Source organism: Numenius arquata, chromosome 10 (genome assembly GCF_964106895.1).
Source record: "Numenius arquata chromosome 10, bNumArq3.hap1.1, whole genome shotgun sequence".
Classification (NCBI taxonomy): domain Eukaryota; kingdom Metazoa; phylum Chordata; class Aves; order Charadriiformes; family Scolopacidae; genus Numenius; species Numenius arquata.
In genome coordinates this window covers 53472087-53544175 of record NC_133585.1, presented here as the reverse complement: position 1 = coordinate 53544175, position 72089 = coordinate 53472087, and positions in this window count along the sequence as shown.

Here is a 72089-nt window from a genome sequence, read left to right as displayed (position 1 = left end):
AAGTTTTTAAAAATTGAGCTTCGACTTCCCCATAAATCCCAGGGGTACTTACAATTAAATTAGGCTTTGTCATCTGAAATAAGAGAATGAGATACATAATACGCCACACACTCTCTGGTACAGGAACCCAGCTAATCAGGAGGGTGACCCAGCATATTGCTGCTTTGAAAATACAGCAGCGCTACAGCACGGCTCATATATCTGGAAGCACCTCCCTACAGAGAACGTAGAGAGGTATAAAAGTTATTTCATGTTCCTTCCGCCTGACATCAGCACTGGGCTAGAGCAGAATGAACAATGTATGACAAATAAGTTATAGATTGGATTTTGCCTCTTGTCCCCTTCCAGTTGTGACATGTCCACGAAATGGCCAAGTTCCTTCCACAGGTATTAGGTGCTAAATAGAATGCGAATAATTTCTCTGGTTTTCTATTCTGAACTCATTGTCAAAAGCCTGTATTGTATTTTTAGTTGACAGCTCTTCTCTTTGTGAACACAACTGTTAGAATATCCCTGTATTTCACAGACAATATCCAAATTAATAACTTGTTCGCAGAATTATTTAGAAACTTGGTAAGTGATTTGGCTCGGCTATTTTTCTGAGAGAGTCTTTTGGTTAAGTGGTGTGTCTTGACCAGGCCAGATGTAACAATTCTGTTTCCTCACCTCTGTTTTATACTTAATGGGCTATAACCTCTCTGGAATAAATTCATAATGATTCTGGAGTATATCCTGGCCTCGACATCAGAAAATTAGTTACAGGAAAGGATCAAGCCAAAACAATGAGCCCAAGGCAGCCAACAGGAAGCACTCACAATTCATATAAAATCCTACTCCCCTCTGGGAATTCGGTGACTTCACCCACCGGTAGAAATCTTTGTGTTTTCTTTCATAAAAAAAAAAAAAAAAAAAAAAACAACAAACATCAGATATTTCTTTCAAAATAGGACCAGAAAAAAGATTGTGGGTCTAGTGCAGCCCCAAACAGCATTTATCATTTCCAAAGGTGAAAGCTAGAGCTTCTGCTTTGTCTGATGAGATATTTCACACCTCACGGGAGAGTAATCTACCTTTCAGGCTAAATTATTCAGAAGTAGAGAGGTTTGAGATGAATACTCTCCTGTTATTCAATTAATTTTCTATTGATTAAGCTATTCAGTTAATATTAACTTAGGCACAGAAAGATGTGAATGAGAGTCAGGCATGATACACCTGTGCTGACCTGCTCAACACAAGCAAGTCTGAGGTACATCTCAGTATGCCCAGAAATAAAAATTTAAGCTTCTGGACAAATGTACAGACACAGTGACTATGGCAGTGAATTCTACAAACCAGAAACAAAGCAGCAATTCTGGGTTTGAATAAAGTAAAGAGGACTTAGGAGAGATAATGTGCGCCTTGAACAATCTCCAAGAAAAGAGTCAGGTATTTTTGGTGTGATTTAGGTAGTATTTATATATTTACATTCTCATCTGGTTGAGGGGTGGGGATTTTTTGGGGGGTGGAAGTATTGTTTGTTTGTTGTTTTTTTCTAAATCACTAACATATATTCTTGAGACATTAGTCATGGAATGTTTCTTGCAAATCCCTTCCAAACTTCAGCACTATGTAGTTGTATATGTCCAGCGCTGATGTCCACAACCCCTGTCCAGCTGCCTTTCTAGGCACTTTTCTTTCTTCTCTGGGGTTATCAGAAAATAAGCACTCAAATCCTGCATTCCTTGGACATCAGTTTGCTCTGTGTGCTTCAGAAACAATGATTTCTTGAAGGTGCTTTTGCTGCTAATGCAAAATAAATAATACCAGAGCACAGCAAAGGTAAGCTAGTTGCCTAAGAGCAACGTTAATACAAATTTCCCAGAAAGTCCTTAGGAAAGAACATTTGCTTGCAATTTGGGTGCTATATATTTTAAAGACAGACTCTTGCAAAATAAGTTTTCCAGAGCTCACAGTGGATGAGTGAAACAACAGCAGAGATTCAGTGTGTTTGGTTTCTCACAAGGACATTATAGTCCAGAAAGATGCAGGTACCTGATTGTTGTATCTGGAAAATTAGAGAGAGTTTTACTGCTGTGTTACATTTTTGTCCACTTCTATAATTTTGAGCACAAACAGCTTGATCTAAGCAACTCTCATTCTAACAAAACATCAGGAGAAAGCACTGCTAATTGGTATTGAAATTTAAAGAAAACACGTATTGTAATTCCTGCTTTGACAAGAAAAATATAGAATATGTGTGTCTTTGTTTTCATTATTTTTAGTATGAATACTTGACACTTCATAGATTATGGACTTTTTTAAACAACTATTATCTGTCACCCCTGAAATTATATTTATCTTCTGGCATCTCACACATCTCTCATGCTTTGCAGTAGCTGTTTTCATTTCTGTAGTCTCTACGATGGATGGCAATATATGATCACCGATACAGCACCTTCAAAAGAACCATAAACAAGCACTTAGGAATTCAATGAAAGATTATAGCATTTTCTAGTGGACAGAGTGCTTAACTCCACTAGTGTTAGAGGTTGATTAAATCATCCTCCATCACATTTCAAATGCGCTGCAACCAATTAAGTCAGCCCCTGGTACCTCAATACATCTTTACATTTCTAAGGTCATAAAGATGTTGGGAAAAATTTTCTGTGATAGCCTGTAAGTGAAATGACTTATTGTGCTATAGTTATGCCTAACACAGTTTTGTGGAAATAAAAGTGATTAAAATACCTTCAATCAGGTGGGTTTTGTACAGAAAATAACAAATAAGTCTTGTACATTTCAGAGGGTTTTTCTGAACTGCAGCAGGAAAGTGAAGGACTGTGTGAACCAACCAACTGGAACAGAGAAAGAAATAAGCTACATTCATTTTCAGTCAGGTCCCTATTGTGGCAACATCTCCTTGTAACTTTAATATTTCACCCAAATGATAATATCACCGAGAAGACACTGAAAAGGATGAATTTGATCCCCAGTGTAACATCCATCTAGATCCATCTAGCCAGCACATTTCAAAAGCATTTCTGATTATTCGGTTGCTCGGTTTATTTCCACATTTCTAACACCGCGCAGATGTTGGTGCGCTGTTATTGTACTAGTATTGGAGAAATTACTGACTGCTTCCAGCAGTATCTCCAGGATTCATCACATGCTCACACTGAATGTTATTTATCTCAGGTTCCCGACTGAAATAAAAAAGCAGGTCACAACTGTACACAGCGGCCAGCAAAGATAGGAAGTTCAGCACTAAGAAATGTGACGGTTTCTGACAAAAAACCAATTCTTACATTAAATAGTTGAATTTTTATATGGGCTAGAAATTCTTAGTCTCTTAGTCTCTCTGCTGTCTCTCATCTCTTGCCACTTTGCAAGTATCAGTGAAGGACCAGCTTCTAAGATATATCAGGACACCGCACCTATCCTGCTCAAAACAGAAGGAGAGTAAATCCTCTCTCATTCCAGGAAGACTTGCATTTTATCATCAGGCTTCCACCATTATTTCACTAGTTTTTGAGATCTTCCCAGTAAGATCACTGGAATATACTGTGTGCAGGCTTTTCATTCACGAAGTTCTTTCATCTTATTTTGATGGAAACTGGATGTCGTGTTGGTTAAAATGCCATTGCTTGGCTCATATAAATTTATTTGTTCAAGTTTTGATTTTTATAATTAGAAGTTTGTTACATGCCAAGTGTACTGGTCTGGCTGGGATGGAGTTCATTTGCTTCATAGGTCGGTCTCTTCTCCCAAGTCACAGTCAATAGGACAAGAGGAAATGGCCTCAAATTGTGCCAGGGGAGGTTTAGATTGGATATTAGGAAAAATTTTTACACGGAAAGGGTTATTAAGCCTTGGAATGGGCTGTCCAGGGAAACGGTTGAGGGACCATCCCTGGAGGTATTTAAAAGAGGGGTTGACATAGTGCTTAGTGACATGGTTTAGTGATGTTTTTTGGTTTTTTTGTTATCAGTTAGGTTGATGGTTGGACTAGATGATCCTAAAGGACCCTTCCAACCTAGACAATTCTATGATTCTATGATATTGTGCTTTTTATTTTAAATTTTTTAATATAACAGCATTGATAACACATCGATGTCTTAGCTATAGCTGAGCAGTGCTCACACAACATCTAGGCCTTCTCTCTCCCCATAACGAGGAGGCTGGTGGTGGGGAAGAGGTTGGGTGGGGACACAGCTGGGAGAGCTGAGCTGAGCTGAACTGACCAAAAAGATCATAGAATCATCATAGAATGGTTTGGGTTGGAAGGGACCTTAAGGATCACCTATTTCCAACCGTCTGCCATGAGCAGGGGTGCCTCCCACTAGACCAGGTTGCTCAAAGCCCCATCCAGCCTGGCCTTGAACCCCTCCAGCGAAGACTATATGAGGTCTCACCCAGCAATAAAATGCAAAACCACCGCAAAAGGCCTTAATCTTTGAACCAGAGCAGAGACTTCGGCAGAGATACAGAAATACCCAATACAGTCAAAGTGAAATCCTACCGTCCTTAAACTTAATGGCCACATTCAAACGGAGATGAATGAAGCCAGGATTTCAGCTATGAAATTTCCCACCATTCTTATAATTCTATTCAAATATTATTAGAAGCAGACAACTAGGGAGGAAACATCACATGTACTGACACTAATCCCTGTGTCCTGGAAGAGCGAGGACAAGCAATTGTCTCAGTTTCCAAGATGCGCAGTAGCCTTGGCAGTGTCGGGAGTTAATAATACGATATTGCCTGGTGGATGAGAGGACACAGAGAAGTATCTGATCAAAATATCAGTAGTCAAAGCAGAACTAGCAGCAAAAAAGAGCATTTTCATGTTGTATTTAGATAGTATTGTGTAAATAGTGCATAAGGAGGTCTTGATGGAAGCTGAGAATGCTGGAAACTGTTTTCTTTAGTTTTGGAGGTAGGGCTTCATTCAGCCTGCCCATTTTCTCTGTAATTTTTCTGGTTTTCCAACTGGAGGTGCACAAATTAATGTGCTGCAAAGGTAGTGATGGTTTCAGGGCAAGACTTCTTTAGTTTATTATTTATAGTTTTGCACTGTGGGCCAGGAGAGAGAAGGAAAGAGAGAACTTGCATACCAAAATCAATACAAATAATAATAGCCTCTTACAAGAGAAGCCTCAGGGGCTGAATATCTCTGGGTTCCTTTTTTTTACATAAATGATCTCGGTGGATTATTGTTTCAATGTTTTGTGCTGTCAGTCACAGTCAGCTACCAGCTCTCTTTTTGTCCCGTGGAAATCTTCTCACTTCTCTGTGCCAAAATAAAACAAAATTACCGAGCAGGAGGTAGCCCATGATGGCTCTCCTGCATGTTTTCAGCAGAACAGTATTACAAGAGAAGCAGAAATCTGTGCTCTTCACAGGCTGTTTCTCACCACACTTCCTATCAGTCAATGCTGAAGTGGCCAAATGGGTCCCTACGTTATATCTGAACTTTCTCATTCCAGAGCAACTTGGGGCTGGGGCTCAATTATTTGTCTTGTTTCATTTTCACTTATTTTTAGCAAGTAAAACACACTGAAAAGCAAAAAAAAAAAAATATTCATTTGGGCCACAAGAACATTCATATTTGATAAAGTTCCTGTCAGTTTAGCAGGAATGTGCACTAGGATTCTGCAGGGTTCTGAATACCTTGATATTAGGTAAACCAAAGACATTCAGATATCTCTATATTTTTAATGTCTGCATATAATAACAATACTTAGTGCCTCTATTTTTTCACAGACTTTTTTTTTCTTTTGCCTGACCAACCCACTTACTTCTGTTACTCTACTTCCTATTGTGCTATGTACAGGAGGAGAAATGTCAATTTTTCATAATTCTTTTGGCATCATCATAATAGAGGTTTTTTTCCTATTAGTCATCTTTATTTCTCTACATAAATATTCAGTGAAAATACATTCAAATTATTTCTAAACCTTTATAATTTTTATAATTGTATAATTATATTCAGAGGGTACAAAAACTTGCATGAAATAAATGATATCTCTTTTTAAAACATAGATTACCATAATCCTGTTTACTGAATTATTCAGTGCTTATAGAGAACATATTACAGTCTCTGCATTTTTGCATTTTTATATTACTGTTTTACTAAAACAATAACACTGTTTTGCAACCACAGGCATATTTTCATTAAATACCTCTTGATTTTTTTGGTTCTCTTTCGTACTCAGATAATTGAGGAACACAGGAGGGAAATTAATTAAGATGTCTGCATTTTCTGGATCTTAGAAAAAAGTTGAGCAGTTGACGTTTTGACTCATTTTTGACAAGTAAAAAGTTGTTTTCTCTCCAGGGATCTTTTCACGGTAACTATTCATCTTATTGCAGAAGTTGTGGGTCATCTGCAACAGTGGCAGTTTTTCAAACCTACCTCAAAAGAAAATGGACAGAAAAGTAGAGGTGTTACCCAAAACCAGAAACTTAGTTGAAAGACAATGGAAAAAAACAGTCCTACTGTATCATCCACCTGTGCGTACTCATGCAATGTTATTGCGTTAACCACATCAGCTGGAGAAATGGAGGAGTTCTCTGCCAGAATCTACACAGCAAAACTAAAAAGCAGGGAATAGGCCAGAATATCAAAGATATTTTGGTACTTTTGTCTAGATCCTCAAGGCTATATTAATGCCTAACTTCCCTCACAAGCAGTACCTTAAAAACTAAACCAAAAGTCTTAAAGCTGCAGAGGTCCTGAATGTGTTTCAAGCACAAAGGGGAGGAAAACAAGAGTTCTAGTCCTTAATGTTGCAGTGTTTGAAGATCAGGATTTTCCTTTCTTCCTTAAAAGGGTCCTCACTTAGTTCTAGGAAAAGGGAAAAAAAAAAAAAAAGAACCTCCTCATCACTGTTTTGTGACAAACTTTGAGCTGGTTGATGTTTACATTCAGTGTCTACTTCGGCAAAAGTGCACGTGACTATTGAAACACATGATGCTTATTCTGTCCACATTATTAGCGTATGCAAACGCAAAATCTAATTATGGAAAATCTATTTTTCCTTTTTATTTAATGCCTTTTCCATTTACTGAAATCTTTATCTCGTGCAGCCTATTCCATGCTACATTTAGGAGTCACGTCAGACTTTCTATATCCTTTATACTAATCAAAATTACTCATGTTGTCATAAATTCTGCAGCACACTTTGTACTTTATGCTTATACTCTATGTCAAATTATTGATATTTATGCATTTCTTTGCATTTAAGAGAAATCCAATTTGTCATGCTCTGTACAGTATTATGGAAGTTGTATGTATAAGTCAGTAAAAGGCAAATGCTCTTTCTCTCTCTCTTAATGGTGATGTTAAAAGCAGGAAAAATAGAACTAATTCTCACAGAGATGTTTTCAGCCCAGCTAAAACTAATGATGGTTACCGTAACTTAATTGAAGTACGAGCTAATTGCCTTTCTTTTCACTTAAAGCCCCTGGTTACATCTTTACCACAATAAATACAGAATTTTCTCCAACGCTTTTTATTAATGTTAAAACAAAACTCATAGTAATTTACTTTATTCCAAGAGCAGAATACAGAATGCCAAAGCTTTTTTGTATTATAGTAATATTGCTATTAAAATTTTTGTACTCCTACTGGTAAGTTGGAATAACTATGATGTCTTCTCATATTGTCATCTCATCTTCTAACTCCATAACACTTTGGGCTTCTCAGATAGGAACTTAGGGGCGAGATAGCCACGAGAACAGAACCACACCACTCATGGAGAAGCCCTTTCTAAGCAGGATGGTATAGCTGAAGGGTGGTTTCTAATTAATCACGTGCACACACGTGTGATTTGTACAGAAACACACTCGCACCAGTCAAGACTTCCTACATCCAACACCATGGACTTGAGGGACCTCTACAGATGCATCTTGGCCCACCCAGAGCTGTTCTCATTACTTATTGTTTCTAACTTAGACAATTGACAGGAGATTCCAATGGCCTGTTGGTCATATCACCCCAGGACAGTCCCTTTGATGTGTCCCGTGTTTAAAGCAGATTACCTGTTGTTGCTTAGTGTAATGTCACCTTCTGGCCTCCTGTCTCTAGTCACTATAGGCATGTAGTTGTCAAAAGTTAATCTGTCCTACTTTGGTTTTCCCCTGTGTATAACCAAGGCAATAGAAATGAGCATAAAGGGGCTGACCTGCTGGAAGGCAGCTCTGTGGAGAGACACCTGGGAATCCTGGTGGACAAGAAGTTGCCCATGCGCCAGCAATGTGCCCTTGTGGCCAAGAAGGCCAATGGTCTCCTGGGGGCCATTAAAAAGAGCGTTACCAGCAGGTTGAGGGCAGTCATCCTCCCCCTCTGCTCTGCTCTGGTGAGGCCACACCTGGAGTACTGAGTCCAGTTGTGGGCTCTCCAGTTCAAGAAGAACAGGGAACTACTAGAGAGGGTACAGCAAAGGGCTACAAAGATGATCAAGGAGATGGAGCATCTCTCTGCTGAGGAAAGGCTGAGAGACCTTTCAGCCTGGAGAAGAGAAGACTGAGAGGGGATCTCTTCAATGCTTATAAATATCTGAAGGGTGGTAGTTAAGAGGATGGGGCCAGGCTCTTCTCAGTGGTGCCTGGTGACAGGACAAGGGACAACGGGCACAAAGCACAAACTCGAACACAGGAAACTCCATCAGCCTGCACACACCCCACTGTGGGCAGCTGGGGGTTCTGGGCCTGAGGTCCACGGAGGCAACACACAGAGTCAGGGCTGCTGCCTAACACTTGATGATGAAGTATGTGCACACCAATATTGGTGGGGGGAACAGACGGGAACTCTATAATTGAAATGTAATATATTTTCTGCATCAACAACCTTTACTTTTCCATTTACAGCACTCAAAAAACGTAAAATACTTGTTGCTTAGGACCTTTCATACTCTCTTGGTGACAACACAAAAGATAATTGTGTGCCAATTTATATACTACCAGAAGAAAGAGGGGCAAATTTGCTCCCATAACTTCAGAGAGAGTGTATTTTAATGCAAAGTAGGGTGAAAACAATTTTTCTGTCTTTTGAAGGCCTTGAAATTTATGTGTTTCCATTTTTGGCAGAGGCAGATAAACAGAACGACTGGAACACTTTAAATGAGGCCACTTAGTAACCTCATGCAGCTACTTCTCTCCTAAAGGTTTTAACTTTTATGGGGTTTTGTGCAGTTTACACATGCATGGATCTGAAGATGGTAGCTGTCTCCTCATCCCCTACTCTTTCCTGATGTCTAAGAGACACTGAGCTCCTTACCACTAATGAAGCGAGCAACATTCTTAGTTAGTCCATACTGTCTATTTAGAAAAGTAAACAAATATTAGACAAACCACCCCCAATAAATTGTGCCTCTTAATGAGACTGTCTGCACATTTTCCTCTTGCCTCACTATTTCTGTCCTATTTGAATCATAGAATGGTTAGAGTTGGAAGCGACCTTAAAGATCATGAAGTTCCAACCCCCCTGCCATGGGCAGGGACACCTCCACTAGAGCAGGTTGCTCAAAGCCCCATCCAGCCTGGCCTTAAACACTTCCAGGGATGGGGCATCCACAATTTCCCTGGGCAACCTGTTCCAGTGCTTCACTACCCTCACAGTAAAGAATTTCCTCCTAATATTTAATCTAAATCTCCCCTCTTCCAATTTAAAACCATTACCCCTTGTCCTGTCACTACATCTCCTGACAAAGAGTCCCTCTCTGGCTCTCCTGTAGGCTCCCTTCAGATATTGGAAGGCTGCTATGAGGTCTCCCCGGAGCCTTCTCTTCTCCAGGCTGAACAACCCCAACTCTCTCAGCCTGTCTTCACAGGGGAGGTGCTCCATCCCTCTGATCATCTTTGTGGCCCTCCGCTGGACCCGTTCCAACAGGTCCATGTCCTTCCTATTTCTACTCAGTGGGTTATTTCAGATAAGATTATAAACTCTTAGAGAAAATATCTTTATTTCCAAAAAATACCTAATACAATGAATTTCTAATCCTAACTACTGTGGTTTATTATTGTTTATAAATAACACAATAGTTTTAAGCTGATACATTCAGATCAACCGAGGACAGCTTAGCGCTCTATCTGTATACAGTATCTCTTTATTTTCACTCATTCTTCTTAATCCTTAAATCAGGCCTTATAGCATGTGGGAGCAGAGGCGAATGAGGAGAAAGAGTGAGTAAGAAGCCTCACCTGAGCTATCCTAAGTTGACACTTATTATGATCATTACCTGTGATTACAGACAGCTGTCCCTTCCAGTTCTATAATTTCTGTTGTGGATGTAAAATTCTAACCTATTAGTATTTGGATCCTGTGCGCTGGAGGAAATACTCTGTACCTCAGAGGTGACGGTGTCTGGCCCTAAATATGGGTCAGATTCACACTTCCATGTTGTGGCATACAAGAATTTTGTACCTGTCACCTTTTTTTTCCCCTTTAAAAAAGTAAAACAAAGCACCAGCACCATTCCCCCAGACATTTATTCTTCAAGACTTCACATAAATTCTCTGTTCTCATAATTTTCACTTTCATATTAAAATTTTCTCTCCTAACTTTATAAATGCTACTTCAAAAGTGCATAAACAACGAAAACATTTGTCTAATCATCATCTGATATGAATGATTTAATATAAAAACGGGTGAGAAATAGAAAACAAATATTTAAATTGAAAGTAAGTAAGTAATATGATATTCTCTTCTGAGCAGAGTAAAAAGAAAACAGAATCCTTAGAAATATGGCTGTAAGGTGGAATGATTGGATGTTTCTCCATAAGAACATTCCAATAAACTTGCCATTTTTTGAGTTGCAGACAATTAACATAATATAAAAACCTTAGTTTTCTTGCTGCACCACCTTATGTCCCAGCGTCAATAGTATCCATATCTAATTTGAGCCAGTCTGTAAAGTTACACACATTGAATTCTTTCTAAATTGTAAAATCTCACTTATCATGACATTGGGAGGCTGCTGACAAAGAAACTGTGTAACGGTTCTTCTGCAGCTCTTGGCCTTTGTGAGCTGCTGAATTCGGAGGGAGATGAATTCTAGAGTCAGACACTGGAATTTGCAGCTCTTGAAAAAAGTCCCCGAATCAGCCGTTCAGACAGCTGTTTAGATTTCTATGCAGTCTGTTTGCTCAGCCTCGCACGGTGTGAAGTGCACCCATGCTCCTGCAGATATTCTATTGGCAATTCCTTTTTTTAAACCCCTACCAAGACTTCAGCAACACACTTTTATGATATCCCATGTAAAATGTTGAACTTAGAGAAGTTAAATGACAATAATGAATTACTTTATTTCCTGAATGCTTTTTTTCCCTTCTTTAGCACAGTGTACTTGGTATAAGAAGTGCTACTCTCATTAGAGCATCATCTAAGTCACATAAAGCATACTCTTTTTTTTCAGCATAAAAATTCAAACTCAGCCATTTGTTGAAAAAATCTTTTAATTTATTAGTTATTATCTCATTGTGATCATTTCTGAAAAATTGTGATCTATTTATTTCCTTTTTAATTCAGAATATAATACTAAGCTTGCAAACCATTCTAATACATCACATTTAGCACAATCTTTACAGTTTATTAAGCCCCAGTCTTTAAAGTAACAATCTTTTTTTGGCTAACTATCATTTGTGAGTGCTGTTTTTGTGCTCCCTGGACCTTTTGCCACTCAAGTTACAGAGGCAATACTTAGGTGTTCTTTTCTTGAGAATTAAAGTATTATGAAGTTCTAAAAAAAATCCTCAAGCATAATTAGCAGAGCTACATTTACCCATAATAAAGAAAAATTTAATTAAAAGGAAAACAGCACATTTGAAAAAAGAATAAATCATTAGAATGCAGTGGATGTCAGACCTGAAAAGGCAAAACAATGATTCAGCGGAATTAATTTTCACTATTTGTAACCATTTACCTTGAAGATGGGATGCCTGTGTTTCAAATGAAGCTGCAATGTTATACACAACCATCTTTTCAGTTCTTTGTTGTGTCTCCTCAAGCTCTATCATCATAAAGTCTTCTGGGCCTCATTCAAAACTACCGGTGCTAATGAAGTAAGGCTCAGGCAGCAGAGAGCTGGGCTAATGAACCCATACACAGGCTTGTGGCCACAAGTCCTCTATGAGATCTGAAGCAGTAGCTCTGCTGCTAAAACATCTAACCTATTCTCAGATAAAATCCCCATTTTCCTCAAGCCCATCTGCTTTCCCATCACCATCAACATTTTCTCACTAAAACTTCAATTATATCACCAGTGATTACAAAACTACTTTCCTTTAAGAAGGAACTTTATAAACAATATAAACCAGTATAAACAATTATAAAAAAAGAAAAGTGGTTTTAAACGGGGACATTAGAATAAACATTGGATGAGTATTCAGCATGAATACTGAATATTCAAATGACAAAAATCTATTGACAAGACAATAGTGCTAAAAACATATTTTTTTAATCCATTGTTTTCAAAAAATTTCTTTCCTGATGAAATGAGAAAAGAGAACAACAAAAAAGCAAAAAAAATCCTAGCTGTAAATACTCTGCCTAGTTATCTGTGTGGAGTAGATCTGCTAAATCTTCATCATGTCCATGTACAGTATCTGAAATAATTATAAAGGTAACTCATTTCTGTATCACTTTATTGCAATGACAAGAGTCCAAAATGCAGCTGATATAACTATGATTTGTCAGATCTGCTTTCAAATGAGCATAGCCACTACATGCTAACTATAAATTCAGCAAATCTATGTCCAAATTAAGTGAAAACAAAACATGCAATAAGTTACATTCAGTGCTAGCGAGATTGCAATCATGAAACTAGGAGATTTTGAGCATCACTGCAGACAAAACTAGACAACTAAGGAAAAAAGAGGGTGATTGATCTATACCTGAATTTGAACCTTCTGTAATGCATACAGAAGCAAATCCAACATGTAAAAGTTCCTCCCCCCAAAAAAAAATAAATTGTGGGGTAAAGCTTGTATGTATTTCCCATTATCAGTTTCTAGAACAAAAGCCATTGCTGATACTAGACTTTTCTATCCATAGTGCCATTTCTGCCTATTACTTAGATAAGCAAAATGAAGATGAACTGTTCTCAGCTCAGGATGGCTTGAGATATAAGAAATTAGCTTTTTATTTAGAACTCAGCTTCTGATCATTTATTATTGGCTCTCTACAACTACATGAAAGGAGGGTATAGAGAGGCAGGAGTCGGTCTCTTCTTCCAAGACACAGGCAATAGGACAAGACGAAACGGCCTCAAGTTCTGCCAGGGGAGGTTTAGATTGGATATTAGGAAGAATTTTTACACTGAAAGGGTTATTAAGCATTGGAATGGGCTGCCCGGGGAAGTGGTTGAGTCACCATCCCTTAAGGTATTTAAAAGATGGGTAGATGTGTTGCTGAGGGACATGGTTTAGTGAAGTTTTTTGTCACTGTTGGGTTGATGGTTGGACTTAATGATCTGAATGGTCCCTTCCAACTTAGGCAATTCTATGAATCTGTGATTCTATGATTATTAATAGAATCTGTAAACATTCTAGAAATTATCCTTGTTCTATAAACCTTTACAGGTATTTTAGGAGATGAGGTGAACTTTCCTTTATGAGTGTAAAACTTTAGAAGATTCCTTGTAGCCTATATTGGCAAAGGCAGTGTAGGAGCCAGGGAGGACAAAGTGGTCTGGCTTGGAGCACTGATAAAGGGTGGTTTTCAACAGTATTTTTACTAAAAAGTAAGTGCATTAGAAGCTTATGGCAAGCAAGATTGCTAAGCGTATCGGGATACTCTATATCCTTAATACATTCATGGAGGCTACTTGAAGGGCACTTTCAGTGCATGGACCTGTATACATAATATGACTTTTTATTGTTGACAGAGTCTAGAGCCCTCAGAGTATTTTTACAGTACATTATTTTTTAGAACCAATAAATTACTCATCTGAACTATCCAAGTATAAACATGATGACTTTTTGTCAGGCTTGACTATGATACTATTACAATGAATTATGGATTTTAGCGGTTATCTGCTTTTGATGTGGTGCAATAAATCACGATCATTTATGGTTGGTTCTGAACTCCATATCGGTTTTTCATATAGTCTGTCCTGCATTTGTAAGGTTCCTCAGAGTTATACTTTTAAAGACGTCAGACAATTTCAAGATAGCATTAGAGCGATTTAAAATTATATGAAAAACATAGACAAGATAAATAAAAAGAAATTTAAACATATTTTCAGACCTCCTTTCTGTTCCATACACAGTTATAAAAACCCCACAAATAAACAGTGAACTCAAAAATTCCTACATTTTTGTTTAAGGACAGAAGATAGTGAGATTAAAATTTTTTTTTTTTTTTTTTTAAAAATTGGCCTATATGCTCCAGTTGCAAAGAGTAAATTGGTAGCTATTGGCAGAGGATTCATCTAACAGCAGCCTCCAGATTTCAAAAAATCAAGAAGACAAGACATCTTTAGACCATACGCGAGTGTAGCTCTACTCCATATCACAAACATACCCCAGAGGAAAGGAAAGGAAATCTTCTCTTAATCTCGCCTTCTTTAGGTCCAGTCTGTCATCTTTTCTTATATCCTCTGTATGATCCAGAAATGGCATCACTGGATTAGGAGCTGAGCCAGTCCCTCAGTGGAACTAAGATTTTACCCTAATTCTCTTTTATCCTGATTAATTATTCTCCTGTTCTATTACCTACCTCTGAATTTCTACTTCTTTTTCTCCTGACCTTTTATATCACTTCTCTTTGGCAGGATGCATCTTTCTTTGCTTGAATTTCTTCTTCCTCATTTGTCTACCTTTTCCTGTATTATACTGTGTTTTGTTATTTATGGGGCTACTACTGGGACTAGGCCTTTCCTTCTTCACAAGACTGAAGTTAAATTTAAGGGATTCATCTGGTCACTGCATTTGAGGAAAAAATTTTTTAAAAAATATTATTCTAACAGTCAAGTATTCATAAGAAAAAGTGTTAAGTAACTTATTTTTTTTTAAGAACTGAAATAAAGGATTTCCCCACCCCGTCCCCCTGGATTGAGCAAATTCTTGTATGTACTTGAAGTTGTATAGGACACACAAGACAAAGAAGGAGTGACTTCTTTCCCTTAGGGAAGCATTTGTGCAGACACAAAAGAAAAGGTTGTCTCCTTGCCTGTCATCTCAAAATCAGCAAGAAAACTCACCTTTTCTCGTCACAATGAGAATCTCAGGTGTTTTGATGCCCCTCTTCTCAGAGAGTTCTGGGTGACTCAGTCGCCATGGCAGTCTTGGTGCTCAACATCATTAAACGCGTTGAATTCAAATGAATTAGATTAGAAGTTTCTCAGATACAGTTTATCCCTGCTTTACTTCTACTATACCTTAGCACAAGCTATCCATGGAAATATGCTACCTACAAGTTCTACAAAGCATAATTCTTTACGGAAGGGAAATTATGGTCTTTTTCTCAGTTCCCTTTGTATCTAACTCAGTGAATAAGCCTCTTTCCCATTTCCTTAATATCATTGCCCTAATAATCAGAGACAATTTTTACACTCCAAAGAATGTGTAGGTTGTGGATATGCCTGGATCCTACATCAAAGGGAGAGGAGGGAAATAAAATTCTCCTAAACCTTTCTAATACACATACAGGGTTTTTTGGTTAGAAAATTGCATGGGGGTATCCTTTTGAATTTTTAACCATGCTGTGATTTAAAGTAGCATTTCATGCCTTTTGTTTCACCATAACAGAATTACAGAACCGCAGTTCTCACCTCTTTTTAGTCCTCCTATCCTTCAGTCATTCACTAACCCTTATGAGAGAAGGGTTTAGTTTATTAAAGAATTTTGGGAAAAATCCTCTTTAAACAAGGCATTACATTGACTTTCACCCCAAGGATCCAACTAGGTTGGAAATAGACATTAAACAGCAAATGCCTATTCTTCTTAGTTGCACGTTAACTGTTGTTTGTTAATATTCCATCATTACTATAGGAAGGCTCCTCTGTGTTGTCTCTTACCTTAACTTCCCTCATCTTTGTAAGGTAGTGACACTGCTTGACCACTGTTACCCTTGAAGCCAAGCAAAGGACCATTCTTAGAAGCAAGGAGAACAGCAGCATCAATACCACTTTGTGCCGTTCTCAGCCACGTCTCAGAGGCAGTGCAAGGAGAATAAAGTGCCCTTGTGGCCAAGAAGGCCAATGGCATCCTGGGGTATGTCAAGAAGAATGGGCCAGCAGGTCGACGGAGGTCATCCTCCCCCTCTGCTCTGCCCTGATGAGGCCACATCTGGAGAACTGTGTCCAGTTCTGGGCTCCCAAGTTCAAGAAGGACAGGGAACTGCTGGAGAGGGTACAGCAAAGGGCTACGGAGATCATGAGGGGACTGAAACGTCTCTCTGATGAGGAAAGGCTGAGGGACTTGGGTCTTTTTAGTCTGGAGAAGAGAAGACTGAGGCGGGATCTGATCAACGCCTGTAAATAGTTAAGGGTTGGGTGTCAGGAGGATGGGGCCAGTCTTTTTTCAGTGGTTCCCGGTGACAGGACAAGAGGAAATGGGCACAAACTTGAACAGAGGAAGTTCCATTTCAACACAAGGAGGAACTTCCTTACTTTGAGGGTGGCAGAGCCCTGGAACTGGCTGCCCAGAGAGGTGGTGGAGTCTCCACTTCTGGAGACATTTAAAACCCACCTGGACACGTCCCTGTGCAACCTGCTCTGGGTGGACCTGCTCTGGCAGGGGCTTGGACTAGGTGATCTCCAGAGGTCCCTTCCAACCCCTGCCAGTCTGTGATTCTGATTTGCAAAGCACACACACATTTTAGCTGCAATACAGCAACATAAAACACTATTTTCGACCCGGAGCCTATATCCTGGCAGGATCAAGCACAAGAAGAGCAAGCAGAGTTAAGCACATTCTCCATTCTAACACTGCTGAATACTTAGCACAAAACCACCAGGAAAACAAAACGTACTGAAAGGAAAACTCATCCAAGCAGAGCCCGGTCTCCTCAGAAAACCAGTCAATACAACCACTGCCTCCAACCTGCAACCGCTGCCTGACTGCACTCTTTGTTGAGCTAAACCCTCTGGCAGCAGGCAATAATCTCTGCTGAGAGATAGCTGGGGCCATGAGCTTCTATATCCCAGTGAGCCCACTGTTTGCTCCTTCCCAGCTGGAGCATGAGCCTCGCCAGAGCCCCAGCTGCTGCGTGTCAGGCACAGGCCAAGGAGCCAAGTCAAACACTCCGTGGGAGTGGATGAGGCTACTGTAATTATTGGCAAACTAGTCCACCTCTCACCTGGGTTGGCTTGCAGTCCGTTAGTGGTTCAACACCCCCAGGTTCAAGCCTGAAGAATAGAATGTGTTGTTCAAAGCTGTAAAATCCTGAACAGTCATTGAGCAGTTTGGTTGTGCTTTGGATTATTCTACAGTATTTTCTCACATGGAGTCTGTAAAAATCTTATTTTACTAGCTTGAATCATAGAATCACAGAATAGAACCAAGCAGGACCATTCTTTAATTGATAGCCCTTCACAGTGTTTCCTTAATATAACTTAACACTCTCTCTACTTGTTTTAACAGTCTCCAGAATTTAACTCTGCATTGTCAAGCAGATATACCAAGTAGATGATTAGAAATGTATGTGGTATTTATAAAGCACAATAAGCACTTTCTTACTCTCTTCATGATGCCATCAGACTTACCGAAATTTCTCGTAGTGAACTGACAGGTTTGCAGAGAATTAACTTCACAAAAATCTGAAGCTAGGAAGGTACTTGGACTCCGAGTTTAATTTTAAAAATCCTGTAAAATAGTTTACAGTGCCCCTGTTTCTTGATCCATGTACAATAAACACTGCAACAATTTCCCCAAAGTAACACTCAAACACGTGACTTGCTTTGGCTCATGATTTTATTAGATTAAATATTTAAAGCTGACAATAAGCTACTGTCAATAATTCCTTAGAAAGCAGAGATTTTATATTATGGTTTGTATTACCAGGACCTCTGATTCCCAACCTGAGCCTTCCTGATGCGTATTGCCAAATACACAGCATCTGTACCTCTAACGGCCTCCAACAAACATTACCATCAAAAATCACTTGCAGCTCACATATGAGATCCAGTGTGGGTTAAGAAAAGAGCTGAAAAGAGATTTTTTAGCATTCTGTTGGCACTTGCAAAATATAACACATCTAAATCATGATATTCCCTTTGGAAGAAAACATGTAGATTATTTCGCAGTTTTCAGCGGCTATTGCAATACCTCAAATTAGAGTTTAGAACTGGAAGAGCTCATGGCCATGGGCATCCCCACTTCACACAGTGCTAAAAGATGTTTACTAGCTCCTAAATAAATACAGATAATGAGATTTGTATAATATGTAACTTCTGTACGCTGCTCTGAATTTTGTTCTTGTTTGCTAGCAGGTAGCCTAAGGAATGTGGGTTGCCAAATCTGCTCCATCTCCAGCTGCTGGATGCTTTTGCCAGCTTTTCTTTTCTTCTCTTTTCTATCTGACTGGAAATTGAAAAAAAAAAAAAAAAAATTAACATCTTAATCCCGTATGAGGGCACAGAACACATCATGATGATTACATAGTTATGGTACACACGGAAACAAATGAAATAACCCATGACTAAATGAATTACTGGGTCAACATATCTTAAGGCCAGTAGGGGCCCTCTATGGCACTACAGACTCACATTAAGAGCCTGGGCCAAGATTTTATCTCCTTTATGTGCCTGCAAAACTCATGAATGTGGGAAAGGTTGTTTTTCCTCCCCTTAAAAAAAAGAGCCACCCTTGCTTTTGGAAAAATATCAAAACCTGAAAGCACACCTAAGCAGAGAAACATAAACGTGAGCCAGAACAGCAGCAGCTTTGCCTTCTAAGGATCTATTAGATGTCAATTTAAGTCTGTAACGTGTGGCCAGTTCTTCAATGGGCCCTGCTGATTTCAGAGATGTGTGTACGTTCCCAACAGTGCCTGATGTGGAAGCTTAATTTTTTGCAAACTGCTGCCTGAAGATAAGCTCATTTTGTGTGTGGTAAAAAGATTATATCAAACACATCCTAAAAATCACAAGGTGAAAAATATGCGATGTGATGTAGATAATAAATTCTACTGCTTTGCGTTGCTTTTATATACAAAACAGGCAAAGTGATAGTATTTATGTAGATATTACATATGCATATGATATGTATGAAAGGTTAATAACTAAATGAGTTCCGATATTCCAGAACTGTAGATATAATAAACAAACTTTATTAAAACTCTATAAGGAGTTCAAAAGAAGTTTGAAAACCCAAAGTCATCCAGAATGCATTAATCTCGGTTGTCAAAGTAATCATAGCCATGAGTTTCCTGGCAAAGTCTTTCCAACTCACTGGTCAACACCTGCCACTACACAGACAGCTTCTTGATGCTAAATTCAGCAGTGCTGAAGCTTAGAATAGAAGGGCTATAGCCTTTTCAAACCACCAGTGCTCGGAGGTTCTTGCTCAGAGTGCACTCATCACCTCTCCTAGTGGCTTCCATGGGAATTAGTTCAAGTAGAGTGAGTAAAGACCTGGCAACAATTCCAGAATATCAGAAATTCAGAATATCTCTCAATACTGAATGGCAATGATACGTTACAAACAAGAGGACATAACCCTTGTCCATGAGTCCTTCAGGGACTCAAGAAATAAAAAATTATTTCAAATGAGCAGAGAACAACAATGGGTGCAAGCGGAGGTGAAGTTACAGTAATTCTGCTTATTTTCTGCTACCAATGCCAAGTTCTATCAGAACAAGATTGCACCTCCAAGCTACTCTTCCTAAACAGAAAACATTTCAAGACTTTTAGTGCTATCGTTATACCAAAAATCCTAGAGATAAGGGGGACACTGAATTCTCAGGCATCGAGTTACGTGTCGATCTAGGAATTTAGTACCTTCAGTACTTTGCATCCAAGTTCATACAGGCAGAAAACCAATAATGGCTTCCACATTCATGGCCATTTTCCTTCAGGAAATACATTTTTTAAAATACTCATGGAATAAGTAAGTAAATAAGATACTACATTAACCGTTAGTCATTTACCGGATTTTTTTTTTTTAACTTGTCTTTTACTCCCGCACCAGGAATCCACTGTTTGCTACTAACCATGCATTTTAGCTGACAGCTGTTATATTTAGTAAAACTTGCTTGTGATTCATTATTCATGTTCTCAAACACCCTCAGAGATAAATTCCAATGAAGCTCAAAGATCCATCTGAATGGCTGTTGAAATGACATACACAGGAGTGTGTTGAACGCGGGTAGATAGATCTGATGCTATTTTATTATGAGACTCTTACAAAACTTGTAAGATATTCTATTACTAGTAAGATGCATGTTATTCAAGACTGTCATCAAACATAATTATCTTCAGAGGAAAAGGTAAAGGCTAAAGTATGACAGAGTAAACAGATTTGCCAGAAAATCTGACTAAAAACCTGTTGCCCATGGAGGACTGGCAAGACGTTCTAGAGTCCAAAGCCATAAGAAGCTGCCTTATCAATCAAAATTAGTAAGTGATGAGGAAGGAAGCAACTCATATGAAACAAAACAAGCTGTTTATAGTCAGTGTTTACAGTGTGAAGTGGTGTGAAAAAGTTAATGTAATTCGTTTGTTTGCTTTGTCTTTTTCAAGGCTTTTCTGTCTTCCTGTGAAATGTTTGTCTCCAGCCAGTAACTTCCATGGGTAGGATCTGTAAGAGCATCATGCATGTACAAAGTTGTAGCTCACGTGTCTGTCAATGGAAGCCTGTAGAGAAGTATAAATCTGCTCATGTTTATCATGCTTAAAAGATTAGGAATTTAGAATCTCTTTAAAGGACTGCGGAAGATTTTTAACATTCTTAGGCCTCGCGTTTACAATACGTTCAATAATTTCTTAAGAGCTCAGGATAATCTCTGCGTGTGCGGTTCCAAACATACATGTCCGACCTCGCTTACACATATAAAGGCTTTATTTTCTGTCACCATAAATATGGATAAGCATATGACTCAGTTCAGTCTTCGAACAAATGTTCTCATTATGGCTTCCTGCATCTGGGGATGAATCACGGCCCTCGCTCTTCCTTTGCATTGGACAATGGAGGCTGGAATAGCTCTTAGTGTGGTTAATGACCTAAGAATATGGAAAGAAGATAGAACTTCTGCAGAATCATGGGTTTGAAATTTGCTGAATCATCACCCTGAACGCGGCAAGGAAACATGAGCAGTGAACATGACGGCAGCCCAGGGGCTGCAGCAGAAGAAATCACAGTATGCATTTTATGCAGATGCATTTCTGTACTTATGTAGATTTAATATTATTGCAATATACTTACATATCAACAAAATAATAATGATAAATTATGTAATATTTGTCTTTATAAGGTTATTGGCATGACAGGACTGTAAGATTCAACAAGGCAGATTCTTCTTTAGCTATATATTTCAGTAACGTCATATTTGAAATTCCTTATATTTTAGAAATTATTTCCAAAGTACTCCAATTTGAAACTTTTATGGGCAGATTGAGTTTGGGGTACGTTTCAGTAAATTCAGTCTCCTTCTTGTGAATTTTGACCTGCTGTAACAGAGCTGGTTTGAGCACTTTATAAACCCAACCTTTATCAAGCAGTTACCCAACTGGTAACTGCTTGAGGAGTGTTTGTGTATATAATTATACAAGCCTATCTACAATTGTATTTCTGTTTTGAGCACAAGTCAGCAGAACAATTAAAAAAAAATGTTTCTAAATACTTCATGGAGAATTGTGTTCTTTTCCTATTGGAAATCTATTCTGTGTAATTTCTTTAGTGCTATTCACTCCCTACTTCCTCTTCGTTATCTCTATGCCCTCCGCCTGCGGCACAAGAAAGGTATTTTAGTTTAGTTTTAAACTAAAATCTCTTGCAGAGATACTTTAGAGTATCTCTAAGCTGCATCTCTTGGCTGATAATCTCAATTCCCAGAAATATGGCTTAAAGAAGTACCGTTGGGTGAATACTTGTATCAAGTCAAGACCAGTTCTACACTGCTCCAGATCCCACCTTTCAGAGCCCAAAAAGGAAAATAAAAAAAATGTATGGTTCACATCAATTCATAAATAAACCACCTTTGAATTACTTTGGAAATCATTTTGTTTAAAATCAATTGAAAGTTTAGTGTATGGAGCAATGGTGCTACACCCAGCTTTCCAAGATCTATGTATCACCATTAATCAGCACTAGATCGTACGCTCCAGAGGATGGAACATGCTTCAAGTGGCGCAAGGTCCACTGAGTAATGATTGTGGGTCGATAATAGTAACAAGGCGTCTTGGGACCATCCCTCCCATTTATATTGATGAAAGGGGAAAGGTGCAATAAAGCCATTCATTTGCACTAACTGTGGGGTCTCGCAGTACCTGTTCCACTACCAGAAAGGTTTTTTTTTTTCACCAATCATCTCTAAAGCTACTTGCAACAATTCGTTGTGTATCTCCAGACAAATTAATTATGAACATACCTTAATTGCAGTAGTCATAATAAAATCAATCGATAATCATAGACTAGTCATAATTACTTCTAAAGAAGTTTCGTTTTAATTCAAAATTCATTAAGCTGACATAGATGGGCACTCTGTGTAAAGCACTTTTGCTTAATAATGAAAACAATTCTTTTGATTTTGAGCAACAGTTCTTTTGCCAACAGTTTATTTCAGAAATTGCTGGTTTTCTTGTACTGAACATGTTTCTATTCAACAAGAAGTTGTCAGTAACAGTGGTAGACACTTAGAACCTCGGGTAGACATTTACAGAAAAAACACTTGTGATTTTGCCAGAAAAAAAAGCATGTATTTGAGACAGGAGAATGGGAAACAAAACAATTCTAAATTCTTTTTGGTCACGCTCTATGTTTAAACAGTACCCCTAACCTAAAGACAATCATTAAAGGCACATAATTAAAACATTTTTGATAGTACATTTTATTATGTTACATTACAATCCGTTATATTATGTTATGTCACATGCTTACCATGCTCTATAGAGCAGGTTTTATTTTTTTAGGCTTGAGCCAAAAGCGTAATGTTTCAACTAAGGAAACCATCAACAAACATCTGGTTTTGCTGGCATAGGTGTATTCCTTGACAGAAGTGTCTGCTCATGTACGGAGCTGTAGCGGTGAAAAACCTATTGCAAAGAGAGCTACTAGCCGAACAAATAATTTAGCAATCAAAATATTTAAAGAAGTTGAAGTGTAACTCTGACACACCGAGCATATTTAATAATCTCTGGGACTAGATAGGCAAATGTAGAGGTTGCGTCTGTTTAGAAATCAAACTGCCTGAAAAATTTTTGGAAGCTCCCTAATGAGTGGTAGAGTGTTGCGTTCTTTTTTGGATTAATTCAAGCAAGTAGAAATAGCTCACTGTGAGTATTTATGGAGAATATTATTACTATTTGCTCTGGAGCCAGACTGAAAGTACAAGAATCAATTCTGTATTGATGTATTCAGATGATCTCTAGTAACTACCCTTTCTTCAATGGCATAATTATCCGCTTCTGTTGAGAACAGTATTTCTTTTAATCTTATCATGAAACTCAGTCTAAGCATGAGATTATAGACCTGGTTGCATCTGATTGCATTGTGTAGGTGAAGCTTAGAAAATTATAATTTCTTACATAAATGCACAGATGGAAAAATCTAAGCTTAGGCAGAAGCCTTCAGAGGTGGTAGATTTTGGGCAGGGAAATGCCTTTTCCTCTTCCTGAGAAGTTCTGGAGGTAAAAAAGTCTTCCAAAAGTCACGCTGAAAAGACAAAAAAATGCTTCATTAAGAACAGTAAAATTAAAAGACAGTTTCAAAAAGGGATTGAAACTGATCCTGTCCCATAAAACACTGTTTTAATTTGAATCTCAATGTAAAAATTTGTGACCAGTTACCACAAAATAGACAATAGACTGTAAAACTCAAAACATTAACTTGTTTCTAGGTTCTTTCTTTAGAAAATATATTGGATTTACAGAATCACAGAATCTTCTTGGTTGGAAGGGACCTTTGAGATCATCGAGTCCAACCACAACTTAACTCACTAATAAGAGAAGTAAAAAGTAATGGTAACTGGAAAATGAGAATGGACTGAAGATTGAAATGTTGTAGTCAAATAATAGTGCAGCTAGTGATTTATCATTTCTCCCCCCAATTCTATCATTTTCAGCCTATCATTCATTTTAACTCTTGCTCTGTAGAAAGAAACTCCTTACAGATTTTCTCAGAATAGTTTGGGTTGGAAGGGACATTAAAGACCATCCAGTTCCAACCCCCTGCCATGGTCAGGGACATCTCCCACTAGACCAGGTTGCTCAAAGCCCCATCCAACCTGGTCTTGAACACCTCCAGAGATGGGGTATCCACAGCTTCTCTGGGCAACCCGGGCTCCAACAGGTCCTTCTGATGTTGGTGCCCCAGAGCTGGAGGCAGCACTGCAAGGGGGTCTTCCCAGAGCGGAGCAGAGGGGCAGAATCCAGAGCTGGAGGCCACGCTGCAGGGGATGCAGCCCAGGATGCGGGGGGCGGGGTGGGGGGGGAGCTTTCTGGGCCGCGAGTGCACATTGCTGGGGTGTGTTGAGCTTAAAGAGTTGTCTCATCCCCAATGGCTTATAAATGATACTCTTGTTCACTCCTACCCTTCACTTTGTGAATCTAGTTGCATTCTGTTAGACCCTTCATATAAGATATATTTTCTATGTCTCTAATCATCCTAGCAGCAATTTGAACTCATCTTTCTTGAACATCAGTGATCACAACTTGTACTTGATATTGTAATTATCAGAAATAGACAGGCCCGAAACTAGAATGTTTGGATAAGAAAGTCTGAATTAAGCTTTTAACATAGATATAAGAATAGATTAATTATTCTGACAAAGTCTGAGGCACCAGCTTTACAGATGGTAGATTACATTACTAGTTGTTCTCTCTTCGGCTATAGACAGCGTATGGAAAACCTGTGACTAAGACCTAAGTAATTAGTGAGAGACAAGTTGGATGGCAGAACGGTATCAGAGGAAAATCACAGCTGTAATAAAATCACCTTCTATAGGTTTAATAGTGCATAAATGTGTCACATGATCATAGGAATGGTGAGGACATCAGCACAGGATGGCACAAAATCTGTCAATAGCTCTAATGAGCTCGGCACAGGTGCTGTTAAGTTGCATATTGTTAAAGTGAAAAAAGGATAGTTAAAACTATTTAACTTTTTGACATTCAAGCTGCTAAAGATGATTAAATGTAATGTAGCAGTAGCTATAGGGCATGTAAAGATCATAAAAAGATGAAAGAGACATGGCGTGATAACCCAACAGTGCATCAGCAGTAATGGCAGAACAGTAATAGTCTACATATTCTTCATACAGCTCCCTTGCTGCTCAAAATCCTCTCTGTCACGGACTAGATTAATGAAACTGAGAAGAACTTTATAAAGGTAGCACTTTGCTGCTAAAAACTGTTAACTATCTAATCTTTCCGTGACACTAATGCTGCCTTTTTACACTGTAAATTCTTTCCTAGAAGAATTCTTCATTTTCAGTGTACCTCGAGACCTTGATTGTTACAAATTACTTGTGCCGTGTACCTGGTAATTTTGTTTAATCCTGGCTACTTATTCATCTGTCAGTCAACATGGAAAAAAAACAACCCCACACAAACCACCACAAAACAAAACCAAAAGAAAACCAGGCAAAGGAAAAGGCGGGTAGGGCTGGATTCTGGCAGCTTCTTCCCTTCCAACGAGAAAGCTGCAGCCTGTTTCTGTGAACTGGTTTGAATTTTCTGCATATCTATTTCTTCCTTAGGATTTATATTTAAATGAAAGCAATATGTTCCCTTTGGATTGCTTGAAAACATTTTTTCAAAAGCTTTAATGTTAGGAAATAATTTGTTCACAAAAGTTTAGTGAATGAGTACATGAATTTCAAAGATTTCTCCAAAATTATCCAAATTTTCTTTAAACATTATTAATTCTAATATGCCATTGTGGCAAACAAGAAATATTTCATAAATCTGTTAAAAGTCCTGCAATACTTCCTCAAAATCTGTAGGTTCATGGACTCTGACACGAGCAGTTCTTTCGACAACAGTGGAATTACTAGTACAAAGCCATCCAAGAATCCAAGTTTTGCAGTACCGGTCATAAATTCTTGTAATACTAAATCTCACTAAATACAGAAGGCATTTAAGGGATTGACCTTACGAATAAAAATAGAGAACCAGAGTTGTCTTCCACGAAGAACTGAATGTCAGCATTTTGTTTTCACTTAAATCTCTCCTAAAGTCAGCATCTTTTCTGCCATTATTTTTCTATGGAGATCATATCTGTTAGAAGCTTCTTCATTTCATGTGCTCTGTTCACCCTCCTCTACCCCAGTATTTGACTTTCCTAGGAAAACCCTGTTTACATACACATTTTGTTAGGGAAGCAAGTCTGTTGGTTCCTTGTTAGGACTCGGCTGTATTGTAAATCACTGCCAACTTCAGCAAGAGGAACAGGAAGTATTGTGATTCAGAGAGGTGCTGAATTAGTTTGGCTAATTTGTCTGTGAGTCCTTTCATCTACATCTTCTTTCCTCCATAATATCATTTTTTTAGCACCCAATGGTACTAGCTGTGAAAGTGCTTTATTTTGTCAAGGAACTATAAGCACTGCATTACATCAGTGCTACTGTCTTCTAGTTTCTGTTATCACTCTCTCCACATTAGCATGATACATAGAGTCATAGAATCATAGAATTGTTATGGTTGAAAGAGACCTTTAAGATCATCAAGACCAACCATCAACCCAACACTGACAAAACCACCACTAACCCGTGTCTCTCAGCACCAAGTCTGCCCAGCTTTTAAATACCTCCAGGGATGGTGACTCCGCCACTTCCCCAGGCAGCCTGTTCCAGTGCTTGACAACCATCTCAGTGAAGAAATTTCTCCTAATATCCAATCTGAACCTCCCCTGGCGCAACTTGAGGCCGTTTCCTCTTGTCCTATCGCCTGTTCCTTGGGAGAAGTACCTGACCCCCCCTGGCTACACCCTCCTTTCAGGGAGTTGTAGAGAGCGAGAAGGTCTCCTCTCAGCCTCCTTTTCTCCAGGCTGAACACCCCCAGTCGCTCCTCACAAGACTTGTGCTCCAGACCCCTCACCAGCTCCGTTACACTTCTCTGGACACAGTCCAGCACCTCAGTGTCTTTCTTGGAGTGAGGGGGCCAAAACTGGACACAGCACTTGAGGTGGGGCCTCACCAGTGCCGAATACAGGGGGACCATCACTGCCCCAGTCCTGCTGGCCACACTGTTCCTGATAAGGGCCAGGATGCTCTTGGCCTTCTTGGCCACCTGGGCACTCTGCTGGCTCATATTCATCTGGCTGTCGACCAACACCCCCAGGTCCTTTTCCATTGGGCAGCTCCAACCACTCTTCCCCAAGCCGGTAGCGTTCATGGGGTTGTTGTGACCCAAGTGCAGCACCCAGCACTTGACCTTGTTGAATCTCATCCTATTGGCCTTGGCCCATCGATCCATCCTGTCCAGATCCCTCTGTAGAGCCTTCCTACCCTCAAGCAGATCAACATAAATTACTGAATGTTTCATTCAGGTTTTAAATGCAATGAATATTTCAGTTTCACAAATACTTAGTAAATACATTCCCAAAAGATGTTCTCAGAATTTCTTCCCAAAGGCAAGGGCCACTAAGATGAATTCTCCAAGGATAACTGACTCTCTCCCTGCATTGACAAGTTTTGAGACTGATAGAAACATCTACACAGAGAGGAAGAAAACAGTGTCGAAGGAATACAGCAACAAGGAAATGAAAATAGCACAACGATACTTTGCACAATGGTACACTGCATAGGGATAAATAGATGTGCAAAATTTAAGGGTATTCCTTTGGATTAAAATACCAAGTTATTTATTTAGCCAATCGTATAGGGAAAAGACATTATAGGAAAATTGCTATTTCTATCATTTTTTTTGTTTCAGAAATCTATCACTAAATATCAATTCTTTCCTTTAACTAAAGCAATAGGGGACAAATTTGAGAAATGGAAATGTACAAAAGCATTAAAGGAAGATGGCCAAAGCACCTGGTCAGATAGGCCCTCTGATTGAGTCATGTCAACCAATAGTGACATAAAGGATAAGTTATCTGAAAATCAGAGAATTTACTCTAAAGCCAGTGTGTATAAATAGCAAATGCATTTTAGATTCCAGACCTAACTGTGTACATAACCATACAACTGTAAACATAAAAATGTACTTTCAAACTCAGAGTGGTTATTGATGTTTGCTTTTTCCGAGAAATTAAATTTTCCGCAAATGTTTAAATGTGTGTTGTACATGTTTGATTAGGTGAGTGTTATAGCTCCTGGGTGAAATTTCTGGGTAAGAAAGAATAGCACAACAGCATCATGTTTTAGCACCTGAAATGCAGGAAACCCAAGTTTAGGTCTTTGCTCCAATCCCTGTAAACTGGAAACTCTTTCACATTTGAGAAAAGAGGTCTTATACAACAGGCTACTGCAGAATGGATTATGGGTTTTTTTGGGGGGTAAAGGGTACAAATATTTTGGAAAGACCTTGGGTTTCATTTTGCGTTAGAATAAAAACAAAAAAAAAATTTGAGGGGAAATTTCCCATAAAAAATAGATTTTGGGAGGTTTTTTTCTGAAAAGCATTTTTCCCTAGCGAGTATTATTTCTAATTAAGATGAGTTTTGAAACACAAGTCAGGGCAAGGTGCACATGCACGATTCTAAGAGTATATTAATCATTATTCATGCAAGTGAAGTTGTCATAATTACTTTCAGACTTGATTACTGCTCCTAGAAATCCATCTTTTGATATGGAAAAGGGTGGGAGGTTCATTAGTTTTCAGTCAATTCCTGATTCAAAATTGTAGGAGGGCTTTGGGGATGGCATAGAATCCTTTCAATGCACCATGGTTAAAATATTACAGAAGCACGAAATATGGGTAATTCTATATTTAAGGTTGAGTTGTGTTTTATGCTCAAGAAGGTATACAAGATCTTTCTTAAATAAGTTATGAATGAAGCATATCCTTTCAAATACTGCTGCTTTTATACTAAGTACGCAACATTTTTTTTTTCTGAGAAGTTACAAACTAAACCAATTAATTAGCCTGAGTTAATGTAATTTAAAGGTATTTAGTACTATTTTGAATCAGTTGTTAGTCCCCACTGATCTTTATAATAGAATAACCTGATCTTTCAAAATGACTGCTCGCAGAAAATCTGTGCTATGGCAACATCTCCCTCTCCTCCTCACTCCCCCCCTTTCCACCTCTCTGCATTTATATTACAGTTACTGCTAATCCAGGCTTTATTCTGAAAGAATGAAAGTTTTTTGAAAGAATAGAGGGCAAACTGTAACAATAAAATATATAGTTTTGCATCATTTTTCCAGTACTGATCAATAAAAACAGAAGGTTGGGGATTCACAGAGATCGTTTCTTCCTTCCAGAGGTAACTGTTTACAATCAGTTGGAACTGCAGTGAAGCTTTTCAGCTGAGACTGAAACCTGAACTTCTGGATTTATCAGTATTTTATGTCAGTTTATTTTTCCCTTCCATTCGGTTTTTCATGTAATAAATTTCTATTGAGAAGTAAATTGCAAAATAAACTTTTAGTTCAGTAAAAAATCATATGAGCTTGCCAAGGTAAAGGCTATCAGCTGCAGAACATGGAGATTGGCCAGGATTAAACAATAACTATCATTTTCATATTTTTTTCATGTTTCACAGACCAAAATGTCAACCTTTTTGTGCTTAAGCTTAAGTTACCACTTTAGTTACACTTTACTTTTTAAATTTGCTTTCTTATTAACTTTTAACATGAAAACCTGAAGTTCATGGTCCATTCTATGAACAATTGAAGCAGTGGGTTGACAGACTAAGGAGATAACAAAAGCCTATTTGGACTGTGCCATGGACATGGCAATCCCAAGCACGAATCCAGGCTGGGTGGAGAACGGGTTGAGAGCAGCCCTGAGTCCTTCTGAATTTGGGGGTGTTGGTGGATGAGAAGCTCAACATGAGCTGGCAATGTGCACTTGCAACCCAGAACCCCCCTGGCATCCTGGGCTGCATCCTCAGCAGCATGGCCAGCAGGGTGAGGGGGGGTTCTCCTCTGCTCTGCTCCTCTGCTTCTCTGCTCCCCCTCCTCGGGCTCCGCTCTGGGGAGACTCCCCTGCAGTGCTGCCTCCAGTTCTGGGGCCACCAACATCAGAAGGACATGGACCTGTTGGAGCGGGGCCAGAGGAGGCCACGGAGATGCTGGGAGGGCTGGAGCCCCTCTGCAGTGAGGACAGGCTGAGAGAGTTGAGGGGGTTCAGCCTGGAGAAGAGAAGAGTTCAGGGAGACCTTAGAGCCCCCTCCCATACCTAAAGGGGGCCTAACAAGAAAGTTGGAGATGGACTTTTTACAAGGGCATGTAGTGATATGATGAGGTGTAATGTCTTCAAACTGGAAGAGGGGAGATTTAGATGAGATCTCAGGAAGAAATTCTTTGCTGTGAGGGTGGTGAGAGCCTGGCCCAGGTTGCCCAGAGAAGCTGTGGCTGCCCCATCCCTGGAGGGGTTCAAGACCAGGCTGGATGGGGCTTTGAGCAACCTGTTCTGGTGGGAGGTGTCCCTGCCCATGGCAGAGGGTGGCACTGGATGGTCTTTAAGGTCCCTTCCAACTCAAACCATTCCATGATTCTGTGACTGTGAAACTTTTACTGTTGCTGTTGTGCTAAATTAGCTTTGCTGCTTTTTGATTTCAGAAGGCTGTCAATGGACAGCCATGAGATACGGTCCTGCATTTCAAATACATTTGCTGAGTGGTCCGAATCCTGGTTATGTTTAGAAAACCAGCATCTAAGACTAGACATACTTTTAGGCTTTATGTTTGAGAGCAAATTTGCGTATCGTATGAAAAATTGAGACCGTTACTATTTCATCAGCTGCCACAGTGAAGTATCACAGATATTTGACACAGGAGGACACGCTGCTGGTGTGTGCCAGCTGCTGACTACGCTGAATTCTCCCTTTGTTGTGGTTAGAGAAGAAACACCATTTTTGGTGTCAAAGTAGCTGTGTGTGCACCCACCCGAGGTGTTTGCAAGAGGAAAACTACATTATTATTACACATTTGGGGCAGGGGGAGGAATTAAAATGCCATGAAATGTAAAGAGCTTGAAGAATATGTGTTGCAGCTTCATTTGACAGGGGAGATTTGTCAAGCTCAATTTTACTGATTAACCAAATGGCCACACAGTATCACTTTTCACCTTTCCTTTTGTAGAAATTTTTTTAAGGATCATTTTAAACCAATACTCAGTGTTAAAAAATTTGCACTGAAGCAAATGAAAAAACCCAACCCAAACCCCAGATATTATTCAAGTTCTGTTTACATGTATTTCTTGATGTTATTTTTCTTCAGAATTAAGAACTCTGTCAGTTCGCACTTAAACTGCAGCAAGTGCACTCTCAGGTCAGCATCTTGCACAATTTGGATATGAGATATAGGATGGTATAAAAAGGCAGTGTTTTCAAAATGGGAAACAGATAACACAGAGCTTATGTATATTAGGTAATTACGCTTCTTATTAGCTCTTCCTTTTGGTGCCAGATTGGCTGTTACTGCACGGAGAATATAGGTAAGCACTGCATTTTCAGAATTGCCAGTTTGTTACCAGGCTTAATGTCAAGATACACAGAATCTGAGCAAGGAACATTATAATTCAACTGCTCAGTAAATGAAGTATTTTATTCCCATTAGACCTCAATACATTTATGCAAAAAATAGCCCTTTATTCCATTACTGTGGCTGCTGTCAGTTACCCGGGTGTTTAAGACTGCCGGAAAATTACAACTGCAATGAGCCAGCAGCTCCCCAGAAGCTAATTCCTGCACTAACTACTCATCCCACAGACCCAGACAAGTACCCTTTAGCAGAATTTCTAATTCCTATTTTTAGAGACATGCCAGTGACAGGCGATATAGCCCAATCCAAGTCTGAAGTCATCTTGCTAGTGTTTTAAAATTTGGTGACCTCAAAGCTGGTGGCTGTTTCTGAACTAAAGGCAGCATTTCTTTCCTTTCTGGACGAGCTTTTGTGCTGATACATGTTTCCCGCCGGCTGGGAAATCCGCACTGATACAAATTTTGTAAATCTCTGTAGCGGGACATCACAGTCATTACAGCTATAAATGTGTGGCCACTCCTTGGTAACCCATGCACTCCTCTGGGGCAATAAACACAAAGGATTTACTTTTCTAAAGTCCCCCAAAAGTTTTGACTTCTGGTGTCATTAAATGGCTTAAAAACAGGAAGAGTCTGTAAAAGAGAAGCTCCAGGTCAGGAGCATCCAACTCGTGTACAGGCATCTAAGGAGTGTTCACTTCACATAGAGTTAGTTACTTAAAGTGTTTTACAAGCATCTGGGAAAATTTTAGTTTCTTACTGTTGAGAGCTACCCAATCTATATAAGCTTATGAAAATACTCTCTTGAGAGGCACATCAGGTCTGTGGATCAGAGAAATGAGAATTAGCACAATTCTCGTCAGCTCCAGTTTATCCCATCTCAAACTTACTTAAAGTTTTAAGAATATATTCTCATCCAGCACTCTACAGAAGAAAACAATCATAGAATTACTTAAAAGGTTATAGCTTTAAGGGGTCTCTCAGCCTCAAGGCCCCTTTGTGTCAGAAGCAACAGCATGCCTTCTAGTAAATATTTTAATAGCACGCTACGTGCAGTTATATGTTTTGTCACAAACAAAGCACAACCTTAATTTCTCAAAAGGAATCATAATTCTCTTGTTTACGTTTCTGTCACTCAAAGAAAAAAAAGTTTTGTCTTCCTGTTCTATTTTGTTTTAAGAACAAATTATAATAACAAATACAATTCCCCCCTGATTTTTTTTCCCCTCACTTTTTCCTCCATTCTTTCTTGCTTAAAATGCCTGTCAGTACTTTTAACAGTTCCTTGTATCTCCAACAAGACTGGCCTTAGGCTGTAGCTTGACAAAGACACCCAAGATACCTCCATCACTTCACAGGTGGCAGCTGTCACCTTCCCAACAGTCCTTTTGTTAGGCAACGTGTGTTGCTACTTGGTCTTCCTCTAGTTGCTGTAAAGTCCTATAACCAGGATGTTTTAAGTTTTTTAGCAAGGAATCTGAAAAAAAAAAAAAAAAACCAACCAAAAGTCAAAATTTATGGAAAAGACAATAATCTTTTGTAAAACAGTTCTCTAGACCAAAATGAGGGAAATAATTTGAAAAAAAAAAAGATATAGCCGTACTTACACTTTTTTCCCACTACTTGTGGGACAGCCAAAGCTGGAGAGAGATGGAGATAGAATGTTGACTTTACAACAGTCGTGCATAAGAAACCTCTATTTTCTTCCTTTTCTTACTTTTCAAATTTAAAAGCATGACAGAGGTAACAATCCTTAGACTCCATCCAGAGGTGTCTTGTGGGAAAAGGATCCTGTTATTTATACTTTCAATACCAGAAGTAAACTTACAACTACTTATGTTTTAATGCCAGAGAAATTTTTTCTTTTATTACAGAAGTTCATATTTGTCAACACAAACCCTAAATGCAACTCAGTTACTGACAGATGGCTTAAGCTCCTTGAGATGCCTTCCAACTCCTGAGGGTCTACAGACCAACCAGATGACTGTTTTGCCCATGCTAGCCTGAAATACCAAAAACCTTACTGTTTCAGTTTAAATTCTAATCACTCCCTCCCCAAATCTTATTTTAATTGAAGACTAAAGCTGAAGCCCAGTCCTCTGAGTCCTTCTGAGACTGACTACAAAGGCTCCTGCCTCCACTCCAGCTCCACTATATCCAGGCTCAAGATAAAGTGACTCTTACCACTGTTTCTTCATTTGGTAACACCAAGATATTATTCAAGCCTGAGTGCAAGGACAGTTTTATTAAACTCTTCTCACAAAAACTGGTGGAAGGAGGGTGTGTTTAAGAAACCAAGAGTTTAGAGGAGGCACAGAGCAAGTTTCCACACACAGTCATCAGAGAGAACAGCTTGAAAATGTAAGCTTGCACTGGGATTTGGCGTTCAGCGCCCTATAAATCACTTTATAAGCCCTGCACTATGCTTCTGTCTGCCACTGCTCTACTACTGCTTGTCTTCAGTTCAGTCCTTCAGCTCTATACATGAATTTTGTAAATTATATAAAAGCAATTAACCTCTACATCAGAATAATGTGCATCTAGCAATCAGCAATGAATAGTGAGTAAGAATTATATATGCATTCAGATAATACATACCAGGTACTGGCATAACACAAGGTCAAAACCTCTAAGTCTTCAGGGTGATCTCAAAAAAAACCCCAATGTTTGCAAGGGTGGCCTACACTTAATTTTCCCGAGTTCGTCATCTCAGATCCAACTTAAGGAAGAAGCATAAAAACGTCCCAGCTGCAGAACCAGAACCCTGCTGTTCCTGAGTACATGATCACAGCCACCTCTCTTTGCCCGAAAGTCCTTTATAATGCGTCTCATAGCCAAATGTGATGTTAAATTTTCATTCTTTGGCTTAGAGCAGTTTGTGCCTAGCTAGGCAGGTCCCTATCACATTTTGGAAAATAGTTAGAGGACAGAGGACCCACAACAGAGTCAGAGGATTGTCTCTCTTTAAAAAAAAAAAAAGAGTCAATAAAATCCACAAGGAGAAATCCGTATTTGTCCATCTGTGCATTTGGTAAGCAGAATTACACACTTGTTGATTTGATGCCATGGGGCATAAGTAAAATCAAAGACTTGCCAGTGCAGTCTTTGTACACAGCAGATTACACTAATTATCTTGTAGGGCCAAATTTAAATTCTAAGTATTTACTCTTTTTCATCCCAGGTGGGAAAGATAAAACCTTTTTATAAAGAAAGCAGCAAGAATAAGCAGGTTCCACAGAGAAGCAGCACTGGATTTGTAACAGTCATTATGTGCTTACAGCTCTGCATCCTCAAGGGGCTGTATGTCCCCATGTAACGGAGATGGTTGCTCAGAGACATCATTCTGTAGGTGATGGTTTTCAATAGAGACACTGTTCTTCTGTGGATGTCATTACAGTGTGATGCCATCAATATTCTGTGTTGCTGCAAAACTGACCCCTTGGTTGTAAGAAAAGCCCTAAAGAACCACCCCCTTGTACAGCTTCGGGGACATTTTTTTCCAACTTTCCAAACCCTAATGAGTTACATGCTACATATAGGCTAAAAAAAATCAATTCCCCTTGTTCCAAACAGCATGAGACGCTATTGCCTGAGCCAGCATGTATTCTCCTCAATTCCCTCATGCTACTGGGACTTTAAACACACGAACGAGCAGACACGATAGCAGGCATGGTCTCTGGATCAGATCTTTGGCCTTCAGCTACATGGGAGAGTTACTAAACTCACGCCAGTTTAGACCAGCTCAGGCTTTGGCTCATTGCCATTTTCAGAGTCAGGAGAGGAAAAGTAATGCCTCCTGGCCTCTGTCTTCTTTCTCCAGATCCCATGTTTGCCAAAGACTTGGATCATCTTAATTTCCTATCTTGTTTCTGCTGGCTTCTTCCTTTAAGCCTTTAATTGGCTTTGGTCTTGAAACCTTGCAAAGCTCTTTAAAATCTGTTGCATGAGCCCTCTTTTTAGGTGTTTGGGAAAAAGAAAAAGAGGGTTAGTTTGGTAGGCTCGTGAAGTGGCTTGAGAGACTGAATGTGGCTTTCTTTGTGGTGATACCTGTAGAACAGGAAGAAGAAAGAGGAGAACAAGGAAGGCAGGAAAAAGGAATATTCCTAAGCAAAGCAATCAAGAGAAAAGCCAAAGACAAAGGTGCAGCTGCAAGGATGAGGAATTTTATATCGGGTAGAAGAAGAGGACATATCTTCACGGACTTGCAATATTATGCATCTATATACGCTTAATTTACAAAACTACTCCTTTCAGCTGCCCCTGCTGACCTGCCCTGTGGCTTTCATTTCTTATGCCATCTGTATAATTTAATACCTTTAATTAGATACACTGAGGCCAAGGGCTTAGTCTTTTAAAGGATTCAACATTTATATAGATAATGATAACAACCGTAGTTGCATTAGGTAAGATTAAACGCTTTTTCTGAAGAGACGTAAGCTTCATATTTTATGGAACAATAGAAGTTCAACTGACAGAAGGAAGAAAACTTCCCAAAAGACAAATTATTTCATAATTGTTAACTAAGGGGATTCTTTTGCCTTCTTTAAAGTATGATGTTAGGCTGCATCACAGATAAAATACCAGACTCCGTGGATCCACCTAAGTGTTTGATCTTATATTCCAAACATGAACAAGGACTATTTTAACTAACACTAACTTATTTCAGTACTTGATCTCTCAAAACTTTATGACTCTCCTTTTTTCTGGACTACAACTAATTAAGGCTGTAAGATCCATTGCCTGAAGCCTATTACTATTTCATTGCCTAACAGTGTTACACTGGTAATAATAATTAAAAAGTATAATCATGACATTAAAGCCCATACATGGTAATTCTACCCATAAACACAGGTGTATAATTTGAGGTTTTTAAATATATTTACCATTATAAAAGGTATTAGCAGTAATTGTAGTGCATTTAAAGTGGGATTAATGTACAGGTTAATTATGTTAGTCATGGTAATTTTTGAAAAAAATGGTAAAGGTCACCTCATTTTTCTCCTTCCACCTCCTCTGAAAACTTTCTTTTGCCAGCATGTCGTCAGCTGGTAAGTAGTTGCTTACTGCACTGCTCAGGCTTTACTGTTACAAAGTGCTTACCCTTCTGGCTTTCTCACCCAATATGTTTGAACTGGATTGATATTATAAAGCACAGGAGAAAAGATCACTTCATGGATCTGTAATCTGTTCTGATCAGGGTATCAGTACAGATTTTTTTCTCCCAGATTTCAGGTAGGTGGCCATAAAAATAATAACGAGGCAATATGTAACTAAGATCTACCTCTGAATTGAGAAGCCAGATTGCATGCAAGAGACAAAATGATACACTTTTTACCTTCAACAAAAGGAAATATTTAAATATGTCAGTAAGTAAGCAAGCATTGGTTACTTGGACTACCCAATTTCTCTATATTTTGAAAAGTTTTGAACTCAGGAAAGAAAAATAACTTGATGGAAATGGTTGCTGCTTTCCAAGGAGAGAGATGTAGGAGGCTACATCATCCTTCAAAGACCCACTTTCCAAAATCAGTGTAGAAATATGTCACTGGTAACCCCTTCGATGGGGTTCACCATGCTTTCTTTTGTCCCATATAAAATTCAGAAGCAGGGCTAGTGCCCAGAGAGGTCCAGGGTTGGAACAAGTGTCTGTAATGAGTTTTGTTCAAGGAGCGTGGCTGAGTTTATTGAAGATGGGAGGCCAGTCTTCACTTACACGGGCCTAAGAAGGGAGCGGGAGCATAACCCAGTGGCAACAGTTATAAGCATATCTGAGCTTTCACAAGATTAAGCCTTTGAAAATAAGAGATATAAATTACAGTCTATACAAACATAGTTGTTACCAGCTTAATTAAGGTAGAATATAAATGTGCTATCTTCATTACACATATTAATTATTCCAGCTCCAAGCCACACCGTTCTTGTGGTAAAAAATACGCAGTTCAGGTTTAACAAAGTCTTCAAGGTCAGGGATACTGGAACAAATACTGCATGCAATTTATTTGGCTTGAAGAAACACACCTTCCATACAAAACCAAGAGTTCATTGTTAATCTTATTAAAATCTTAACAATCTAACATTCACAATCCAAGTTATCCAATTATACAACTTATTACCAATACTAATACAGCTAAAACAGATCAACTTTCTAGTATTTCTTTCCCTTTCTTCTGGTGTTAATGTTCACCCTTCTTATGCTGTCTGGATATTGAAATGGGGAGGAAAAGAGGGCATGGCAAATCATAGAATGATAGAATGGTTTGGGTTGGAAGGGACCTTAAAGACCATCCAGTTCCAACCCCCTGCCATGGGCAGGGACACCTCCCACCAGAACAGGTTGCTCAAAGCCTAATCCAGCCTGGTCTTGAACCCCTCCAGGGATGGGGCAGCCACAGCTTCTCTGGGCAACCTGGGCCAGGCTCTCACCACCCTCACAGCAAAGAATTTCTTCCTAATTTCTAATCTAAATCTCCCTCTTTCAATTTAAAACCATTACCCCTTGTCTTATGGCTCCCCTCCCTAGTCCCTCTCCATCTCTCCTGTTGAACTCCTTTAGGTACTGAAAGGCCACTATAAGGTCTCGCTGGAGCCTCCTCTTCTCCAGGCTGAACCTCCCCAACTCTCTCAGCTTGTCCTCACAACAGGGGGGGGGTCCAGCACTTGCAGCATCTTCATGGCCTCTTCTGGCCCTGCTCCAACAGGTCCATGTCCTTCTGATGTTGGTGGCCCCAGAGCTGGAGGCAGCACTGCAGGGGAGTCTCCCCAGAGCAGAGCAGAGGGACAGAATCCTTCCCCTCGCTCTGATGGACATGCTGCTTTATCATCAATGCATTCCTGGATTGCTTATGCTCCTCTGTGTGCTGGGTGCAAAATATCCCCGTGACTGCCCAGTCTGGGGTGACTGGGGACACCTGCTTAATGGGGAAGCTGTAGATTCCTCTCCCAGCCCAAGCTAACACTTAACCTAAGATCTGCAAGCCTTAACAGAAGAAGGGCTAAAACTTAGGTTCCCTTGCCATGCAACTGCACTTACCACAGGCTAACAAGCAACATTCACCCTTTTCCCCCTTCTCCTTTTTATCCCAGTAAATCTTTAATTATTCTCTGTAAAGTAAAATGGTTTCAGAGAGCAAGGTTAGGAGAGTCCTATGACCTTGTTATTATAGGAGTTAGAATTGGCATACGAGATAGGATTGGCAAATTCAGATCACTTCAGGCAAGTATAAGAAAGTACAAGTGAATTATCCAACTACCTTTAGCTAAAACGGGAAGGCATTTATTCTGTATCTTGGGATTAGTCTATTAATGTTCTTTAAAAATACCTACTGGGTTTGAGTTTGCAGGCAGGAAGTCCAAAGCTCTACTTCTACCTCCTTTCATTCCTAGTAAGATGTATTTTAATAAAGTCTGACAATGTTTCAGGCTTACGTAGTCGTAGGCTCACACAGGACCACAATTTCCCAGGTTAGGCAATTTTGTGTAAAAAAATATGCAATAACAGGCTTATGTCATCTCCAGGGTTAGGTAGTAACTGAAGAGGGCTTGTGGATATTTCATGTGTGGATTTACAGATTTCTAGAGGAAGATAGAAATCAATTAATACACTTCTATTTCTTATACACTTCGCAAAATTGTACAGGATGTCTGCTGAGATGTAAAAAATCTCCCAAAAGTAACTTTCTGCCTTTAGAACTATTTCATGGTCTTATGAATTTTTTTTCCAATACCAACCATTAAAAAATACCAAGTCATCTCCCCTAAATCACAAGTTTAAATTAAAATCATCAAATGTATATTATAACATTAACATTATACTATAACATATTAACATAAACTATAATATATTAACACTATAACATTAACTATAATTCCTTTATTTCTTTTCTACCATCTTCAAACTTTTCTGTGTATTTGTTTTATTCTATGGAGATAGAAACTTACTTTGGAAAATGAAAACTGAGATTTTCACATAACCAGTTGGCAAAAATAACAATGCAAGACTTCCGATAAAAATAACCCAAGAGTTGGAGGTACTCATCAAAATTAACTGCACGATTCTAAAATGCAGGATGTAAAAGTTGTTGGGTTTTTTTTTTTTTGGTGACTAAGACGAAAGATAGCACTATTTTCAAAAATTGCGAGGTGGTGTTTTAGATAGTTAGAATTTCATTATTGAAGGTGAGGTTTTTGTCTATTAAGCATATTTAGTGTCGGTACAACTGTTAGTTACATTAAGGAGCGGAGCTTCTTATCCAATTATGTTGCACTGTACAACCCCACTTGCTCTTGCCAGAAGATTTTTGGTCCTGCAGGGCATCTGCTTTGAACAGCACAAACTGCTTCTCTTCACAGTGGGGAAAAAGAGGTTTTAAGCAACTGAGGTTTTCTTTACAAGAAAAAAAATAATAGATGGATATATATATATATATATATATATATACCCTTCCCAGCTCATGGGAACTCTACAATCCTTGGATAGGTTCAGATGAGTTTTGTCTTTGCGTAGTAGTGTATTATTCATGCTCCTTTTCCTTTCCTTGTAGTCTACGATCCTGCATACTCAGGCCAGCAACATGTATGGGTTTTTCTGTAACTGCTACTGCTGGGTTTCCGCTAGGAAGAGGAATGGCACCGAGAAGGAAGGTGCTTGGGTGCATAGAGTTTTGCTGAATGAACGTTGGCTTGCTTCGGCGCAAAAGGCTAGGCTCGAGGTAGGAAGAGATTACACACAATCATTCTCAAATTAAGGCCGTAAAGGTACCAGGCAGCGAGCTGGAAGAAAGATTGGCAGGGCTGAATGAAAGAGGGAATTAAATCAGCTTCTCAGTAAAAGTGAATGGCTACTTTGTGTTGAATAGTTAAGTAATAGAGAGAAGTGTGAAAAAAAGGTGAGAAAAAGGTGAGCCAGGAGTTCAAGGATCATCCAGAGCTAGGGTCCCTTTTTCTCTCAGCTGATAGAAATACGTTGTCTCTGGTAAGCGGAGACTTCAGGCTCCTGCCAGTCATGAATGCAGGCAAAATTGGGAAACAAAAGCTGACTTTTCTCACAGGGGAAAGATCAAAGCTCTGTCAGAGACAGGTTCCAAAGAACTGACTTCCCCACAAGATTAAATAAAGGGAGACTAGAAATTGAAAAGAACACATCAGATTCCTATTTTCATCCCTTCCTGCTCTATACCATGCAATATTCTAGGGTTTCCCTGTGAAAAAAAAAGCTGCTCGTCCTTTACAGTTTTACCAGCAAAATCTTTTTATGCTCAGTAGAATATTTTTCTGATTATACTTCTGCTTTTCATAGTGATCACCGCACAGTAAACAGCGAAGAATAGGTTTCTCTTAGCAGCTTCACACAAACAGACACATCTTTTGTGGCAGGATCCAGCCTGTTCTTCAAACAGATTGCTAAAGCCAAACCAACCCAAATTTCAGGGGAGTCTGATGTCTGTGTCAGGAATTCTGTTGCGGGTTTCATACGAATGCACAGCTTTTAGCGAGTCTTTGCATGTTAGTCCATCAGGGGACCTGGTTTACAGCACTTCCAAGAATGATTTGCATCTATCAAAGTCAGCGCTATTTGCCTTAGAGATCCCCACTCCACCCAGCAACGGGACCTGCATATTCGGGGTGTCTGAGACGGGAAAATAATCTGTATCAGCCAACAGTTCTACTCTCTTAACGAACGGCTGACCAATTTTAGCTAATCAACCTTTTGCAGTCCCGTCTTTCTGCAGCCAGATATGGCCGCGATCAGCAATGCTCTATTGATTGGCTACGAGTCATGCTCCGTTTTATTTATGGAAGAAATTTACTTATTTACTGAAGAAAAGTGAGTTGCACAAAAGTAAATAAGAAGAGTTTACAGACAGACATGGATTCTTGGGTGACTTCTTTAAAGAGAATAATACAGTGACCTTGTGTTTTTAAATCCAGATTTATCTAATCTAAACCGAGCAACATTCTCCACATGCTCTTTCTGGAGAACTGTCTTCCACGAGTGGGTTAAATGCACTGAGCTACACTGATGCTAAACTCAGAGAGGTACAATTAGCTGTTTAATAATTGCCACTGTGTGAGTGTTTGGTTGTGATGTATTTCTTTGTAAATATATGTATATGCACATATAAAAATAATAATCATAAAATAAAAATGAGATAGAATCCTTTTTTTGTTCACATGGTGGACAAAAGCAGACTGTGTGACCAACTAAGAAAAAAAGATAGGAGCTAACTCTACTTTAGTAATTATTAAAACAATTGTCACTTTTAATTTCCCTCTTCCACTTTACAAAATCGACATCCTTCTGTCTAGGAAAAAGAGAACAACCTGATTTGCGCTTGTTACCTGAGCTAGCCAAAACACATAACAAACCCAGATCGCTGCTGTTCAAAGGAGATTAGGATAATGAATTTCAAACTTAAAATCAGGAGTTTTGCTGGTAAAATTCTGGATTTTTTTTCTCTTTGAGCCATCTCTCTGTCTCTGAATCAGTGTGCACTGGCAAGTTTTAGGGTAGTCCAGTGAGTCATCCTACTCTTCAAGGAAATCTTTCTGGGGTGAACATAGAGGGTCCAATTACCTTTAACCAAACATAAATATGTCTTTACATCCAGAAAAGAACAACAGAGATAAAAAAATAGAAACTCTGTAAATTCAAGTCATAATAGTTATGCAGTGCCACGAATACAGCTTTTGCTTGAACCCGTATTTGTTCCCATTCTACATATGCCCTGTGATAGGGTTTTATGTTCCCACCCTGCCACAATGATCGTGGGACCTGGATCCCAGACAGGAACACAGCACCATGACATCACCTACGTGTAACCACCTTTGTGGTGTGTTTTTTTCCCCCAGGATAACTGTTTCGGTCATTCCAAAGAGCAGACATTTTTTTTTTCTATCCAACCTTTTCCCTTGCTGATAATTTCCTATTTTTTTCTTTCCATTAAAAGAGGTCACTTATAACCTCCCCTTACTGTTCTGTTCCAAGTGTTGCTTTCACCTTCTCTTCCTCTCCAGCCCATCTGATTTTTCCCCAGTTGTTTTTCTCTTTTATCCACCTGTACCCTTAGCTTTTCCTCCTAACTGCCCTCCTTCCACCTTGCAGGAAAAGCCTTAGAAATGCAACTGGAATCATCCACCTCATTATGGCCCCAACATTGGTGCCAAAATGGTCTCCCAGTAGCAAGAAGAGAGAGTGTTGTTTCCCTCTTTCCCTTTCTGTTGCAAACTCATTGCATATGTGTGGTACAGAGAGAACCCTAATTGCATTTAGCATGTCAGAGTCCTGTGACTCTCCTTCAATGCGCTGAGATTCAGGCAAGAACATGTTTTCACAAGGGTGGTGAAAGCCACCATATGCAAATCAAAACTTGTAGATAATGGATAGGGTAAGATTTGGTGGCAAAACAGTTCTTAGATTTCATTACTCTGATATCCAGTCAAACCGATATTTCCCTATGGTCTCTGGAAGCAAAAGATGAGTCATTTTGGCAAATGAGGATGGTCTTTATGTATAATTTTCCACATCATTTCACCTTCATAGACTTTCACCTTCACCTTCTGAATGTTTCAGACCGAATGTGTGAGGTATTGCAGGAAAACAACCAACTGAAAGCATATTCTTATAAGGGTATGTTAATAAGCAACCTTGAAAGTAATCAATAAATGCTTCCTCAGTCACCTTTGGAATTCCATATGTGCAGAGAATTTCCACGCAGAAGACAGCTTGGACCATCTGTCCTGATCTTCTCTAATCCGTCATCACTTATGTAAAGCTTACAATATCAATTTCATGCCAATAAAATCTGCAGACCACATCATAAAGCTTTATTCTCTATATATTGATAGAGAGACTGATAGCGATTGCCAGGCTTAAGCGTTTTCACTATAATAATCCTTATTTCAGTCATAAACCTTTAACGCATTTTTTCATCCACTTGTCCCTGTGTAAACTAATAATCCTGAACGATTGTCTCTACATGATGCTATCTGTGAGCATAAAAGAATCTGAAACGGTGGGTCCCTTCACCTCCAGTGAAAATGAATTTTCAACATGCAGGAGCCCAGCAAACAGGACTCCGTCCTGAAAGAAAATACTGTTCTGCTTAGTTATAAACAACTACTTGCATTAACGGAATAGTTGAAATAGAACTAATGTTTAATTTTCACCAGACAACTACTGACCTTCTGCAATATTTGATTTTCAGAATTAAAAACTTCATTTCTGATTACATATGCCTTCAACGGTAGAAAAATTTGCCAGTAAAAAAGCATGTATTGAAAACTGGTTGCCTGAACAATATTCTCAAATTCCTACTGAGGGAATAAAAAGTTGACTTAATTACTGTATTACTCACTTTTAGCACATGCTTTCACTTTTTGTTGTAGTAATTTCCACTTTCACAGACACTAGAATGATGCAAGAAGAAAGAAAAACAAAATGAAATTATAATTTTTTGCATCGATTAGAAGTCTTTTTCTATTTTTTGTCCTTTTAACTCTCTCAGTATTTGTCCAATAATGAATCAATGAAATATTACGTAGGAGGGATTGTGATATTTATTTATTTATCGGGACATTGTGCATAAATCGTTGAAGTGAGGTTTGACTGGTTGTATTGGAAACAGTCCTCAGAAGCCAACAGCACAACTTGCGTTGATTTTGATGGGAGCGGGGAGCCGATCCCCATCCCCTGCCCAGCGACTCGCATCAGAAAATGATCGAGATGATTGTACCACAACACTGCTACCTTGTGGCGTGACATAGAGTAAGATCATCGCTGCTTTTGTGACAGGCCTCGCACTTCGGTGAGGGGGATGCCATATGTCACAAAATGCTAACGCCTCCTCCCGCACTCGAGCCTGCGTTTCCCTCTCTGCTGTAAGTCTTTACATGATAATTAGGGGAAAGCTATGTCCATTTTACTCATGTTAAGACTACATGAGTTTTAAAAGAGGATGCCAAATTACTTTTCAATTAGAGTTCCAGTCCATAATGTATTCGTTCTTAAAGATGCTAATTATCTTGCAAAATTTTGTAATGCTGATGTTAGGAAAATGGATATAGTTTTCCATTAATGACCTGAACAATTTTGGAACCAGTTTGTATATCACAGATAAAAATACCCTTCTCTACTCCACTGTATTTATGTCTCATTAGTTTATGGACCTAAAGCCCTCCAGGGATTGTCACTCACAAATCCACCTAATGTTTATGAGCTCTAGATTTTGCATTTGGATCTCTAATTTAGCCAACAGATATGGAAAAATCATATAGATAGAAAACTCCCTGGTGACTACAAAGCTCTAGGTTTTAATAGAGAGGGCAGAAATAGTATAAGCATAATGTTTAATATAAGCATAATGCTTAGCACATTAGTGGTGAGCTAAGTGTATCACCTAGGAGGAAAGACAGTCACTGTATTTCAGATGAGCATAATACTATTCCTTCCAGGAATGTTGGCTTCTAATGACATGGAGTTTAATACAGTTGTGTGTTAATGCAGCCAGTTCCTGTTGAAGAAGGCTTTTTTATGGAACATTTTCAACAGAAGCCAGTGAGGATCAGCTATTTTCTAAACTGGTAGCTCTAAACTTTGGGGACTAACGGGCCACTGTCATCTCTCCAAATTCTCACAGGCCACCACGCATTCTTTATCAATACTCTTTTTATTTGTAAATCCTATACAAACAACCCTGTTATAAATGTACAATAATGGCAGGAGTTAAGCACATTAGTCCAAAATTCAAAGCCGCGTAGGAGAGTGAAAATGCAGCAGAGCTATTACTATTCTATTCTCCAAAACTTCTATTAAACATACGTACATTTAACCATTCTTTCAGTTTTCCACAGCACAACACATGGTGCATTTGATGGATTTTAACACACATAGAGAACTATCCTCTTTCCTACTGGTAATATTTGATACATAGCCTCAAAACAGCTATTGAGGTACCTATGAAGTAAAATATAAAACTGGTTTTTTCATCCAAAAAGAGAGCTGTGTCCTAGAAGAATGACCATGGTTACAATCTAAAGTTTGAGAAACTCAACTGGAAACATGGGATTTTCCTAAGAGAAAAGATTTAGGAATGGATAAGAAGATACGGGATAAATATCTTGCAAGACTTTTTTAAAAGGTGGTTTTTCAGCAGCAGTGTCTTAACAGTGAATGCTAAATCAAAATTCCCAATAGACACTATGATTCTGAAATTTGGCTAAATTAATAATGCAGTTTTATACTTTAATCAACCTGTCCTGGCGAGAGGAATTTAGTAAGATAGCACTGTCTCTAACTCATGATTATTTTGGCATTAGCTGTATATCAGATGTTTTTTCATATCAAATAAAAAAGACAAACTAAATGGGAGGACCTCATAGAAACTATTTATTTTAACTGAGTGGTTTTTACTACAAAGGTGAATGTGTTATGTACATATTCAGTAGTATTTAAAGATATTTTCCCAACTAAGGTCTCTTCTTCTTTATGTTTAAGATCATAATGTTTTATTACACTCCCTTTACCCCCAAAGACATAACTGAGTAGATATTTCCTGGATGATTAAAGTTCATTTTTTTAACAGGGATTGAATTTTCACAGGGATTATTTTATTCACCTAGAAACTTTGAGGTGAAAATGATATGCCTGGTAAACTGCACTGTATCACTTGTGCTCTCAGCTCTGCCCTGGGAACCAGAAGATAGATACTTACATTATTGTTCTGCCTGCTCTGTGTTAAGATGAATTCAAATATAATATTACTGCCCTGGTAAATATATTCCGAGTTGCATAACATGCATAATATACACATCTATACCATAATTCTTTGACCTAATACCGAAGCTAGTGGATTAGGTATTTTATAAAAGTAATATTTGTAATAAAACTTGCTGGCACTAGCAACCTAACGGCAGATGGGGTTTTATAGGGAGCACATAATGATGATTCATTGCAGTAAGTCCACATGGATCCCTCCAATCTTCTTTCAGTTTAGTTCTTCCTTTGGTTTATACAGTGATTACCTGGCTACATAATTATTTAAAAAAGCAAGCAAAAGTGATGTCAGCCATCTGCTAAATTATTAGTAGATATAAGCAAGCTTTATCTTTCAGAAGCAGATTCTTTCCTGTAATGGCACTTACTGATGTGAAATTAAATACCTGTAGTTAAAATGTTTCACCTGATCTGCTTGCTATTGTTAAGTCGGCAAGTGATCCTTGACTGATAAAATACATTTCAGGAATGTATCATCAGGGAAGAGAGGAAGGAGATTTAGTGATTTAAATACCGAGTTGAGTTTGAAAATCTGAGACTGGTATCCACAAACTCCCTACATCTCACTAAGCATCTCTCTCTCTGTCTCAGTTGCTCTGACATGGAGACAAGGTCTGTACAGCTCAATGTCACAGAAGGACTGGAAGAAAAAAACCCACAAAAATAATTAATATATACTTTAACCTTCAATAAATTATACTTCACTGTGTTTATCCTACTCTATCTCCTGTACGTGTTACAGCACATACGAGTTCACAGGCGCCCTGCATCCAGATTTACATTTAACCTCTGAAGCAATGGAAAGTTTCCCATTGAGCCTCAGCTCCATCAATTCTTCTGGGGATGTTCTTCCAGCCTGCTCCTCATCCCCAGCTGGACTGCGGAAAGGAAAATTGAAAAATAAAGGCAAACAGAAAGAAGGAGAGCCCAGGAGATGTATGATACAGAGAGTGCAGACCTGAATTTCGACTGCCTGAGTGTTGATCCATTTTCAGCTCAATCGCGCTGGCAGTTTCCCAAAGCAGCTTTTACATCCCCAAAATATCTAAAGAAGTCACCTATACAAGACAAACTATAACTGAGAGGAGCATCTGAAGCATACATTGTTTTTCTGAAAGTGGAAGATTCAAAATGTGGGGGTTTTGCGGACACTTTGTTTCATTCAACATATTTATGCCGTACCTCTTGTGGGGTAGCATTCGTGGAGCCTCTTTCTAGAGTGACAGTGTTCATAAACATATTTTTTTTCAGATTAAACACCACTAAATTCTTTCCCCATTTCATTTTTACAAGCAATTTTACAATAGGTTTGAATTTATTAAACAGATCTTCAAGACTGAGCTTGTTTTATGTGTGAAAATAAACAATGACAAGTAGGAAAACCACTTACCATTTTTCAGATTTTATACACAAGACATTAATCAAGTTAAATGAAAAGGATTAAACTCACTTCTAGCTTAATAACACTGATTTCACTGGATTTAGAGGAAAAAGGAGTTTGCTCACAAATTCCTACAGGGGTATCCTTTTCTGTTTCTGATTGATTCCCTGTATCTCACTCTGTTTATCTCGATGTAGGATCATATCACTGAATTAAAATGTAAGTCAATCACAGAGGAGAGATTTTAGCTGAAGACACAAGGAATGTGCATGACTTTACTGCGAGAGCAATGCGTATGAAGGAACACAGCTATCCAGAGTCAAATGCAAGAGGTTTACATAAATTTGCTCAAAATCAGGACAGACATCATCCATACAAGATTATGTTTAAGAAGTATTATACTTTAAGAAATAATGTTTTATTAATAACCAGCATCCTGCTCAGGTCAGCTGGATCATCCGTCTGAGGCACATGAAGCAACAGGCAGGAGAACTGGAGTCAAAGTTGGATCAGGTTTGAGGATTTAACACACTAGTTATATCATTTAATTGTTTTAAATCTGCAGAAACTCAGACATAAAAATAATTACATTAAATATCTTCTACTGCTATCATATCTAAAAAAGCTTTTGAAATTCAGCTGAAACCCCCGGAAGGAAGATTTTCACCAAGAAACAAGTTTGAGAAAAGAAGCATATTAAAATTCTATCTATATCAACAGTTACTTTTCCAAATATTCTAGCTACAGCTGGTAGCATTTCTTATTTTGAAGCATATTTTTTCCTCCTGGCTGATAAACAAACATATTGTGATCACAGGCTTCTGCTATCAAAGATTTTGCCACAAAAATTATCCTGATATCCCTACTTCATTTAATCCTTGACCTCGTAATATATCCCCTTTCATTATAGCGTAATGAGCTGACTTAAGCTGAAAATATTGCCAGCTTTCCAAGGTGCAATAATAAAAGATCTGCACATAATATCTACACCCCTAAATTACTTGCAATTTAATATACAGGATGCCTATAAATGATGCACTACAAATATCAACTAAGAGACTGTTTCTGTTGCACATGAAAACTTCACAATCAAACCCACATATACAGAGCTAACACAAAAACAGAGCTCACAAAGTGACTCCAGCACGATGGCTGAATCAGCATGTTAATGCCATATTAAAATATTTATATGTTTATTTTTGCATGAGTCCTATTCTGGAGGAACAGGAAAAGGAGAAGTTAAGCTGAGGAGGGAGGAGAATAAACGATGAAGGTGGAGGATGAAAGTGAAGTAAATTATCTCTGTGGAGTGGAACTGAAGGCGATGGATCTGAGAGAGCAGCATCAGCTGGCACAGGGCACAGAAAATCTAGTTAAAGCCGTTGAGAACTCTGGAGTGAATCCTTCACCGGGTCCTCAGGGCCATTGCCTCCAGCTGATGGTTCGGTTCCTGCTCAGAAGACTAAGTACTGACTGGCTCTAAAGCTCTTGAAATCTCTCCTATATATCTCTCGATCCATAAACAGTGTGGTCAAGAGGAGGAAATGCAGCCCTGGAACGCAAAGATCAGCACTAAGTTATTGGTCGCTGGCTGCATAAACACTTGGACACCGTTCTTCATAATCATCTCTCACTTACCCACCTGTAAGGAGAAAATCTGGTACTACGACTTGACTCACACAGGCAAAAGAAATACAGTCAAATGTTATTACTATATGAAGAGACAAAACAGCACCAAAATTTAAAGGGTGAGACCAATGCAAAAATGCTTTTTAGTATTCCACAAAAAACCAAAAATTGTTGACCAAGGCTGATTAATTTGCACAGTGATCTTCCAGGCTCAGCTTCAGAACTCCTCTGCCTCATGGACTGAATGTTAGGCCACATGAGACTGACAGATATACAGCTGTGCCACCAGAACACCAAGCATTCAAGTCACTGAAATTCTGAGACAGACATAAAAAATTATTGGAATTAAAAAAATAAATAAGTAAATAAAGTAAACTAGATATTTACGTGGAGTGGCGTTTATCCTAATTATTTCTTAAGCAAATATTTCATCTCCCTACAGAAACTTCACTAACTTCATTTCTTTGACTTCTTCAGTACCTGGCAGCCACAAGGTCAGAGAGAACTCAGTGCAAGGATGGGATTTCTAGTCTTTTGGAACACAAACCGCCCCCAACATAGGGTTGTGAGTAGGTGTTATAAAAACAGTGTTCCCCTTTTGTCATTAAAACGTACATAAATTAATTCTTCTTCCATGGTAAGGACATTTTTTGGAATAACAGTTCCATGGAGAAAATCTACATCCTGGAACCTTTTTGCATCAGTTCCCCATAAATGAAAGGTCCTCCATCAGTGTGTGCAGAATTTCCTGCAAACGAGCATTAGCAGAATGGAATTGTGACTTGTTTCTGTCCTCATAAGAAAAACCAAGGACGGTATTATCAGAAGAGTAGACCACCACACAACCATCCATGCACTCCAGTGCACAAATCTCAGCTGCCCACACACAATAATGGTTAATGATTCAAAGTCTGCATCACACAAAGTTACTGTAAATTTAAAGTTATATCTTGTAAAGTTCTGCTTTGGTTTTTTTGGTGTGGACTTTATACTGTATTTTCCTGTTAGGTGTTTCTATGAGATAAGTGTATGGTAGTCCAGCTCTACGCTGCTATTTGTAGGAACATTCCATTCAACCTTTTAACTTAGAAAAAGATAAGCATAGAGTATATACAATTTGACAATTAAATAGTAAAACCATAAATTTCTTAAATATTAAAAATGTCCATAATTGCTTTTTATCAGTCGCTATTTTGTTACCAGAAGGAGAATATAAAATGCAGTGTATGCAGAATTCACTTTTTATTCACATAATAAAATCCACAGAAACTGTTTACAGATCCCGCTTTCAGAGAAATATCTCTTTTGTAGTAACAAACTTTAAAACCTCTTTGTTCAGGCTGCTTTCAGTATTTTTAGTAATAGGCCTTTGTATTTACTAATAAGAAAATTTCCATACAAAAGTACCGGTAGAGCTGATCACAGCTAAATACAGATTAAAAGCTTTACATTAGGCATTTCAGGGTGGAATAACACCTTCTTTGAAACTGCCTCTATTTGGAAGCGATAAAAATGCTCCCATTTCCTGTTCTTACTGCACTTGACGGTAAGAAGCTGATGATGGATTCTTAGGCGCTGCTTTGGAAGATTCACGTGTGCTGAGCTCAATCCATCCTTGCAGAGGAATCCGGGAGTTTTTACAGCGCTTTCAGACACTGAGTTTTGTGTTCTTCTGAGCAGCAATCGCAGCACTCTCACTCATTTCACCTAATAGAGATGTGTTCTTCGCCGTACGTAAGAAACTGAAATATGAAATTTCAGTTTATGAGGAGATACGTTACATTTTCTGACAGAAAAGTCAGCAATAGCGAAAAGCTACCACCCTCTTTCAGAAAAATGATGTGTGTAGTACATAAAAGTCCATTAGAATGCTTGAGTCTTCCTTTTCTCCTTTTGATAGATGCAATTTTCATAGAGAAAATGATCCCCCAAAGAAAAGAGATGGAGATGAATCCAGTGATTTGAGAATGTTTAGGAAGTGTTTTGTGCGATGTGTAATTCATATAGATAGGTCCTTACGGAGAAATCCTTAAAAACATCCGTATGTTTAGAAAGACATTATAAACACCTGTTATAAGCAAAGATGGAAACTTAGGAATTTTTTTTTAAAGTTACATCTTATATTCTTGTAAAGAGAATTCCAGATCGTTTCAGGTCATTCCTGTCCTCTCTTGTTTAGCGTCCCCTCTCAGCCGGGCTCTATGAGTAGGGAAATTAGTTAAAGGAGAAAGCCTGGTCTCCACGGGAGGGACCATCAGTGCCCTTGAGTTTGGTGCTTTCTTCATTTGTAACCTCAGTCCCAGTTCAGTTCAGCTGCAGGATATTCTAGATCAATCCCCTTGGGAATATAGGGATATTGCCCTGTAGGGAATATAGGAAAGATGCAGAATCTTTCATGTTTCAAAGCCTTCCATAGCTGAGATATAGAAGTGAGAAATACAGTATAAACTTGCATGGAACCTGTCGTTCAGGACGCGTCCAACTCCCAGAGAAACCAATAAAAGTGAAGAATTTTAGAACATCCTTTGCCTCGGGTCCTAAGAGATAAATCATGACTTCAGTGAAATCTTAGGGAATTTCGCCAAAAATCTACTCCAAGTTAAAGATAATCACTAAATTATCCGCTAAAAGACAACCACCTCTGTCTCAACTGCAGCAGCTTCTCTTCCTGAAATCATGTTATATCAGGATTTTTTTTTAAAGCAGAACATTAAATCGGAAATAAGTTATACGGCTGAAAAATGAGTGGACATTTTATTCTTGTTTTACTCTTACTCTTTCAAGGAAGTACTAGACTACACTGCCTGTAAAGCAAGAAAACATTTCAAACACTGTAGTTTAAAAAAAACCAACAGGTAAGACAGACATCTGTCAGGAAGGGATCAGGTATGACTGACCTTGATTTGGAGATGGATGAGAGATGCGTAGACTGAATAGCCACTTGATGTCTCTGCTCATTGTATTTTTCTATGATTTCTATGAAAAAAAACCAAACCCAACCTAAAAGTGAAGCAAACTTTAAGCAAGTGCTTGCAGTCATAATAATCCTTCTCCACATCCTCTGAAAAGCAGCTGTTCTAGCATTTGAATTACCATCATAAGGCACATGTTTTCAAGAAAAGGTAATAAAAAAGTCATCAAAAGTCACCTGTAACACAAAGGTTTTCTCTGGGAAAACCTGTTCCCATTATTTAAGATATATTACTCTTTAGTGTGTGTATATTAAGGTGTTTATATTCACGGAATGTGAAATCTTTTCTAATTCTGTGCCCAAAATACATTAAGAGAATGCTAAGCTTGCAAATACAACATCAACCCCGCTTTCTTGAATATTTGCACACAAATATAGGACAAACTTTGAATTCCTTATAAGGGGACATTCTTCTAATTTCCACAGAAAGAGAGTAAACCACTCCAGCAGAGACTGTAGACAACGGTTGCTGCATCCCTTATTATGTGTCCTGTAGGGAAGAATTAAATAATAGATAAATATCTGTTATCTCGTGAAATATTTTTAACGATTACTAATAACAGCCTACTCACTGGAATGTTCTATTCTGTTTAAATAAGATGTTAATAATGTGATTGATCTTGTTATATGATGAGTTTTCTTAACCAAAACCAGAATTGAACAGTCAGTGGTGGTTGTGTTGGACTGGAAGGTCTTGTTTGAAAAGTACTGTGAATATTGGAGTGTCAGATTCTGAGATCCTTATCTGGTGGTAAGGGATATCCAGGTGTTGAAGTTAATGTCAAATTTTCCAGGCACTCCATTGCTGGGGCTACCTAGTCTAGAAGTTGACCAGTAAATGTTTAGAAGCTTTAAGTCTCTGTCCCCATGGAATTGAGGATCTGAGGAGGCAATCTTCTGTGCTCAGAGTACCAATTTCTGTCTCTGGGTGACTCAGGGGAAATACGGGAGAAAGATCTCACCAACTCTGCCCCATGGGCCAACAGCTTTCCACGCAGGTTAAACTGTAGGTAAATCAGTTCTCCATCCAATTTCAAGCTTTTTATTTCTTCCAGAATTAGCAGAAGCCTGAGGGGATCTCACAAAAAGAAAATTAGAAGGCAGGTTCTTGTCAAGCATGGAGGACAGGAAGAGGGAAGAGGGAAGGAGGAAAAGAGAAAAGGGAAGGGAAAAAGAAAACTCTTATCAACTAGCTGCGTGAATTGTATATTGTATGATCAATGCATAGTATACAAATGCTTTGGGGAAATGCATTTATCAAAGTATTTTTAAGGCATATTAGCTTTATTTTTTTTCATATACGTAATTTCATAGACTAGCTTGTTTGTCTTATATAGTTTATAAGAAAAAATACCATACCTAATATAAGCTGAGACAAAATACTTGATCAGGAAGTTGAAAATTGTCTGATAATTTGTGGAGAACAAAGTAACATACACCTTAACTTCCCATTTCCCCAGTTTACACTCATCTTTCTATCAATATAGTTCTTAAATAGAAAGTTGTATTTTGCTTAAACTATTAGTGTAAACCAAGTAGTACGTCTGAGTAAAAAATCAAAAGTCCTCTATTTTTCTTTTATTACTAAAATACACAAACACAATTATGTATAAAATATGAAATAAATGCTTACCAAAATACATAAAAGGCATAATTTAAAGGGGCAAGCTACAAGGAAAAAAGCTAAGGAAGACTAAAAATGGCTTCAGCATCTTTTGTGTTCCAGGATTTTCCAGAGCATATTGGAAATGGAGGCAATAGCTCTTTTATAGTTTTTATAGCTGTTCTGTATTTTAATAGACAGACTCAGCAATGTGGAGAGTTAATAGAAAATGAAAAAATATCACATATTAGTTCATTACGTGAAACATTATATCTATACTGTATATAGCATGAAATACCTTTCTTTGCATCTTTTTAGTCATCTTCCTTATATTTCAGTGTCTTCCTGCCGTCTAACATGCATTTATCCTGCTAATATTCATTTTACCCTGCAGAAAACTTTCTACCATGCAACAGAATAAGAAACATTTAAAACATCATCACTGATACATAGGTCTAAAAAAAATGTTTCACTTTGTCAGTAGAGAACTCTCTGCTGTTTCAGATGTGGTAAACAGTTTAAGGTACAAAAAAAAAGTAAAGTGAAAGGAATAAGAGGTTCCCCTGGTTTGAATTTTCTCCTTAAAGATTTGGTCTTTCATAATGCACTAGAGTGAATGGCTATCCTAGTAATACAAAATAAATTAAAAATAAAAAAAGGAAAATTATGTATATGGAATTCATTTGTCAAACGAATTGAAAACAGATCAATGAACAACAAAAAGAATTGCCCTGGATTTTTCCCACGGGATTTTCCTACATTGTCCTGCAAACTTTTGGGAAACTTGGTAAGATATAAAACAACAGGGTACCTCACGATTCCTCTTCCATGGTACTTGAAACTCCAAAACTTCTTTTCATCCCAGTGACTCTGAAACACTTGATGTTCCTCTAAACAGGCACAAATGCAAACTTTGTAGACCACTAGACAAGATTTTGTTACCGTTACCCTTTAAGATCATATAAAAATAGCAAGGCAGAGGTCTGTTGGCAGACATTTCCGTCGCTCTATGAACACCATTGGTAATTTCCATTATTGCTTAAGTTAAACGCACATTTACAAAATAATTGCCTAGTTTTAGTACACAGAGTATAACTTTTGGTACTTCACAAAAACACAGGACTGCTCAGTGAGGTTTACTGTCTGACAAATACCAGCTTTCTACTCCACGTTCTTTTAGTGGTGAACTATAAAAAAAGGAAAAAAAGCTACAAAAACTACATTACACTGTGAAAAGTCTTTTCCTTTGCTTAAATTCAACTGGAATTCTTCTGTACTGTTGTTATGTGCAATGGTACCAGGGACAACAAACATCTTAATTTCTGAGTAAATGAGAGACATAACCAAAATATTCCCAAAGGTTAAATAATGTGACTGAAAACATAAACTCAAAAGTACATTCTTTGGCGATGATGTGTTTTCGGATCTAAATTACAAGATATATCTTTTGATTATATTAAAATTCTTACTGAATGAAATGAGACACTGCAGAGTACTGCATTATAACCAAAGTGATATACTTTATTTTATATATGTTGAATGAATGGAGCTGTGTTTTTGTAAGGAAGAACGAGCTCCGTTCAGTTATGCGGTATTTCAGGCTAATCTTCAGAAGCCCTGATTAAGTAATTGCACTGTAAAAGAACCCCTGTTCTGCTTCTGACTCCAAACGAAATTTTCTTCCCAGACTGAGAGAAATATTTTCCAGGAGCCTGAAACCTCTCCTAATGATTTTTTTCCTTAGAGGTCACTTGAAAACTTTTTGTCCTTGAAAAGGTAACAAAGCCAATATTTCTCTTATTAAATAAAAAAAAAAAAAAAAAAAGGAATTGATTGTGCTCTCCGGCAGTTTAGCTATCAGTGGGTTTTTTGTGTCATGTAAAAAGGCTCTCATGGAAATTCTAATCCATCCAGTACAATATCACATACAAATCGCATACAATCTATTATTTTTTGCCAAGGGGCATTTTGATTCTGCTGAATGATGACGGTAGTCTTTTAAACTTTTAGCATCTTTCTGGGTATATTTGGCCACAATGTGTAGACGGCGATTACAGATAAGCTTAAAACCAGCACATAAAGGAAATGGCCAAAAAAAAAAAAAAAAGAAAAAAAAAAAAGAAAAGACCCATTAAATTCTGTTGTGTGATTTTGAGGATAATGGGGAAAGCTAAAAGCCACAGTTATGTTTATGGTTTTCGTACAGCAACAGGAAATGGCAGAAAGTCACACAGCCTCACTGGAGATTCAGAATAAAAGTGTCAAAATGGGGAGAAAGGAGCAGGGGAAATAATGTTGAAAGGCACAACACTGGATAACAATCATAGCAAAGTCAGACCACTGCGAACCCCTGTTTCAGGTGTTAAAATAGCTGAAAGCAACTATTGTTGTGCCTGTAATAAAGGCACTTCCATATATAGACTCTTGATGCCTAATGGCGATTATTAGGATGGTAGATAGAGGAAGAGAAAGAGCAAAAAGTTATCAGTCCTTCAGCTACCTGCCCTTTAACAAGCCACCGGTTCCTCGGCACGTCGATAGTCAGAATGGCATCGCAGGGACATATTCCAACACAACAGGGTAGTCTCCACCAGAAGATAAGTAATCACCAGCTGATTTGACTCAATGGACTCAAATCCTTTCCTGACGTTACTTCAACCCGCTGGTCTTTTCAAAACGACCTGATACACTAGAAATGTATGTTCCCTCTGTGGAGTGAACGTGGTCTACCTGCAGAAAGAATGTTCAAAGGCTTAGCTCAAAAATAATGAAGGACAAACCTTATACCAGAAGGGGATAGGTTGGGTTTGGGGGTGGTTTTTTGGTTTGTCATTTGCTTTTTTTTATCAGAGCAGAATTTTAAATATTTTTTTTTTCATCCTCTTCTGGCATGAAAAGAATTAAACCAATTTCAATCTTGTCTAAGACAAGGGGTGGCGAGGGAGGTGAAACAGCTGTTTGGTTTACAGGAGGTGTAATGAAGGTGACGTGACTTCTCTAAACTCAGACCAGATTCCTATTTAACCACACCAGGCACTAACTAGGAATTAACTGCTTGTGAACTCTAACTTGTTCTCTATCTCTAACAATTTTTACCTGCTAAATTGAATGTAAAGGTGTGACCCGTATGTAACTGAAAATAAGGGAAAAGCGCAAATACCTGAGCAAGAGTAACTTCTCAGATACTAAACGTTAAGTTACAGTGCTTTGATTCGGGAGGGACAGAACACGTGCTTCTATGTGAGCCCATACCTTAGTGTCAGCTGAAATAGAGACATTACGATGTGCCATATGTTTACTGGAAGTTCACCCGAGTGCTATAATTCTGTGTGAGAAACAATCAATCCAAGTACTGCCTGATACTGCTAATGTTTTGCAATATATCAAAACTCTTCAGCTTTATTTACAAAACCCAAACGATGAGAACAAAACCTAGTGCAATCACAAAGCAGCACACTAATTAGAGGATATTGAATGTATAGAACAAACCATAAAGGCAGTTCTAGATATTCCGAATGACAAGGAAGGAAAGGATTCTTCTAGATACACAGATAAAATACTTCACATTCTTTAGTATTATCCCCTATTTTTTTAATATTGAAAATATGTATGTGTCCTTTATTCATTTGGATATGTATTTAAAGCATGTCTCTACTATGCCTCTACAAGCATACATATATATGTAACTATATATAGTTTTCTATGTGCAAATATATGAATGCATAAATATATCAATTTTATTATATACTCTTATACATCTTCATTTTGAATCCTCTGGGTTTTAACAGGTTTTTGCTTATTATTTCTTCTTATCCTTAAGTTGCTGACATTCTTCTCTAATTTTAAACTCATTTAAACACTTGTGAATGGCAGTGGTTGGAGAATTTGAGAACAGAATAATTTTTCCCTAATGAGTGATCCCCTCACAATGAATACAGAAAGCAGTCAAAAGCATTACATTAGATAAAATATATATGCAAACGGTGTATTTTTTAATGAGGAATCAAAGCTTATTTCAAATCATTGACCTATATCAGGATATTGTTCTGAATAGAAATGGTTTAATATGACATTCAGCTACGACTGAAAAATACTAGTGGGTTCATAATCACCATCATATAGGAAATCACTCATAAAACAAACTGTGACCATAAGTAATATGAACATATAAAAAATCTTGCCATTCTCTGTATTTGTACCCATGAAAGATTCTAATAGATTTATTATAAAAATTATTCTACATCCAGTGTACACATCGTGTGGGGAAATACATTCCAGCTATTTACAGAAATCAGAGATTGATTTAGGCCATTGTGATTTTTCAAGGAAAATGTCTTCATTTAAATTTTTATATACATATATGAATAGTAGATTGCAAAACTGAATAATTCAGTCAAGTATTAATAACCAGAGACAAACTCGGAGCTCTCTAAATGTTCTATATTATCAGGTGGCTGCTGACTATTAATGCACTCCATCCACAAGGCAGCTTTGTTTTAAAACTTAAATAATTTGTTAAACTTATGGGTATTAATTTGTTTTTTATAAAAAGACTCTTTATTATACAATCTATCATGAAAAGACCCATTATAATACAGTATACTTTAAAGAAAAAAAATATTTTTTCAGTAATTTTCCAGACACTTGTAAGGAAATTTACAGGTAGGACTAATAGATGGGTGAAATATTTTGCTTCTCTCTTGCCCTTTTCTTGTGAAGTTCTAAAGACAACAGATTTGAATGACAGTAAGAAAATTCTCACCTGTAACATTCTCCAAAAATCTGAAAATGACATAAAGGAATAAATTTATTGAAGAATATTGTATACTCGGTTTTTTAATTTACATCTTCAATTTTTGCATGCTATATTCTTCTTACCAAAAAAAGAATGGTGGCTATGCAAGTGCGATAAAGAAGGAAAAATCATACTCCCTTCTTGACTGAAAAACAAATGAGTAGCAAGCAGCAAAAAAATGTCCCTTCCCAGCCCTTTGCCACACATGGGTGCTCTCAGGGATCTCAGTTGGAGTTGACAAGTCAACATTCACTTTCTCTATCTCATTTCAAGACCTCCTTCTTGGGGCAGACAAGCCTTGGCACCTCTTTATTTTCTTTATCTCATGTTTCTCCCGGAAGTTATTCTCCATGATTTGTTTTGGATCCGTATTCATTAAGAACTGCCAAGTGGAAGTTATATTTGACAGATTGGTTCCTGGCTTTGATAGTCATCGTTGATCAATTCCTTCTGTTATGGATTATTTTCCACCTGTTACTACTAACATTTTTGGTGTGTTTTCACCACACAGAACCATTTGCAATCCAAGATTTACCCATGATCGGCTCAGTTGAACTATTCATCATTCATGCTTTGCGACTGGTCACTTAAATTTGCAGGGATTTGGTTTCCTTCCAGAATGAGTGAAACCTTTGAAAAAGGAAACTAATGAAAAGGGAATAATAAAAAATCAAGTGTTCATGTTTACATTGGAATATTCTGGTTTAAGATCATTTGGTTACATAGACAAGAGAAAGGCACCAAAAGTCACAGAAGGCTCAATTAATGTCCTGGGCAAGTATCAATATATTTTCTTCCTGCTCTAATGCTTTCCCCCAGACCCTGTCAGAAACAGGAGATGAGACTAAAGGGGTTTGTGCTTTCACATTACAGATATTTTTATGTTATGTCTGTACCACCAGCCGTTCCCTCATCTTTTTGTGAACAAATGATTATGAGACAAAATCTCTAAGTGTTCCTGGATAGCAAGTAACCAGTGAACATAGTAAAACTGAGCAATAGTTAAAAAATGAGTAATTAACAGCATTCAGCAGAATCTCCCTATGATTTTAAACAGTTTTATCTCTTCCTTTGAATTCAAATTATTGTGGAACGAATTAAATAATGCTGTAATATTCACACTCTGATGGGAGAGGAGCACTAGCCATGGAAGAGGTGGAAATTATACTGATTTCAAATCGTTAAAGATGTTCTTTTAATAAGCTAGGAAACAGAATTTTCATATTGCAAGGAGTTTTATCTTTTTGTTAGTTAAAATGTTTGTTATTATCCTCTGGGTGGTATTTCTGTAGCTTTTGTTTTGATATTAAAGTTATTAAACTTGCCTTTTCTATTCTCATTACCAGAATATTTTATGGGTAAATCCACTTAAGGAACCTATTGTGCTCTCTGATCAAAGTGGAAAACGAAGCCAGGTTATAATAAGCAATTTAATTTTTAATGAGATGATTGAGGCCCAAGGTCATAACAAAGGGCACAAAACAAAAAAATACAAACAACAACAAAATTTCTAGAAGAGAACACTAATGATAGCACCCTACACACAACCTGGGCAAAATATTATTTGGCAGAGTACATCTAAAAGCTATCCCAGTTGTATTTTTTATTTTCTTTCGGAACTCTGACTAAGTCTAAGTAAGGTGTAGCATATTAAATAATACAGAAGCACATAAAAATGCATGAGACTTGTTTTCTGAAAAGAACTTAGCTAGGATGTTTATTGAATTTAAATTTCCCAAGCTCGAGTTTAAATGCTACAGCTACAAGCTGAACGTTTAACCCTCTAATATCTCTTATAAGAGCTTAGAAGGTAGTTAATTACTATCCTGGAGTGTAATTCTGCCAGAATCCTGCACGTAACTTCCACTGCAGTCCTTGGGATTTGGCCTTTCGGTCTTCAGAAATAATAAATCACACGTAAGTAGAATCTTTACATAAGCATGGTGTCCTTGCTTTCTTTGCAGTTTGTAAATTCAGTCATCAAACTTTATTATTTTTTTAATACAGCCTTGTTTAAGATCTTACTTCGCATATTCTTCGATTTTTACTGTTGGACTTTCTTACAGCTTTCTCTAGCAGTAGAAATATTTATGCCACTAAGCCCTCTAGGAAGCACTTTATGTCCAAGACACACATCATTTTGCCCTGACAAAACTGCTGTATGTATTGCAAGTAATGTCCTTATGAAACACACTCTGTCTCATTAAAGGAATATAAAATTTAAAATTAAATTAGATATACCTTCACATCTAGCAGAATATAAGCCATAGAGGAGATGCTAATGAGTTCTGCAGGTTCTACAGGTAGTCCATGGATCAAGTCCAGCCCACAGGATGCTTTCATCTGCTTTAGAAGCTTTTCTCTGGGGAACAGAAGCAACTGTTTGAGCAGCTAATTGCTGCTGGCGCGGCCAAACACTTCATCATGGCGCTGTCACCGCCTCTGCTCTCCCAATGAGAGGGGAGAGGAGAGAAACAAAGAGGACAGAGACGTCTTTTGTGTTCTGCCAACCCAAAGTGGCAAGAGAAGACAATTCTCCCCATTCAAAGAGAAGGAGAAATGGTACCCCTGCGGAGCTCCAAAATAACTGTTCTTCCTAAGTGACAGCAGCAGGAGACGCAGGAGGTGGCACGTGCCACACCTGGCAGAGCCAGGAGCCGCAATTTTTTACGACAGTCAAAGAGTTTGAAGGCAAAAACTGAAGTCCAGCTCCTGTGGCTGCTGCAGTGACAGTGACCCTGCTTAGAAAGTTTACACGCTTCCTCAAAACACTTTTTCTTAATAAAATGCAGTCTGATCCCTCCCTTTCTTCCCATTACTAACAACACATGCCATCTCAGGTCAACCAAGAGTTGGAAAATATAACAAATATACAACAAATATAAGAGATGACCATCTGGTGAAGTATTATTAGAGAAGTGTATTTCAGCTGTCTTCATCTTAGGATTGGAGGAGGGCAGGAGGACAATATGTGATAAAGAGATTTTCTATGGACCACAGAACACAATTTGAGAACCACTGACTTGTGCCATCATATATCAGTCATTTAAACACATATGAATATGAAAAGCATTAATATTAATGTCATGTTATGTCCCGTTTGTGTATTATGTCACCCGTTTCAGGTGCGGTGCAGAAGTGTAATCCCACTTGTTAGCTGTACGGGAGCTAGACATGGCCCTTATCTCTCCTGATAACGAGAACAGCTTGTCGTAACAAGTGTATACTCTGAATTTTACCAAAGGATGTTGTTTTCTATTTCTATGGATGGGGTTTTTTTTTCCCCAGTTTCCCTTAAAAAGCTTACGAGTCAGTGCCCCTGAGATTTTGTCTATATAATTTCTTATTTCCACTAAAAGTGAAGAAAGAGAAAAGGAGAAGGAGGAGGAGGAGGAGGAGGAGAAGGAGAAGGAGAAGGAGAAGGAGAAGGAGAAGGAGAAGGAGAAGGAGAAGGAGAAGGAGAAGGAGAAGGAGAAGGAGAAGGAGAAGGAGAAGGAGAAGGAGAGAGGGAAGAAGGGAGGGAGATTGATTCTCAGTAAGGATGTTTGGATTGTGGAAAGAATCTAAAAGAATGAAGACGGCGGAGTTGAAATGATAGAAAATATAATGAGTAGGCAGCAGAGGACTGAGGTACTTTAAGAAAATCAGAACTAATCACTTAGTTTTGAATTGGTTCATATTTCATTCAACATAGGTGGAAGATGATGTATTTTTATTTACGTTTAAGTCGTGCAAGATATCCTCTGATTTTTGTAATTGCAGTAAGAAACTCAGACTGTTTCCTTAGTCTAAAAATCTAAAAATCAGTACATTGCTGTCATGGTTTAACCTCAGGCAGCAACTAGAACCACGCATCCGCTCGCTCACCCACACACACACCCTTTTCTTCCCCAGAAGGGTGGGGAGAAGAGGGGAAAAAATGGAGGGGAAAAGGAGGACAAAAATCCTCATGGGTTGAGACAAATACACTTTAATAGAAACAATACCAGAAAAAGGAAAAATAACACTAATAATAATAACATGGCACTGTCCCGAGCAGTGATTGCGGATCCTGGCCCCCAAGGCCAACCCCCATGTATATACTGAGCTTGACATCTATGGTATGGAATATTCCGTCGGCCATTCCATCCTACCTATGCTTCTATGGGAAGCTGAAAAAAGCCCCTGAATAGTGTAAACATCACTTAGCAACAATTAAAACCAATAGGTATTATTGACATTCCTTCCACAGCAATCACTAGAAGGAAAATTAACTCTTTCCCAGCTGAAACCAGGACAAATGCTTGCTGTTATTTTCCCCTCCAATTCCTTTAACTTGTCCTGAGCTCTTGTCAACTTTCAGTAACTTTACCTCTGCCTCCAAGCCTTGTCATGAATTTTGGATTGCCAGCTGGAAACACAAACAGAAAACCAGCAGCTGCAGGTAATAAGATTCGATAGCACAAATTATGTACAGGACAGGTGCCCAAGACAGTATTGGACACGATGGAAGTGGGTGTCCGTTAACCTAGAATGTAGCCACAAAATGGTATAAACACACTTTAAATTAACATAAAAACAACATCACTCCTGAAACAACTCTGGAATGGCATTGAATCTAGAGAAACCAATACTATCTACTAGAGAAGAGAAGCTCAAAACTCAGCCCGTGCTTGTCATTATCAGCCTGTTCAACGCAGTCTCTGTACCAGAATTATATACCTCTTGCACGGGCATGAGAGCGACAGCGCACACACCTCTCCACCCATTATAGCGTGTAAACTCGATAAACTCAATACAATACTTGAGCAATAGAGAAAAACATCCAGGGAGCAACAGAAATTTACCACAGCCTGAAATGTGTCGTCTCCTGTGTTCAAAATGCCTAGATGAGTTGTTTAATTTTTCAGTCCAGAATATTTGTTCTTTTACAGAGCCTTGACATTGAACCAGGACACTCGGCGACGTACAATACACACCACGCTTTGTACAGAAAAGACCTGATGGCAAATTGCATTTAGAAAACCAACACCAACACCACGTGGTATTTTCACATTATCTGAAAGCAAGAGTCAATTTCACAGCAACTCAAAGAAACCAACAATATCTGTTACAAATAATCGTGATGCAAACTGTGATAATTATTGTGGCATTTCTCTCCTCTGGTGCTGGGAAAATCCTAGCATTCCTAAACCGAGCAACTCAGTGTCTGGTTTGTCTAATCTGTCTTCCCAAAACTTCACTGTGGAGTTATTAAGGAAGTAACTGCACACACATGACCCTTTAAAAATAGTCAAGTCAAGTCAAATTGCAGTCTTCGCTTGCTGACCATTGACCTAACTAAGGGGTTTGACGATGTAAATTATAAGGGACTCCTGACGCTTTTGCGGACCTGCGAGTGCCCTGCAAGTTTTATTTCTAACATATTTAAGTCTTCTGGGATAAGACATTGGCTAGAGAGGTGGGAAATGGCAAGATCTCTTTAATATCATAAACGGTTTCCATGCTCCTTTCCATCTTGTCTCTGTTGTGCGGATGGAAGCACTTTGTGCCATTGGCAGAGCTATATTTATTCAGTTCCTTACTGATGCAAGTTGTTCAGTCTGCAGACACGTGTGGCTGATTTCTTCATTAGTGAGCTGCTTTTTGCTGATGACTGGGAGTTGGTAGCTCACTCAGTCAATAACATTCAATTTACTATTGATGACTTTCCTCATGCACACTATCCCCTTACTTTTTCTGTGAACTTAGAAGACAATGGAAGCACCAAACCCAACCAACACAGTGACACGAGCACATTTTTGCACTTAGTAAAATTTTCTCAAGGCTACGGAATGTTTTTCTAGTTAGACGTCATTTTGATACAGACACGTCATGAAACTGCTTCCACGTTGCCAATTTTAACTCGTAATTTGAAATGTAAGCATCCTGACCATGTAGCCATGAGAAGATCAGTCCCCAAACATGCACTGGGCACTTGTTCTCAGAACACTCCAACATGTTCATGAGACACAGACAATTTATTCTCTCTACATGGGTGCCTCTAGTACATCTGAAAAACTGAACGACTACGTGCTTCTAACAGCAGAATCCTTAAATAACAACAAATATTGAAACTGGTGTCCTCATCCCCAAAACTTGGCTATGATCATGATCAGACAATATGGACCATCTCTCAGAGAGTTATGATTATCCATTCGTGCCTTCTTCCAAGATAGTCAACGCAAGCTGCAATATCCTTTGGGATACAATGAGAATACACTATGCAAATGTGGGCATAAGAAGACAGTATACGGAGCAGCAGATTCAGGGTATTTCAGCTAATTCTAATTAACCTTTGATGCCTTTCTGAAGTTTCATAATGATATCTCGTATCACAACGCCCTTTTCCTCAAATGGACTTGAATAAATTGTTCTGTCCTCACAGGGGTGAGGGGAGCAAGAGGGGATGTTGCTGGCCTTTCAGCCAGCCTGGAGAAAAGTCCAGCAGTTCTTCCAGAGGAAAAGAGCTGCACATAAGCCCTGGATTGTGTCCTGCTCCTGCAAGTCCTTTCTTCTGCTCTGGTATCTCTCCTGTGACATGGATGTGACTTACAGACCGGGTGATGGGGGTTTATTTTGGGAACTGCTGGGATAGCCCAAGGGCCCCGAGTGACCATCAGCCAGATGCCCAGTCATATGTGAAAGGAGCTCCAAGTCACACAGAAATGCAACACAGCGTTCAGTAATTTTCTTGCAGCTTTTCTCTCTCCCCAGATCAACCCCTAAGTAATAAACCTTTCTGCTAAGGACAACAGAGCTAATGAGCTCTGCTACACCATATGTCCATCAGCTAAGCCATAACTACCTCCCCTGTCTCCTGGTATTAGTGACTAGAAAGCAAGAAAGAACATTATAATCTTTTAAATGATTAAAGATTCATGTCCCCTGGATTAACTCGGCGAAAATCCACGCACATTCTTCTGAGGCCTGTGAGAAAACTTCCACAGTCCAAATTAATAAAGTAACTGTTTTCTAAGATGAGACCACTGACACCTTATGAGAAAGAATTTTTATCCAAGTTTATTTCCTAACTCTTTTCTGAGACATGCAACAATATCCATGTCTAATGGCTCTTCTTTTTTTTTTAATTTTAAATAAGTTCTCTTTTATTGTATGAGTTGTCGCACCAACTTAGGAACAGACTGACTGAAAACCAAAATTTTTCTTGCAAGGAATCAAAGTTTATGTGGCAGTACTTTTAATTATAATTTGACCCATTATTTGCAGTGGAGCTAAGCCACTTAGGAAAACAATATTCCTTTATATGAGAAATATTGGGTACCTGAAAACTCCTGAACACAAAGACATAGATATGTTGAAATTCTGAACATTAATATTGCTACATTTAGTATTGTATATCTCATCAATGCCTATTTGTTCAGAATTCCAGATCTCCTACTCGTTGGATACTTCTTAAGAGTCATCATGATGCCTTTGAGTACTGTTTTACAGCACTTGACAATTTGCAAAACACTACATAAAATGAAATACAACAGGTGACAGAATTTATAACTTTTACAGCTTTCCAAAGTTAGAGAGACTGTGGCTTTCATTTCACAAACGCTCAATATAACCAGGTGAGGAACATGGAAGCAGCAGGGCTGCACTCACTGCATTATTCATGCGAAAACATGCAGGAAATCAATAGAAAATCCAGAAACAGAATTCTTAATTCCTAATTTCATGGCAGTGTTAAACATATTTTTGCAATACTTTGAATAAAAGGTAATTTTTGCGTTCTTTAGCTTGTATTGACTCCTGCTGACCAGCTAAGTAAGTGGATTACAATATGTCAACTGATGAAAAAACAAATTATAAAAAAGTTTTCTCCTACAAAGCATTTTACTTCTTAAATTACACAATGAAGAGAAACAAATTATTTAAAGTTACAATTTATGATACTTTTTTTTTTTTTTTTTAGGAAAGGCATTTTGCACTTTATTAGCTCTATTCTGTTAAAGACTGGTGAACACTTCTTGTCTGATCAGATTCATGACAGATCTTACTGAAAAGTATCAATTTGAGTGTGTATGGGTTGTGGTGTTATTTATAAAAATAGGATGTTATTTAAAATTGTTTACAATAATACATATTTATATATTTCTTGTTTTGAAAATGAGATACTATTCTGACTTCAAAAGTATGGAGAAAAGGCTTTCTGAACCTGAAGCTACACTTTGGGAAAAATTACTTTCATGAGTTGAAAGTGGTGTTTGTTAAGTGTAAATCATTTTCAGAGAGAGTATAATCTTCTTTTTTTTTTTCTGTACTACAGAGCATCACACAGACAATATAAGATTGTAAAATATTTATCAAAAATAAATAACTAAAAAAAAAGATACCTAAGGAGATGTTTTAGGCAAACCTTTGGAAACAGCTTTCATTTTCCAATTCTACTGTAATCAAGTTATTCCACCATCTTTTCAGAAGCAAACCCTAACATTTTCTCTACTCTGAATATATTCACACTTGGAAACGGAAGAGAAAACGCAAGGGAGAGGAAATTCCTTACTATGATACTGTTTCATAAACAGAAACTAAAATCAATGTGAGAAACTTCATAATTCTTCCCTTTAAACTCAGACACACAGCTGGTGGAACTACAAGATTCAAAGAGATTTTCTTTTCTCTGCCTTTTACACCTGTTATTTAAAATTTTGTTCTCTGGAAATATATTTTGGGTTGGGGGGAAATGTTTTATTTTGCTAAAATATTCTCTTTTTTGTCATTATTCTTGCAGTCAAGAGGCAACATTTCACTGAAGGAAGAAACAGATGAAAAAAGAAAATAAGAAATCTGGGAGGAACCCATTCTGTCCCAAAGGTAAGTTTTCTTGTCCTTTTTAAGGTTATTGAAGGCAGTTTCATTACATTGCAACACTCAATACGTATTTCTTTCTGGAGGACTCCTGGCCACAGCCAGTATCTCTGAAGATTTTTGAAATTTCATTTAAATTAACAGCTGCCTGTAAATTTCTGTGAAGCTCTCTTTTTTATAAGGAAAGAAGGGAGGTGTGGGTAAAGAAAACTCCAGTTCAATAGGCAGTGTCTGGGAATGTTCTATCGCTCCCTAGGGATGTTTAGAGAGAAAAATCCTTCTGATTCCGAATCTGATGTTTTCCAGTAAGGAACGAAGAATTGCAGGGACAAAAAAGAAATCCAAACAACCAAAAACAAAGAAAAAAACCCCCGCACATTAAAGAAGAAAGCATTAAAAAAACATTCCTATTAAAACAGAAAAATAGAATCTAATAAAGTCTTTCTTAGAATCTGCAAAGTGATGATATCAGAAATCAGACAATCAATTAAAGAAACATGATCCTTCACATTGTGATGTAGAGATCTAAACTGAACAGGGAGTCTACAAAGATTTGCCTCAAAAATTAGCTGCTTCTAAAATAGATGTGTATATAGCAAGTACTGCATCTTGATAATCTTCCAAATGCAAGCACGGTTGTACATTGTTTTCTATTTCAAAAGTTACTGTATAACCTCTGCATTATTCTTCTTCACTTTCAGTAGGTGCTCCAAAATTTGAACCATCAAAATGTCTTCCTTTCATTGTTTCTGTTTTAATCAAACTATTCAAAAGAAGCTTTTATTCTAGTCATTAAGACAAAACAATGGCTCATTGAAAACAGTAATGAGAAAGTAGGAAAATTGTCAATAAAGAATTATCATCCTCTTCCTAACGAAGTCACATGCAGATCTGTAGCTCCACCTAGAGGAGGAGCTCCATCTAGGAGGAGGAGTAAAAAACAGAGCAGGAAGATGAAGGTGTCTTAACACCTGCGAGTACTGGTTTTAACTCAATATTTTTTTCTTAATATGTGAAACATTGTGTACTGTTCCGTGTTCTGTGAAAGAAGAAAGAAATACTCTGACGAACGTCAATTCCAGTGGGGAAAAAAAAAGTCTTTCCCAGAAATCTTAAGAATGGTTTCTAAATTCTAAAATGTTCTTTGATACATTTTGAAAAATAAGTGCTGCAAAATTGGGTCTAAAAACTTATTTAAAAGTAAATTAAAAAGGTTTTAGTCAATAGCACTTTATCTATTGATTTTGATTTTTATATGACTTTGCCCTTTAGCGACTTTTAAAATGGAAAATGTAATATGTAAAATATATACACTTGTTTTGACATAAAGATAAATTATCTAATTTCTGTAATCTATCTCAGCCTTGGACAGACGCAGGAAAATTCCTGGGAGGCAGACACCGGGTCTTGGAGGCAACATGCAACACTTTGAAAGTCAGAACACAAATAACCTTGGTACGAGAAACCATAATGGTCTCTGCCAATTTATTAAATTGCATCTCTTTTCTACTCACATAACTTCAGTGGTCTGGGTTAAGCTTGAAGTGGCTCTTCCCTCAAATTCTCATTTCTTTAGTGCACTCGGTCAGCTGGTGACAGCTCTGTCTCTTCTTTACAAGAGACACAGAGCTGGGTATCAATATATAGATTTAATACGAACCTCTTATTTTTGGTATCTTGGAGATGTCAAAAATGTCTTTTGAATTGGAAAACAGACAGCTTCAATCAACATGTGACAGGTTTTGAAAGGGCTCACGCTTCCTTATTACCATCTTCAAAAAACAAAATGAAGAGTAAAGTTAAAAAAAAAAAAAAAAAGCATATGAAATGTGGCGAAAAGCAGTTAGTTGGAGGATGAGTGTGTAGGGCAGCAACCTGTAACTCCTGAATGCAGTACCTTGAAAATGCATATACATGTAATGATTTGAAAAAGAAAAATCGGGTAAGCAAGGTTGTTTCAATATACTCTGCATGATCATCTGCAATAGTACATTATATTTTTTTAATATTTGTTTTTTAACACACTTAAGAATTGGGTTAACAATGTGCCATACAGTACTCGGCACCGCAATACTCCCGTTGTCTCCGAGTACATCTCAGCTTTTCAATTTCAATTTTTTGTTCCTTTTGCTCGTGACAGATTTTTGTTCAGAGACTTCAACACGGTGGGAAGGTGGCAAGGACAGAAGGGGATAAAAGCAATTAACTTACTGAAATAAAATAATCAACATAATGCCAGACAGCAAGGGGTTTCTTATGTAGCTACAGCGTTACCAGTACCCGAGTGAGGAACTTGGAAGCCACACCGCCGAAGTACTGATGGTATTAAAGATGTTTCCCAGATGCTTCGCGCTCCACTGACGCAAAGCAGTCGCACGGAACAGTGTAGAGCAACTGGGACAGACCCGTGAAACGAGATCTCTCAGAGTTTACACAGAAATTCCTCATCGGATAATAGTACCAGGTGTAGAACAATCACAGCCGTTGTAAATACTCCTGAATCTGAACCAGCTCTTTTATTTCCATTACTCCCGTGATTTCTTTATCATAGAATTATAGAATGGTTAGAGTTGGAAGGGACCTTAAAGATCATCAAGTTACAACCCCCGCCATGGGCAGGGACACTGTGTACAGGTATTAGCACAGAGCCCGCTTCTGCAGGACAAGGCAGATCACCAGGAGCACCTGTACACCCAGGCTTTCGACTGGTTGATCTCAACAGCTTGTATGAACAATAATAGGGTCAAAGCTTAACAATGTTGTCGATGACATAGACATGACACTCCTGCCACTTAAATGTGACATATTTGCCTGGTGGATTTTGTAGTGACACTGGGAAAGCTAAATTGGATGTGGAGACCTGAAGTATTTAATTGCACGTTAACACACTTTTATCCTATAGGATTGTTTTCAAGAGCAATTATTACGGCACTGGATCCAGCCAAAAGCTTGGGTACGTTTTAGATTAATTTTCTGCTTTGATTGCAGTCGCAGTTCTTTGCAAGAAGACAAAATAAAAAAACCCATCAGAAATATAAGTATACATATATATTTCTACATATATAGAATTATAAACACACATTTTAGGAGACCTTAAATCATTCTCATTCATAGAAAGATCTTACTATACGAATACAGTCATTCCTGCAGTAAACTGCTAGTATGTACCTAGAAAATGTAATTCTATAAACAAGTTATGAATTGCAAAATGCAGTATGATTAATTTATGTACAAATAATAATCATATATACTGTCATTTTCTTGCACTTTTCTGTGCCTATAGAATGCTTGCCTTGGTCTGAAAAGATATATATTTTAAGCAATTCATTGATATAATTTAATACATTATATTCTGTGTATTATGTTCCTTGATTCTGAAGCATACATCATATATGTATTTCTATACATTTCTTAAGGACTACAGGGCATAACCCTAAAGCATGGACAATATTATGTTGATATTTTCTAGAACTAACATGATCGTTAGCCGAATTTCCACTTTCCTCTGAACTTGATTAAAATCATCTTTAATCCCTGTTTTCCTGTACATCAAGCACTGCCCTACAGATGGAGAACAGCTCAACGGGAAAGACCTATGTCCATGGAATGTAAAGAGGAATATAAAGATGAAATAGAAACTATGTCTATCCCACAAATGAGGAAAAGTCATGATATTACTGACTTACAGGTGTTTTTCCTCACAAATAGGAGACTCACCTTAAATTTAATTTGCTGCTGAAATAGCAAATATCTCACAAGGTTTTTAATGTAACTGGCAGACATTTTTCATTTTCGTTTCTTTGAAGTCTTCCAAAAAGCTTTAAAATGTCAATCCATATGATCCATGGGCCATTGTGGAAGGATTAGATTTGCACACAAGTTCTTAAGGTACCTTACAAGTTTTAGAATAATGATACTATATGGATAATATTACCTTCCTAGTGCAAGTAAAGATGAATTTACCACACTTTTACTCTTCCCCCTGCAGAAAAAGCCCAAAGTGAGGCTGACTTAACAAAGTGGGTGGAATTTGAAGCAAGAATTCCTCTGATGTCTCCTGGAAAAGTCATATTAAGGAGGATGGTCCCCAGCCAGATCCTCCCTCCCCACGCTTAATCTGAAGTAAGTTTAGAAAATTATTGAATTTTTGGTAAGACTATTTTAGTGCTATAAATCAATGAATAAATATACTGATCCATATGCTATAAGGCATAAATATACTATTTCCTCTGTCGGTGACAGCTACAATCTTTCTTTTGTATTATTCAATCCTTCTTCCCTAGAAGGGAGCATAATTTCTGGCAGGTTAAAAATGTAAAATGTAAATTAGGAGGACTCCAAAGCAGAGCATGAAAAGTAAGTAACC